The 72,089-nt window shown below is 48.0% G+C and overlaps 1 protein-coding gene and 1 long non-coding RNA gene across 2 annotated transcripts; one reads left to right on the top strand and one right to left on the bottom strand.

Annotated features, from left to right (window-relative positions):
- Positions 1 to 33,210: 33,210 nt before the first annotated feature.
- Positions 33,211 to 43,404, top strand: LOC125942283 (uncharacterized). The gene is made up of 4 exons (XR_007464960.1): positions 33,211 to 33,301; positions 34,674 to 34,786; positions 38,623 to 38,679; positions 43,289 to 43,404. It is a non-coding gene; the product is annotated as an uncharacterized LOC125942283 (long non-coding RNA).
- A 2,803-nt stretch (positions 43,405 to 46,207) lies between these two features.
- LOC125942282 (uncharacterized) lies at positions 46,208 to 64,030 on the bottom strand. The gene is made up of 2 exons (XM_049660444.1): positions 63,660 to 64,030; positions 46,208 to 46,401 (listed from the first exon to the last, which is right to left on the bottom strand). The coding sequence occupies exons 1-2, from the start codon at positions 64,028 to 64,030 to the stop codon at positions 46,338 to 46,340; spliced, it is 435 nt and encodes a 144-aa protein (XP_049516401.1). The 3' UTR covers positions 46,208 to 46,337.
- Between the last annotated feature and the right edge of the window lie 8,059 nt (positions 64,031 to 72,089).

The raw sequence follows: 72,089 nt of genomic DNA, 5'->3' as shown, positions 1-72,089 counted from the left end.
CGACATGCTGAGGAATGCCGCCAGCTTGCCCACTCTTTTTCCACCGAGGACCAGTGACAGCAGCAATCCCGTCAACATGCCGACCGTTCTGCACCAACATTTTCCCCTGGCTCTCTGGTCTGGCTTCGGGTACCCGCTACCACACCCGGCCACTCCGCAAAACTTGTCGCGAAATACCTCGGACCCTACCGCGTTCTGGAGCAAACGTCCTCCGTGAAGTACCCCGTGGAGCCCCTCAAGGTACCGACGGCCGCGAACTTGTCCACGTCTCTCGCATTAAGCCGTACTACGACCCAATAGTAGTGTCTGCGCCTTAAGCCGCCAGGATGGCGCCTTTTTCGGCGGAGGGCGATTGTAATGAAGAAGAGTAACCTGTGCCTCAGCAGCATCGCCACCGGCATGAGCTCGTGGTTGCTGTCCTTGGCCGAACGCTTGTGACTGCTACCCGTTCGCCTGCATCCGTTCGTAATAAACCTCTTAGCAAGTGTATTAAAGCGTAACAGGGGGAACTGTTCACAAAGTCGTTAGCAGAGTGAACTATGTTAGACATTTTAGTGTTAAAAAACTAACACATAAGTGATAGGTCCTTATCATTACGAATATTGACAACCCTTGCATGCTCAGCCTTTCGGGCAAGAATTCTTCCGTTTACAACCCGGACAAATGTCCAGTTGTTTGCCCTTATCATGGCGATAGCTTTTCCTAATAGTGTCTTCATTTCAGGTCAGAGATGCTCGTTAATGTAAACATTCGCTGAGCCATTGTATCCAAAATCCTGCGGGCTTAGTTTCTTCTTCTTGATTCCTTCAATTATGACGTCTCGAATAGAATGAGACATGCACTTAACCACAACATTTGGCCGATCTGTATCTTTACTAGGAACACGATGAATCACATCAAAGTCTGTTTCACAAATGGAAATGTCATGCTTTTGAAAAAGCAATGTCAATACTTCGACGAGGTTTTTGTTTTGTTTTGAAGGAAGTCCCTTGATTTCCAAATTCTCCTGTCGTGTATACTGCTTCAGCTCAATTATTTCACAGCGAGTACTTTCAAGCTTACGTCGTAGTTCATTATTTTCTTTCTTTAGTAAAACTTGTTCTTTCTTCATATCATCCATCATTGTCTTGAAACTTTCAAAGTGAGGGTTTAGAAAATGAAGGCACTGCCTAATCTCTTGCATCTCATCTCTCAGAGTAGATCCGTGAGAGTCAACCTTGTCCAATAGATCAGTAAGCAACTTTGCCAATTCCTTAATCGTAGTCGGTGGCTTCTCAGTCATTACCAAGGCTATTCGTAGGGGTAAAACAAACAATCAAATAATGCACCAGAGGAGCACTCACGGAGCAATCCAGGCACTTATTGTACGTTATTGTGAAAGAGACAAGTTGGTTTACCTGCACGGAAGCGATTAACGCTTGCCGATGCTTCCAGTTGCCTGGACTGCTTCGTACTGACGAAGTTCGCACTTGTTACAGCCCTTTTATAGTTGATAGGTGGTGGCGATCACTGCTATACTCGGACGTCCCACCAAACGCCGTGGTGTAAACAGGTACCTTGCTCACTCTAAAAATGCTTATTGTTAAATACAGGGAAGCATACTTCGAGTTAGATATAATAAAGAAAATTGGCCATCTTCACAATTAAGATGCGAAGACTGTGGAAACAGCAGGGCTGGTGGTCTTCACTAGCTTTAATTTGGCTTTTTCTACAGCTTTAACTTCGCATTTTGTATAGCTTTAACTTGATGGCTCTTCTTTAGCGGTAGCGTGGGCTTTTCTATAGCTGTTAACTTGGCTGGTCTGGCCAGTCTTCTCTCTTCGCAGTGGATTGCGTCGTATTGTCGATCGGCAGCGACTTTACTGGCCCGCAACTCGGGACCTTCAGCCCTACTTTGCCTTTAAGCTTCGGCAGTCCTCGCCCGGAGCTCCGGATCGTCTCGACGCCACTTGACACGCTCACGATCGGCTTCCCGCTTCCTTCGTCGACGCTCCTCTTCTTCCTCGGCAGAGAGCACTTTCTTAGGTCTGCCCATTTTATCGGTAGATCGGACACCCCCACTGGCTATCCTCGTCACTCCTCTAGGCCCCGTCCCCACACCTGCTTGTCGGCTCCATGCCTCTTCGCCCCTTCCCCTCACACTTCTTGGCGTAGCATTGTGGTGTGTGGTAGTGCGCGAAGACAAAGTTTAGTGAATTGTGCGCGTGTGAACGTGAACATGGTGAGCGCAAGGAGACGACGATGACAAAGAGCGTCAAGCACGAGGCGCCGCGGCACAAACAAACCAAGCGCCATCCAATTGGAAAGGACCACGGTGCTCACGGGGCCAATGACCGATGCCCACGGAGCCCGAAGATAACCAATCCAAAAGTAACACACGGACGATGCAGTGGCCAAAGAGAAGCGACGCCGGGCGAAGGTCAACACCGGGCCGGGATACGAAGACAGGCTGTCGGGTTTCGGACCCGAGCCACTCGGACTTCGCCTGACCTGGGCCTCCCGCCAGCCAGTTCGCAGGCATCGCCACTCCACTCGGTCTCAGACTGCTACTTGAGACCGGCGAGCTCCAGCGTCTGTAGGCAGCGGTCGAGCTGTCGGGCTACGGGCCCGAGTTTGCGCCCAGCTGCCTGGCGAGCACGCCGCCTCGCTCTTCACGTGCCGCCAGCTGCCCGTGTCCCCTCCACCAGCCGGAGCCGATACGATCGGGCGCTCTAGCCAGTCGTCGACCAGCCCGTCATCCAGTTCGTGAGACAAACGCCCTTCTTGCGTCGCCTTAACACCACCCTTCCACATCGAACTGTTACGCGCTCTGTCAAGTATGCCTAGCCCTAGCTCTGTGTGTTGTCTAACTTGGATTTCACTTGTGCCTTCCTTTCTAATTATTTCCTCTGCTCTTCAATTCATTTCTCCTACTTGCCTTCATAACATGTGTAATTATTGTCTCGTTCTGTTCTTTGAAACCAACGGCTTCGTCCTTTGATTCGGTCCTCTGAGGCTCTGCCTCAGAGACCTCCTTTGAAACAAGAACCTGCACATCACGAATTAGCGTCCGCTAGGACAGGACGAAGCCGTTTGTTGTTTTCCTTTTTTTTGGTTGTTAGTTTAAGAGCGTAGCACCATGGCTAGCCCACGAGCGTTATTGGCTTTAGCGGAGCGCATGGGGCTTGAAGGGGTAGAGTTAAAAGCGTGGTACGACGAGCAGAAGGCGCGAGTGCGAGAAGAGCGGGCTGCGGAACGCGAAGCGAAAAAGCAGCAGACTGAATGGGAAGAGAGAACTCTGCAGTTGCGGCTGAAAGTTGCGGAAGCTGAGGGCAATCGAGGAGAGGCAAGTCAGCGGCAGTTGGAAGCGGAAGAAAGATTGCTTCAGTTGCGTCTTAGAATGTCTGAAACGGATGCCGCCAGAGAGACAAGAACGGTGGAACGAGGGCCTGGATGGAGTCCACCATTCAGCATAAATCCTCACAGTCTAATACCAGGATTCAACGAAACCCGGGAAGACTTGGATGCCTATTTAAAGAGGTTCGAGAGTGTCGCCACCGGACAAGAATGGCCTAGAGAGAAGTGGGCCACGGCTTTAAGTTTATGCTTGAGCGGAGAAGCCCTAAAGGTTTTTGGACGTCTGTCGCCCGAAGACTCCCTCGACTATGATAAAGCCAAGTTGTCGTTGCTGCAGCGTTTTCGTTTTACGGCGGAAGGCTACCGGGAAAAGTCCCGACAGAGCAAGCCCCAAGATGGTTAAACTGGGAAGCAGTACGCGACTAGGCTATTGAGCTTCTTTGATCGATGGGTCGAAATGTCCAAGATCGAAAAATGAGTATTTGGCAATTCGCAACCTACTGGTGGCGGAACAGTTTTTAAATAACTGTCATCATATGTTAGCGCTTTTTTGCGTGAGACGAGCTACAGTAAGCTTGATGACATGGCGGAGGCTGCCGTCAATTTCTTAGAGGCACAAAGACAGCCCAACTTGCTTTTGTTCCGTGAGAGAACAGAAAGCATTAACCCACCGGAGAAAAGCGGAAGTTCATCCAAGAGGGCTTCAACAAGATGTTTCGTATGTGGCAAATTGGGTCATAGGCCATCAGAATGCAGATCTAAGCCTAGGCAACCTTATTGTGGGTATTGCCGTAGGCCCGGCCATGATATAAAAGCCTGCACAAAGAAAAATGGTCCAGCGAACAAGACGTCTTGCTTGTTGTCGCCGAAGGGGCACCCGGCTGAAGGTGCTAACAGGCCAGGCGATAAAGAAGAGGAAGACGTTGCTGGCTCGGTGAGAACTCACCAAAAGGCTGGAAAGCGCAGGATGCCAGTGTTACAGGGCATAATTTTCGGCCAGACTGCTTCAGTCCTGCGAGATACAGGGAGCAATACCCTGGTAGTACGTCGTTCCCTCGTACCGGACGAAGCTCTTACAGGTACCACTGCTACGCTGTTCTTAGCAGATGGCAGCAACATCACGGTTCCCGAGGCAAAGGTAGAAATTCATTCACCTTATTTTTCGGGTACATCGATTGTCAAATGTATGACAGCGCCGCTGTATGACATGATCGTCGGAAATCTACCAGGAGCCCGGGAATTTCCTGACACAGATGAAACGTGGAAGGGGAGGTTGATTGGAAAGTCCACCGCCCACTGTATAGCCGGTAGAAAACGAACCAAGGGAGAAGACGATTTCCCAGGTTCTCTGCTGGTCGGCATCAAGAGCCCGGAACAACGGCCAAATTTATCCAAAGTCGATACAAGCACCTTGAGGATGAATCGAAAGAATCTCGGCACAGCCCAAAAGGAGGATAAGACCTTAGAGTCTTGCAGGAACAAATTAGGTCAACCCTTTCACGGGAAAAGGTCGACATCCTACTCGTTCGAAGTAGAAAAGGGACTGCTGTATCGATATTACCGGCTGCCCTCAGGCAAAGTCACCCAACAGGTGGTAGTGCCGCAAAGACTACGTAACCAAGTGCTCACTTTAGCGCACGAGAGTCTCGTGTCGGGCTACCAAGGAATGAAGAGAACCACCAATCGCGTTCTAGAATTATTCTATTGGCCGGGAGTCCAAGAGGCCGTCAGAAGATACGTACGCTCCTGCGACACATGCCAGCGGACGTATCCTATGAGCAAGGTGGGCAAGGCACCTCTTGGACGGATGCCTTTAATTGACACACCATTTGAAAGAGTGCCGCGGACATTATCGGACCCTTAAAGCCCGTATCAAAGAAGGGTAGCCGATACATACTGACTTTGGTGGATTTCGCCACCCGATATCCAGGCGCAATACCTCTGCCGTCGATCGATTCAGCTACGGTGGCCGAGGGATTGTTAGAGAGGTTTTCTCGCATTGGGGTTTCCGCGCCAGATACTCTGCGATCAGGCCTCGTGCTTCACATCAGATATAATGAAGGAGGTGAGTGACTTGCTGCATATCAAACATCCTACTTCGACGCCTTACCACCCAATCTGTAATGCGCTTGTGGAGAGGTTTAATGGCACACTCAAACAAATGTTACGCAAACTATGCCAAGAAGAACCCAAATCATGGGATCGGTTACTAGCACCCCTCCTGTTTGCGTATCGGGAAGTGCCTCAAGCCAGCATGGGATTTTCTCCTTTCGAGTTGATCGGCGGTAGACACATCCGAGGCCCGCTCAGTCTACTTAAGGAGTTGTGGACCGGAGACCACCTTTGCGAAGAGGCCAAGACAACATATGGGTATGTCTTGGATCTCAGAGATCGCCTGGAAAAAAACATTACGGTTGGCGCAAGAGAACCTGTCGCGAGCTAAAACGAGCCAAAAGAAATACTATGACCGGGGGAGCAAGACTCGTCATCTGAAAGTTGAATACCGTGCCCTTATCCTGTTTCCCACGACGGAGAACAAACTACTAATGCATTGGAAGGGGCCTTTCTTGGTCACAGGAAAGAAAGGCAACTTTGACTACTGGCTGGACATGGGACATACCACCAAGCTGTTCCACATCAACATGCTCAAACGCTATGAAGAGCGGCAACCACAAATGTCCCCACAGTCAGCAGCATTTGTCGTAGTGGAGGAAGAGGAGACGGACATGCCTTCTAGCCAACCACAAAGACGTCTTTTCCGAAGTGCCCGGAAAAACTACAAAACTACTCAGCAATTTAAGCGCGAGTGCTTGGCATTAGTTTGGGCTATAGAAAGCTTCCACATATTTCTATATGGGACACACTTTATAGTGCAGACGGTTCATAAACCATTGCAATATTTGTCACGGGCAAAACACCTCAACAGTAGGGCGCTGGAGTTTAGCACTGCAGGAATACACTTTCCATGTTGAGCACATTAAGGGATCCGAGAACGTGGGGGCGGACTACATGAATACATTGCAGTGACTGCGGACTTGTTATCTAATGCGCACCCATGTATTATGTGACTGCTGACGTGTATCTGTTAGGATATTGTAAGTGAACAGTTCTTCCTGTTGCGGTTTTCCTCCGTGTGCTACTTGACCTGATTTGTTTCTCTTGCGTTTGTGCTGCTTGGTGCGACCAGTGAACTGTCGAACTGCTGGACTTGGCGCGCACTAAGTGGCAGTTTTATGATAAAAAAGGGGCCTATTTTGGTGTGTGGTAGTGCGCGAAGACAAGTTTAGTGAATTGTGCGCGTGTGAACGTGAACATGGTGAGCGCAAGACGACGACGATGACAAAGAGCGCCAAGCACGATGCGCCGCGGCACAAACAAACACACCAAGCGCCATCCAATTGGAAAGGACCACGGCGCTCACGGGGGCCAATGACCGATGCCCACGGAGCCCGAAGATAACCAATCCAAAAGTAACACACGGACCAGAGGGAAGAAAAACGAGGCAGTGGCCGAAGAAACCAGGAGTTCATGAAGCGACGCCGGGAGAAGGTCAACACCGGGCCGGGAGACGAAGACAGGCTGTCGGGTTTTGGACCCGAGCCACTCGGACTTCGCCTGACCTGGGCCTCCCGCCAGTCAGTTCGCAGGCGTCGCCGCTCCACTCGGTCGCAGAATGCTACTTGAGACCAGCGAGCTCCAGCGTCTGTAGGCAGCGGTCGAGCTGTCGGGCTACGAGCCCGAGTTTGCGCCCAGCTGCCTGGCGAGCACGCTGCCTCGCTCTTCACGTGCCGCCAGCTGCCCGTGTCCCCTCCGCGAGCCGGAGCCGATACGATCGGGCGCTTTACCCAGTCATGGACCAGCCCGTCATCCAGTTGGTGAGACGAACGCCCTTCTTTCGTCGCCCTACCACCACCCTTCCACATCGAACTGTTACGCGCGCTGTCACGTATGCCTAGCCCTAGCTCTGTGTGTTGTCTAACTTGGATTTCACTTGTGCCTTCCTTTCTATTTATTTCCTCTGCTCTTCAATTCATTTCTCCTACTTACCTTCATAACGTGTGTAATTAGTGTCTCGTTCTGTTCTTTGAAAACAACGGCTTCGTCCTTTGATTCGGTCCTCTGAGGCTCTGCCTCAGAGACCTGCTTTGAAACAAGAACCTGCAGATCACAAGCATTTTCCTCCTCCCCACATTGCGCACCAAGTTTTGAGCAACGCCCGGCACGGCTTGAACCAGTGTGTCGGAACGGGACGAAAACAAAAACGAAAAAAAAACGATATTTTTGACCGGAACGAAAGGGTAACCGAAGCGTTATTTATTATTTTGTTTCGGAGTGAAACCGAAATATTTTTATCGGTTTTCAGTTCAAATGCAAAGTCGGCATTTCGAAACAACCGACGTCAGGCAACGTAAGCATTAGCGCGTATCTCAGAGGTCCCCACAAGCGCGTATGTCGCAATGATAGCGTGAGCGATAGCCGGCCGAGAAACTAATCTAAGCCTGCCGCTCAGTGCACTATCAGATAAGATTCGTAGCAAAATCCTGAACTTGCGCACTATGAGCTTATCGTTTCGTTTTCTACTGGTACAACATTTCGTTACCGAAATTTCATCGTTTCTTTATGCTCGTTTAAGTTCGTTTTTTCGGAACAGCGGTCTCGCATTTCGGCGAGTACACTAGATGACGGGCTGCTTCTGAAATAAGCTTGGTGCCTTGATTCGAGGCAATGAGCACGATCTGAGAATTTGTAATTCACTTACTGAAAAAATAAGTACTGTTTTTACCGTTACTTCGCTTCGAAAATTTTGCATGTGCACCAAAACCGTGATAAACCGTTACGGATCTTTTTTTTTTCGTTCCGGAGCATAACCGGAACGGAACTTTTTTCAGTGAAACGAAACTAAAACCATAACGAAAAACAGTTCGTTCCGACACCCTGGGTAGAACTAAAGCTTAAACAGCTCCGCTGTTAAATGTCGCAGTTTCGCCCGAACGGCGAAGCATCGATTGCGATAGCAAATTAGTGGACCGCTATACAATGTATAGTGAAATACAAAGTATTCCACTATACTTTGTATAGTGGAATACTTTAGTATAGTCATGAATCAGGTAACCGAGAAATCTGCGGAGTACAATCAACCTCTCTATATGGCTTTCATAGATTATGAAAAGACATTTGATTCAGTAGAGATACCAGCAGTCATAGAGGCATTGCGTAATCAAGGAGTACAGGAGGCATATGTGAATATCTTAGCAAACATCTACAAGGATTCCACAGCTACCTTGGTTCTCCACAAGAAAAGTAGAAAGTTACCTATCAAGAAAGGGGTCAAGCAAGGAGACACAATCTCTCCAATCGTATTCACTGCATGATTAGAAGAAGTATTCAAGCTCTTAGACTGGGAAGGCTTAGGAGTGAGGATCAACGGCGAATATCTCCGCAACCTTCGGTTTTCAGATGACATGGTCCTATTCAGCAACAATGGAGACAAATTACAGCAAATGATTCAGGACCTTAATCGAGAAAGTGTAAGAATTGGGTTGAAGATGAATATGCAGAAGACAAAGATAATGTTCAATAGCCTGACAAGGGAACAAGAATTCAGCATCGTGAGTCAGCCTCTAGAGTAAGTAAAGGAGTACGTTTATCTAGGTCAATTACTCACAGGGGACCCTGATCACGAGAAAGAAATTTACAGAAGAATAAAATTGGGTTGGAGTGCATACGGCAGGCATTGCCAAATCTTGACTGGTAGCTTACCGCTGTCGTTGAAAAGAAAAGTGTACAATAATTTCATTCTACCGGTGCTAACATATGGGGCAAAAACTTAGAGGTTAGCAAAGAAGCTCGAGAACAATTTCAGTTGGAGAACAAAAATCGAGCTGGGCATGCCATATAATGCGAAGCATGGATAACCGGTGGACCATCAGGGTTACAGAATGGATACCAAGAGAAGGGAAGCGCAGTCGAGGTCGGCAGAAAACCATATGGGATGATGAAGTTAGGAAATTTGCAGGCGCAAGTTGGAATACGCTAGCGCAAGACAGGGGTAATTGAAGATCGCAGGGAGAGGCCTTCGTCCTGCAGTGGACATAAAAGATAGGCTGATGATGATGACGATGACGATTATGATGATGATGAGACAAAGTAAGGATGGTAGTTTTATCTGCTGTATAAACTTGTAAAGATAGGTTCACTAGCCAAACTAACAAGCATGGTGCCACGCGCGTACAAGCAAACATGAAAGCATCACACTCGATGACCGCTGAAACTCACTGTTAAAACACTGGAGTGAGCGCGGCAGCAGCAGCGAGCGAATTGAGCTTCGTGCCGGCGCTCGCATCAACGCGATCTTAGCCGCGAAAACACAGAGAGGGTGGGCTCTGCCCCCACCGCAGATGACTTTCAAGATACAGTCGCCCGCCCCTCCACCTTCGGAAAAGTACCGCCATCTCCTCTCTCCTCCGCCGTCTCCTCTCCTAAACCGCTTTTTTTTCCTTGCGAAAGCAAGTCGACGATGGCGCCCCCTCAAAAGTTACCGTTGAAGCTATCAGGCCGGGCGCGCAGCCACCACCGACTCTTTCGCGTGACAGCAATCGTCCAATCGGAGATATAGCAGAGAGAGAAGCAGCGTTGTTCAAAGGAGGGCTGTACTTTTTCCGAAGGTAGAGGGTTCCAAGTCACCAAAAACTGTCCTATTCCGGTTCAAGTGCTCAGCGAAAAAAGAACGGTTCAAACGGGTTCGAACCAGTTCAAGCTCTTTTTCCTAACCAAAGAATAATTACAGGAAAACAGTACAAGTTTATTTTCTACAAGAACTTGACGCTGCTGCTGCTGCACTGAAATTTTACACGTGCTACTCTTCAAGGCCGCGTGTAGTTATAAAAGAATTCTGCAGATCCTGCACCAATGATAAACTGTACGTGTAGCGAAGGCTTTTTGAGGGAGAGAGAGAAAGCGGAGCATATATTGAGGAAGCGCAGACAGTCATCTGGCCTGTTTACTCCGCTCATGGGGAAAAGTAAATGGAGAAAAATAAGCTTGCACTAGGCCGCGCAAGGCTCAAGACATAGCGAAACTAGCCGATTGATATCAAGTGGCTAGCCTCCAACGCATTCGGCGTCGGCAAGCTGCAGTGTTATTGGCAGTGTGCCAACCTTGGTTAGCCTGCCTGCGTTTTGTGGCATGCCAGGAACACTGTCGCTCGTAGGCGCCGACGCGTCGAGCGCTAGTCACGCGAAATGTCGCGAAAGGGAACGTACCTCCGAAAATGATCGCTCGAGAATACCTTCCTGCATGCGTAGTTCAGTTAAACCAAGTGAAGACGTAGCAGCAACTAAGTTAATACCTAGCAGTAGCAGCCAGTAAGTTTCGCTGTGCCTAAGCTTTGCGCGACCGAGTGCAAACTTTCCCGTTTTTTTTTTTTTACTCATGATGATGATAATCTCTTTTCGCGCGTCTCGGACTTATGGCCGTCACTGCGCGTTGCATAGCGCAGCTTGCAAGCAACACGGTGTTGGGCTGCTGAGCATGAGGTCGCGGGATTGAATCCCGGCCACGGCAGCCACATTTCGATGGGGGCGAAATGCGAAAACACCCGTGTACTTATATTTAGGTGCACGTTAAAGAACCTCAGGTGTTCCAAATTTCCGGAGTCCCCCACTACGGCGTGCCTCATAATCATATCGTGGTTTTGGCACGAAAAACCCCATAATTTTTTTTGCAACAAACACGGACACCGCGTTCCAATGCCGACACCGCGTTCCAGGGGACCCGCTCCGTGAATGCGTCTCTCTGTCGCTCTCAAAGCGCGCAAAACCTCTTCACCTCGCAGAGCACGAGCGTACGAACGAGCCAGCTGTGGACGAAGACGACGACGCTCGAACGCACTCATATGGTTCGCATAAATGCATGCTCTGCAGGCGTGGCTGTATAGCCCAGTGCACTCTAAGCCAAAAATGGAGAAAATGAGAGTAACTGCAGCTTTTAGTCCTCACGACTAACATTTAGTCCCCAGAGGGACCAACTGGAACAAGATGGCTGACATGTCCAAAATCGAAGGACTAAGTGTTTAGTCTCCTGTTTGAAAGGCAGCAACGGAAGGACGAACGGCAACGCTTGCTCTCGTCATGCAACCGTTGCTCTCCTACAGAACGCCGCATGCATGCTGAGTCCTGCATTTGCACGCGCTCACATGTCTATTCACGAGCCACATTGTCTTGCGGGCTGGCGTAGGGGGACTACGTTTTGCAAATACATATGCATGCACACAAATGAAAGAAATGGTTGCACCAAAGCGTCAGCGGCTGAAGCTGCAGTCGAGTCAGCGCATTAACGAACAACCTGCGACAAAAATAGCCACAGAACAACGCATTCAAATGCGAAGCTAAGCGGCACTCCGTACAACGTCGCGACAAACAGCAGATAGCGAGAACCACGGTTGAATGACTGTTCCTTTACGGCTCTTTGTTGAACGACTGCATATATATAGTATCTCAGCGAAAGCTGCGACTAAGATTGCTGCTGGGATCTCGCTAACCTATATATATATATATATATATATATATATATATTGACGCGAAATAAGTTGGCACGTGGTGACACTGGCCCCTTGAGGTGAGAACGACGAAGTTCGTGGTTGCGCGCGCGCTCACCGAGGTCCAGCCATTATTAAAGGCTGACGTGTTTTTTGCCTATCTGTTGCTGGTGAACTATATTCTAGCTGTACTAGCTGGGTGACAATATCACTTCCATCACAACGCGGCACACACATGATCAGAAGCAGTCCTCTTCTTTCGCATCCGATGATCACAAAAGCAGCGCTGGCTGACCACACACAGTGCAGTCGGTATGGGTAAGACCCGTGTCGCTCACTCCGAAGAGGAAGAGCGCGCCTTCGAGGAGCGCCGCCGCACTCAACTGCGCGAATGGATGCGAAAGCGACGAGAAGCCGATACGCGCAGCGGCCCAACGTGCTGAGGCCGATGGTGCAAGGTGGTGCGAATCTAGTCGCCTAAACTCGCTTTCACTCGCACATACAGAATACGGCGCGCGACGATGCAACGAAGTTATGTGTTGTGTCTTTCCAACCATTTAACATAACCACCAACTTAAAACAATTTTAAATATAATGAAGCAAAACCAACAGCCTCGCTGGTCTTCGATCTTCACATAGTGGAAGGGCTCTGATTTTTTTTTTTTTGGGGGGGGGGGTTCGGGGAGAGGCTAATGATACATATTATTAGTCTATCAAATCGAGCACAATTTACAGGCAAATCGCAGTGTTCCATAGTTTGCCAAAAATGTTGATTTAAAATCAGTTCTGGGGTTTATGCGAAAACCACGATCGAGGCACACTGCAGAGATTGTTTCGACAATTTCTGAGCCTACAGCTGATGTTAACGACAGCAGGAAGTTATCTAAAACGAAGTGACGGCGCAGGCAACTCACGCCCCAGCAACCGCTTTCAAAGGATAATGTACCTTAATCTCTAAGGCCATGCTTTTGCTGGCTGCAGAACGCGGAAGGAATCCAAATGAGAAAATACGTTATAGAATTTATTTCTATGATAAACTATAGCGTAAAATGTGGACTGTTCGGTGGTTTGTTTTCCCTCGCAACATATATACGTAGCTGGGCGTAACACGGCACAAAACATGAGTTTACTGGTTAATATTGTTGGCATCACGGAGGCCACAACAACCTCACTAGTATGCAGGTGGCACCACAGAGAAACATACTACGTAAAGAGTGGCCACAAGGGCCGTTTCGCGGCCGAGCAATTGAGGGTCTGACCACCCGCCAGATGACGTAGCGACAAGCGCTTCCACTTCGCTTCAAAGATACACAGGTTATCATGCCTCCAGCGTGCTGCATCGACGCGTCATATATTTCTCTAAGACGTCCCCTCTGTGGTGTGCCGTCTCCATAGAAACGTTGATACTGCGCCGGCTGCTCCGGTCATGTGCCGCTGGATACGCCCACCTCGCCGCACTTTCAACACGCCGGTTCGCTGCTGCGGTAAGTTGCATCCTTTTGTCTGCACTAAGAATTTGCAGTTGTTTGCGTTCAACATTGTTAAAGAGATGTTTATTGATGCTGATGGAGTCTATTTTTGCGTGCGTAGCATACAATATATGCTTCGGCGCCCACCGAGGCTGGTTCGTAAGCGTGGGCTGTACATAACGCGTTGCTTTCATTGCTAAACCATTCTTGTTGTTCTGCCTGCTCTTTACCTGCAATTTTAAGGATATGTACTGAAATTAGTTGTGTCCAATAGGATCTTGCTAGTACGCTTGTAAACGAGGAAAAATAAAGCATTTTGTACTGTGCCACTACTGCTTCCTGTTATGTTTAATTCAGAAGAACAGCAAAAAAAGTGAGAATAAAAACAACAAAATCTCTGACCGCATGATTTTATGCTGTTCGCATGAGCAAATTCCGTTTTGCATGGTACATCGACAACCTTGGTTGTTTTTGTTTAGTAAAAAGATTGCGATCTGCTAGTTTATACGCCTGTTTATGTCAAAAACACAACACCGGAGCTTCACTAAAGACAACGTAGTTGAACACTTAAACAGCTAGGTAAATCATATAGAAAAGCGCTGCTGTCAAAACCGAAACCAAAACAGAGCCAGACCAGGCGTCCCGAATCTCGGAAGACAAAATTGACGGTCTGATCAGCCGCTGGTCGCGCTGGTAGCAGTGCAGTAGCTGGGCCGCAAGGCCCTACGGGAGTGTCCGCTCTTTACGTAGTATGTTTCTCTATGGTGGCACTGTTGTTTTTCCTCAGTCTTCAAGACGGCGGTCGTCTGTGCGAGTGTAACTGTGCTGCTTGTAAACGAGTGTAATCATGTGTTTTTGTGTTTGCTGCAATGAAATGGGACGTAGTTATAACGTGCACAAAAATGCCAGCAGATACCTCTTGTCTCGCTGCAAACTCACCGTATGCGTGGCGCGCCAGGCAAATGTGGACCAACGATTTTTATGTCCTGGCCTTTGTCTGGTTGTCGTGGAATGTTGGGTGGACGTCGAAAAAAAATAATGCGTATAGGCCCCGGGCGCGGGATGAATTTGGACCGGTGGCGCCTTCATGCGGTGGCGCCGCGGATGTAATGGCATGTGGCGGCCGGGCCGCGCGCAGCAGGCGCTGCCGTGAAACTAAGTCTGATCAAACATGTTGCGTTTCTGGGTGCACCAACAGTTACTGAAACATGACTGAAGCTAGTTAGGCCATTAAATTTAACCATTGTTCATCGCGGCATCGCGTTTGTCAGGCGGAAAGTCTGTATATGTGCGGTCTGTAGGCAACAGCGCGTTCAGTGCTCAGAATTGAAACGCGATACTCGAATCGCATGGTCGCCAGCGCTTTTTGCACTGACTGTAAGCGCTGGGGACACCAAACTGATGCATTGTGGTGTAGAGTGAAAGCGAGAACCTTCGTAACGCATTATGACTGCATTTGGTCCCACGGCGCGCACCTGTGATATGAGAAAAAAAAACGAAAAAAAAAACGGCGGCAGCCGCGCGCTGCCAGTGCTTTAATCGCTGGGCACTGTACATTTCCGACGCTGATTTGCTATGGTCTAGTCGTTCTAACGTTAATAAAATAGCCGTTCATACGCAAGAGCTTCGTGACCAACTTGCCTGTCTTCGCCTCCGCACCGAAGGCGCGGAGCACCGAAGGCGAACACTCAGAATTGTAGTCATTTTGCCGTCTTATCGGTGTATCAGTCTTCCTTTTAATGTACATTTTCCTTCCTAGCAATTCCCAACTCTGGTTGCGTCCGGCACACGACTGTGCTGTGCATTGACGGCGAACGCCAACGGAGTGGCGTGTTCACACTCGCCGCCACCGACGGCTCCCGTCGCGCTAAGCTATATAAAATGGGCCGTGACTGAAGATTGGGCTAGTTTAGAAGCAATTAAGAATAGGGAAGCATTGCAAAAATAAAAGAACTACAACGGACAGAGAACGGGAACTTACTGACACATGTGCGATCGGCGAAGCAGCTCAAGAAACAGAATAAGGAAGATACTATGTCTCCTTTTTTTTCTGTGCATAATTTTTGTGTTATTCGCATATTTCTATGGTTAAATACGTGGTAATGTTAAAGCGCAAAGCAAAATAACATCTGGAATATAACTGCTGGAGTTCCACGACTTAGCTTGCCGCGGTGAGCTCCGTTCGCGTGGTGCATTTGCATCGCAATTTGCGCTCGTTTTCTGCTTTATATACTACCTGATGCCATGAATGTGATCTGCCTCATACAAGTGACGACCTTTCTCAAAAGCAGACACACGAAAATGCGTTTTCCGGTGCGTCAGCCCTTAAAACCCGCAGTGCCAAATCACTGGAAGCACCGAGCGCCTTCGTCCCGTCGTCTGCTTCACATGCCAGTGCTTTGACAGCTGCCGTTCGCGGCGCTGTTCGCCAGCGTATCGCCGGCGCGCCGCTGGCGCCTTACGACGGCCGTCCGGTGCCTATTGCTAGCGTGCCTCAGCTCGTCCACTACGCAGCGACATCTATGATGGAAGTAATGTCGTCGACGCAGCACCGGCAACTTGGAGAGCGTCGTACCATTGAAAAGGTAAGCAGTCGTGCTTGCTAAGTACACGTGTGTAGTGCGTGCTCCTCGTGTGTGCATAGCGTACCTTGCGAACGTAGGAAATACAACTTCTGCAACAACAGTGAAACCTGTGCTTGTACATGCTGCGCGCTGTTTGTCAGAATGTAGTTACGCAAATTTATTGCTTTGATGCGAAATTGAATATCCTGATAAGCGTTTTCTTCCGATGAGAAAGATTACGTTCGGAAATAATCGGGTTCACCTGTGCGTGCGCTTCCGCTTTTCTGATGAAGTTGCATAACAACGACTCATCTGTCTCTTCACCGATTATTACGGCAATTACGTTTTTTCGCTTATAAACTCTTCGACGATGCAAATAATCTATTCTTACCAGGTTTTCAGTTTACGAGCAGTTTGACGAGAAAACGAAAATGTAAGTAGTCACAGCTTGCTACTAGTACAGCTTTCTTTTCAAAACAAGGGGTGTTGCCATAACTTTGACGTAACTAAACATGGCAGGGGAAAGTTGTTTAAATGAAGTCATGAAAGCAAACTCTAGTATGTAAACAGACATTTCTTGTATGTGCTGCTGCGTGCGTGTTCAAAATTTTACTTTGATGAAGGGGTCCCTATTATCATGACATTCTTCAGTGACTCGACCTTGCGCTCCGTTGCCACCCTGCACTAGTCCAGACATGTTTTCGTGACTGTTTTTATGTGCACCTTACATGTGTTCACAATATGACAGTTTTATTGTGCCAATCAATGCTATAAGTTAACACAGTACTCATTTTGCAGTGGTGAGACCGTGACCCTATAGCAGTGTCCACATAACGGCAGGGAAATGCAGGGATCCTGCAGCCATGGCTACAGCATCACAGGTTGTAATCTGGATGTCATGTCAGGTATGTATGAAGTGTACGTGTACCAGAAAGTACGATCTCAGTATGATTTGTGTATAAGCTTATCGACATATTACTCAACTCAGCTTACTAAATAGGCTAAATAGTTATGCAACGTTGTTCAACTTGCTGCTTATTTGTGTTCATAACATTATGCAAATATTATCGTGTTCTATATAAAAGTAAACCTAACATGTCCTGATGTTTAGCATTTTTTTCTCGCTTCAATGACTTGGCTGCAAGCAGGGGCGTAGCCAGAAATTTTTTTCGGGGGGGGTTCATCGGCCCGACCGGGGGGGGGGGGGGGGGGGGGCAAGCGTCTGCTTTCCTCTACGTGACGTGATCGATAATAAATATCCGTAGTTTAAGCACCCTCTATGTATGTATATCAAAGACATGGGACCCCCCCCTCCCCCCTCGCGTGTGTGTGTGCTAGAGCACTGCACGGGCTCGGGCTTATCCGAAAGCCCGGGCCCGTGGGCCGGGCCGGGCCGGGTAGAACTGTTTTTTCACGGGCTCGGGCTTTCTGGTCGTGTGCATGTAACGTGCAGTGAGTTATTCTCGGGCGACTCAACTCTGAAAAACATTATTTTTCGGTCTCGGGCTGGGTTCGGGCCGGTTTAGAGTCGGGCTCGGGCCGGCCTCGGGCCCAAGGTAAAGGGGTGGCGGGCCGGGCCGGGCGGGTAACGTAGATTATTTCCGGGCCCGGGCCGGGCCCGGGTCTCGCCATAAAAGTTTTGATCGGGCTCGGGCGGGCCACCCAACGTAATAACGGGCCCGGGCCGGGCCCGGGCTGAAAAAATCGGCCCGTGCAGTGCTCTAGCACTGTGTGCTTGTGAAGAAATTAAGTAAAAAGTAATGTAAGCTCAGTAAAATACAGTAAGTACGACAGGTACAGTGGGCGTTTGGAGCAACCGTCTCTCATCGCGCCACTGAATGGACCAGTCTTCGAAAACGCATCATTGAGACGACCCGCCCGATCGGAGAAGACATCATTAATTGTTAATCTCCGTTAAGCGTAGATGGTGTCGTCCTCGTCGGGGCGAAGTGCGTTTCACAAGTCAAGGACGGCTATACACGTGAAAATGCACGTGTGACCATGCAGGGTATATACCTACTCCCATAGCAATAGCTTGTTCGCTGCGTCTTTGCGCTAGAAAACTGAAATACGCGCAAAAACTAGTAATGCTTTTTTTACGAAGCTTTCGTCGCCTTGCATTTCCTGCGGCAAGTGCATGGGCCGCTGTGTCTTCCGCTGTGTGCGAGCGTGCAGCCGTCATTTGCATTTACGTCAACAGATTCAGAATTGTACAGAATATTTCACCGCACTGCATAGTTATGGCATGTGTACGCATTTTAAGTAGTGCGTGCGAGTCATTTCTGCTTCACTTAGGCCGGTGCGAACAGGAAGCGGCCTTGTACCTCACAGAATCTCGACTGATTGGTGTACTAGTGATGCAGGAATGAACTCCGGTCTTGTTCAGTGCATAGTGCACCTAATCAATTTCTCAGGACGCGTGAACTCCGACGAGAACTGTCAGCGCCTGCAACAAGAGTTTACTTACGCTGTACTGCGCACAGCAGTAATCCATGCTTGTCGGCTGTCTGTTTCGTGCATTCTGTTGCGAGTCGGTGGAATTTCACTGCTGGCATCAACCCTTTGGTGTGTACATTGCTGGTTTGGGATTCCACAACACAACAGCAACTACCAGCCTTTCGTAATTGCTGGTTTGAGATTCAGCAACACAACAGTAACTACCAGCCTTCCGTAGGGGCGCAATCGCAAACGAGAGACGTTTTGCGATGCAGACTATGGCTACGTTCACACTTGGGAAGCGGCAAGTGGGTGGAGAGGCCAAAGCGGCCGGAAAGGCCAAAGCGGCCGGAAAATCTTTTCCGCGCATGGCCAAGTTCACATTTGTTTTGCTACCACCGCGGCCGCCGCTGCCGCTTTCGTCCACATCCATCTAGTCTGCGTACGTTTGTCGGCGTGGTGGCGCTCATTATCGCATTATTTGGAACGGTATGTTCATTCACTGACCCACCCGTCATCAAAAGTGATCATCTTGCGCAATTTCGCGTGTCATCTGCGACCTTCGGTGAATTCCTCGTTGGCGTTCTGTAATTCTCCTCACACGGGCGCGGTAGCGCTGTGTCACAGGTTGCTGCCTAGGCGTGATTATATTTCTTTAATAGCTTTTATTTACAAGTTGTAATAACATTTCATCATTTCGTATTATTTTCGGCGCCTCCAGGACACGAAAGTGGCAACGGGAACACCAAAGCTAAAACCCGGGCTGGCCCTTTGTGTTGAGGCTCGCCGAAGCCTGCGCGTCCTATACGTGAGACCTACGCTCCCAATCTATCGTCGCGACGAGAAAAGCACCCCGCGACTTCTGCAACATACCGTAAACGTGCGAGGAGAATTATGGAGCGCCAACGATGAATCTGCCTAACTATTGTCTGTCATGGAAGTGGAAGAAGAAATGGCTTTTATACTTCTACCTACTTGTTTTCTAGAAATGGACAATGAATAAACGGAAGACAAGAAAACCTCGGAAACGGCGGTGGTGGGTTCGCCTGGCTTTGCAAAAGCGCGAGAAGTTGGGTCACGCGACTCCGTTGGCTTCGTTGCCGCACCTCCGGTCGCGCGAAGTTGAATACTATCGCGAGTATTGCTGACAGTACGTTTTAGTGCTTCTCTTGTCGTAGAGCAAGGGGTGGTTCTTGATTGCGTCGATCAGCATTGCAGCCTACACTTTTGGTGCCATATTCAATGTTACGACCGGAAGTTTACATGCTAGTGTAGCTTCCGGTCGAGCAGAACGACTTTCCGCCACGTTTCCGCTTCGCCATGGCGAAAAAATCTGTCCGAGACCAATTGGGCTCGCCGCCTGTTTTTCTGCCTGTTTTGCCGCCTAGGCGGGCGGATTTTTGCAAGATTTTGCCGCTTCCGCCAGCTTCGAGACCAAGTTCCTACGCAAACGCGGCCTAACCGGCACCTGAAGGGAAGCGGCGGAAATGTATACCGGAAATTTCGACCACCTGGGGACTTTAACGTGCACCTAAATCTAAGTAAACGGGCCTCGAGCATTTTCGTCTTCATCTAAAATGCGGCTGCCGCATTTGTTGCTTCATTTGTTGCGCATTTGTTGTTTCAGAATGCGGCCGCCACATTCGCGCCCAAAACCTCACAGAGTGTCAAGGCCTTGACAAACACCGTGACAGTTTTTTTCCATATGCAGACATGATTCCCTGTAAATTACCAACCCAAACGGAAGCGCCCAGGAATGAAAGTGTGAAAGTAGCACCGGTTTCTTGAAATATGTCAGCGCGAAGCGACGAGAGCAAAGGGTGGGTTAGTGGGGGGGGGGGGGTGCAAAAAATTTCGGGGGGGGTTTGAACCCCCCCAACCCCCCCCCTTGGCTACGCCACTGGCTGCAAGTTCAATTTTATTTTTGCTTTGCACACACTATATTACACTCCTTATTTTGGTTTTATTGTTTTGAAACTGTTCCTTATGCTGTAGCTTCTATTTCTGTATTTTTTTCTCTGTTTATGCTACACACATGTGCAGTTTTTGTGCATGTTAGAATTCGAACTGTAGTTTGCCAAATATGTCACAGGTCTAAGTGTGCAGCGTGCTTACCTTTGCTTACCATTGTTACTTTAACATTGCTATTTACAATAATTTCTGTCTTGTTCTCAGATTAACTGCCACACATATGATGAGCTTAAATTTCTTGAAATGTGAAAGTGTAGCCTTGCGACAGCTGAAGTATGGCAGCAATGTCGAAGCTAACTTGCGCCAACTATTACTACAGTATGCCAACGGATACCCAGCCCTGTATTTGTGTATTTTCTGAGAACCAGCCGTGTCCACTAGGTGAAATTAGTAGCGTCCTTTTGAGTTTGCCAGTCAGTTCATGTAACTTTTCAGGACAAAATTTACACTGTGACAGAAGGCAGACCATTACTAATGGGGCTGGCTCACACGTCTTTTTATTTCTGCGGTATGCCTCATTGATTTCACGTGTCAATTTTCCACTGTAGGTGAAAAATAGGTGACGATCGTGTAATCTGGCCAGAACTCCTATTGCTGCAATGCACGGCCAAGACGGATGAGCATACTGGTCTTTTGAGTCAAATATGGTTGATATCTTAAGTAAATACTTAGGCATTGGCCAGTCTGCACTATGTGCATTTGACCACATGTGAAAGCAGTACAATACACTGCCTCGGACACACACTGGAGAAATTTAGTGGTACTTTTAACCAAGCAAGCCTCGCTTGCCTGCTCGGCTTTCCCAGTTCACTTGCAGACTGTCTTGCATATCCTGTCTACATTATTTCTTTCTGATTATATATGTGCATAGCAGTCCACAAGCAAATTGAGAAAGACATCAAGGCAAGGGAGGCTTGCATAGTTAAAGATACCACAAAACTTGTCTTGTATCCGTCAGGGGTTGTGTGGTCTATTCCTTTGATCATGTGTATATTTGGTCAGATTTACATGGGGCAGACTGGCCGGTGCCTCAACATGTGCCTGGGAGAGCACCAACATAGGTGTGACATAGTGGACATAGGCCAAAATAGGCATGACATAGTGGACTTGAAATGCATGAGAACTATGCCGGTAGCTCATGCAAATATTCTATTGACACGTATACATGTTTATCTTTCGCCGATGGCCGCTTTCCACCGGCTAACAAATATTAAACGTTATCGCTCGGCGCAGGACGCGCCTGTATCGGAAGTTTCTAGAACGTTATTGATGCTTCTTTCCGTTGCCTGTTTTTACCGACGCTTATGTTATCTGATTGTATGAGCGACGCGAATTGTCTAGAACTTTCTGGAAGACACGCGCGTACCAGGGATTATTCTGGAACCTTCGGTGACTCAGGTATAAAAACCGACGCGCTTCGCCGCTGATCGCCGATCGCCGACTGTGTTCGCCGCTATCGTTGTGCTTTGAGTATAGCTTGCTTTTGTGGGCACAGGTTCGCCCAATAAACAACCAGTTTCGTAATACACAGTTTTATGACTGTTTTCTTTACCGTCACTACTACGTGACATCTGGTGGAGGTGCTAGTTCGTTCATGCACCGAACGCCCCCGCAAAGCCGCGACCCAAGCCCGAAACCGGAGGACGAGACCAACGTCGCCAAGGAACAGCGAGCTAGCCGTAGGCAGCAAGGACTTCTGCCGGAGTACGGTATTCTTCCCGAAAAGACCACTGCAATCAAGGCCAAGTCAACAACCAGAATGGCAGCACCAGCGTCCCTCATCCTGCTGCAACAACCTAGGGAGCCACCGACCTTTCGTGGATCATCGCCTGAAGACCCTGAAACCTGGCTGGAGACATATGAGAGGACCGCGACGTTCAACAAATGGAGCGACGACGACAAGCTGCGCCATGTTTACTTCACGCTTGAAGACGGCGCCAGAACCTGGTTCGAGAATAGGGAGCGTGCACTAACAACCTGGGACCTCTTCCGAGCCGCATTCCTGGACACCTTCACGAGCGTCGTCCGTAAAGAAAGAGCTGCAGCCTTGTTGGAAAACCGTGTACAGCTCCCGAATGAGAGCATCGGTATGTACACTGAAGAAATGACTCGATTATTCCGGCACGCCGACCCCGCTATGCCAGAAGACAAGAAAGTTCGCTTGCTCATGCGGGGGAGTTAAGCAGGAGCTATTCGCCGGACTAGTGCAGAATCCACCATTGACAGTCCAAGATTTTCTCTAGGAGGCTACGACGATCGAGAAAGCACTGGACATTCGCAACCGGCAATACAATCGCCGTTCGACGCCACATTACGCCGAAGTCCAAGGACTCTCCCACGACCTACGAGACACCATCAGGGTGATAGTACGCGAAGAGCTGCAGAAGTTGCTACCGTCGTCGCAGCCTCAAGTTGCTTCCATCGCCGATATCGTGCGGGAGGAAATCCAGCAATCGCTAGGACTTCCCGAATCGCCGCAACCCCAGCCGGAAGCGCTGACCTACGCCACCGTCGCCCGTCGTCAAAGCCCCCCTCCGCGCTCGCGCCAGGGCCCCGTAACGCCGCAGTTCCGACGTCCACCACCGCCGCCGCCAGCACGCCCGTCCGTCGTCCAGCGCAGCTACCCGAGAAAGACGGACATTTGGCGCGCCCCCGACCACCGCCCGCTCTGCTATCACTGCGGGGAAGCTGGTCATATCTACCGCCGATGCCCATACCGCGAGATGGACCTACGAGGGTTCGCCGTCAACGCGCCGCATCCAGTGCGGGGTGAACGACCGCGCGACATTTCCGACTACCTCGCCGGAGCCCAGTGGCAACCCCGACGACCCTCACGCTCGCCGTCACCAGGCCGCTACATCTCCCCGCATCGCCGTCAGTACACCGGTCCCACCCGGGGCCGATATCCCAGCCCTTACCCGGGAAACTAAAGGCAGCAACCGATGGAGGTGCGGATGCTGTACGACGCAATGCCGAAGATCCTCCGCCGCCGCCGACGACGACGACGATTCGCGAATCATCACGGCGAGATATCAGCACGCCGCCTAGCAACAGCCTTGATAGCACTTCGCCGCCGCAAGAAGACCGGCCGACGCGACGTAGCATCAGCGGAGCAAGCCGACGCAGCCGTGATCCGACGCCACGACTTAACCGTAATGCTAGACGACGGTCTACCGACTTAGACGTGCTCATCGATGGTCATAACGTCACCGCTCTCGTCGACACTGGCGCCGACTATTCCGTCTTCAGTGGCGCGTTCGCCGCCAAGTTAAAGAAGGTGAAGACGGCCTGGCAAGGACCCGATATCCGGACAGCGGGAGGCCACCTAATAACGCCGGCTGGAATCTGCACAGCCCGAGTCACGGTAAACAACCGAACTTAAACGGCGAGCTTCGTAATCCTGCAGCACTGCTCCAGGAATGTCATCCTAGGCATGGACTTTGCAAACCAACACGGTGCATTCATCGAATTAAGGTCCAAGTCGATAACGCTTTCAACGCACAACGCCATACCACCGGATACAAGCATAAGTTACCATGCCTTGAATGTGCTTGAAGAACAAGTCACCGTTCCGCCTCGGTCCAGCGTAATGATTTCCGTCGGTACCGAAGTGCCTGCAGACATGGAGGGCATCATCGAGGGCGATCATCATCTACTGCTCGACCGTGAAATTTGCGTCGCTAGAGGCATAGCTGAGCTACGTGCAGGGAAAGCAAGGGTGATGCTCACGAACTTCAGCCCTGAATACAAGCACATTAACAAAGGCACCACGGTCGCCTACATCGACGAAATAGTACAAGCCAGCAGTGCTTTCGCCTTCACGGATTCCAGTGCACCTGCAACGACGACTATAATACCTGAACCAACTTTCCACGTCAATCAGAACCTTCCCAGGCATAAGAAAGAACAGCTAAAAGCTCTGCTCCTGCAATACAAGGACTGCTTCTCGTCGTAGTCAAAAGTTCGACAAACCCCTGTCGCCAAGCACCGCATCATCACCGACGAAAATGTCCGCCCACTCCGTCAGAGCCCGTACCGAGTTTCGGCGCGCGAACGTGAAGCCATAAGGCAACAAGTCGACGAAATGCTACGCGACGACATCATCCAGCCGTCCAAGAGTCCGTGGGCGTCCCCCGTGGTGTTAGTGAAGAAGAAGGATGGAACCATACGTTTCTGCGTCGATTATCGTCGCCTACGCAAGATCACGAAGAAGGACGTATACCCCCTCCCACGGATTGACGACGCCTTGGATCGACTCTACAACGCAAAGTATTTTTCGTCGATGGACCTCAAAACCGGCTACTGGCAAATCGAAGTCGACGAGAGGGACCGGGAGAAGACTGCGTTTATAACACCAGAAGGACTGTTCGAGTACAAGGTCATGCCCTTTGGTCTTTGCTCGGCACCTGCGACTTTCCAACGCGTCATGGATACAGTACTGGCAGGCTTGAAGTGGCAGACTTGCCTCGTCTATTTGGACGACGTCGTTGTGTTTGCCTCAAGCTTCGAAGAACACCTGCGGCGCCTTGAAGCAGTTCTTCAAGCAATCAAAACCTCCGGACTCACGTTAAAGCCAGAAAAGTGCCGCTTCGCATATGAGGAGCTCTTCTTCTTGGGCCACCTCATCAACAAGTCTGGAGTGCGCCCCGACCCTCAGAAAACTGCAGCCATCTCCAACTTTCCTCCGCCCGCCGACAAGAAGGCAGTGCGCAGATTTCTTGGACTGTGCGCCTATTACAGGTGCTTCGTCAAGGACTTTTCGCGGATCGCTGAGCCACTGACGTACCTCACGAAGGCCGACGTACAGTTCAAGTGGGAGACGCCGCAAGTCGAAGCATTTGAAGAACTGAAGCGACGCCTGTAATCGCCGCCAATACTTGCGCATTTCGACGAAAACGCCGATACCGAAGTCCACACCGACGCAAGCAGCGTAGGACTCGGCAGAGGACTGACGGACTAGAAAGGGTTCTAAGTTACGCTAGCCGGTCGCTATCGAAGGCGGAAGCAAATTATTCCACAACAGAAAAGGAGTGCCTCGCCATCATCTGGGCTACATCAAAGTTTCGTCCCTACCTCTATGGCAGGCCCTTTAAAGTTGTGAGGGACCACCACGCCCTGTGTTGGCTAGCTAACTTGAAGGATCCTTCAGGTCGCCTCGCACGATGGAGTCTAAGACTTCAAGCATTCCACATCACCGTCATTTACAAGTCCGGGCGAAAGCACTCTGACGCCGACTGCTTGTCTCGCGCCCCCGTCGAACCGCCGCCACAAGACGACCAAGATGACGACACTTTCTCGGGACCCATCAGTGTCGACGAATTCGCCGAACAACAGCGAGCCGACCCGCAACTAAGGAGCCTTGTAGACTACCTGGAAGGCAAGACCGTCATTGTGCCGAAGGTGTTCAGGCGAGGATTGGCGTCGTTTTTCTTGCAAAACGACATTCTCCTAAAGAAGAACTTCTCGCCTCTCCGAGCCAACTACCTCCTCGTGGTACCCGCAGCATTGCGTCCAGAGGTTCTGCAAGCTCTCCATGACGACCCAACGGCTGGACACCTCGGTTTTTCCCGCACGCTCGCGAGGATACAAGAAAAGTACTACTGGCCTCGCCTCTCTGCCGACGTCGCCCATTACGTAAGGACATGCCGAGACTGTCAGCGATGCAAAACACCGCCGACAAGGCCAGCCGGACTTCTACAGCCGATCGAGCCACCTCGCCGACCGTTCCAGCAGATCGGGATAGACTTACTGGGGCCTTTTCCGACGTCGACGTCCGGCAATAACTGGATCGTCGTAGCTACGGACTACCTCACCCGCTACGCCGAAACAAAAGCCTTGCCCAAAGGCAGTGCCGCCGAGGTAGCCCGATTCTTCGTTGAGAACATCCTCCTGCGTCACGGTGCCCCAGAAGTCTTCATCACCGACAGAGGTACGGCCTTCACGGCAGATCCAACTCAAGCCATGCTGCGATACAGCTAGACAAGCCATCGCCGGACCACCGCCTACCACCCGTAGACGAATGGCCTCACTGAGCGCCTAAATAAGACCATCGCCGACATGCTGGCAATATACGTCGACGTCGAACACAAGACGTGGGATGCCATCCTTCCGTACGTGACCTTCGCATACAACACGGCCATGCAAGAAACGACGCACATGGCGCCGTTCAACCTGGTCTACGGAAGGAAACCGGCAACGACGCTTGACGCCATGCTACCGGATGTCTCCGACGAAGAAAATCTCGACGTTGCCACCTATTTGCAGCGTGCCGAAGAAGGTCGACAGCTCGCCCGCCTGCGCGTCAAGAACCAGCAGAGAACCGACAGCCGACACTATAGACAATCTTCGACGACGCTACGTCGAGTACCAGCCCGGAGACCGTGTTTGGGTCTAGACTCCGATACGCCGACGAGGACTTAGCGAGAAACTGTTACGTCGCTATTTCGGACCCTATAAGATCATCCGACGTATTGGCGCACTGGACTATGAGGTCGTGCCAGACGGCATTTCGCAATCCCAGCGATGCCGCGCACGTCCTGAAGTCATCCAGGTGGTGCGTCTTAAGCCTTTCTACGCCCGCTGACGAGCTTATAGGTCCTTTGTTACTTTGTTATTTTCTTTATTTATTACGCGTCGTTTTGTTTTCGCTTTCGCGTTTGTTTGTAGCATCGGGACGATGCTTTTTAACGGGAGGGTATTGACACGTATACATGTTTATCTTTCGCCGATGGCCGCTTTCCACCGGCTAACAAATGTTAAACGTTATCGCTCTGCGCAGTACGCGCCTGTATCGAAAGTTTCTAGAACGTTATCGATGCTTCTTTCCGTTGCCTGTTTTTACCGACGCTTATGTTATCTGATTGTATGAGCGAAGCGAATTGTCTAGAACTTTCTGGAAGACACGCGCGTACCAGGGATTATTCTGGAACCTTCGATGACTCAGGTATAAAAGCCGACGCGCTTCGCCGCTGATCAGATTTTCGACGATCGCCGACTGTGTTCGCCACTATCGTTGTGCTTTGAGTGTAGCTTGCTTTTGTGGGCACAGGTTCGCCCAATAAACAACCAGTTTCGTCATACACAGTTTTACGACTGTTTTCTTTACCGTCACTACTACCTGACACTATAATGGCTGGCACTTAAATTTCTCAGGGTTGCATTGGGTTGCCCGTACACCAGCACTCCTATGCTTTTTTCCACGCCAAGTGATCAGATAGAAGATTTTCCAATTTCCGCTAGCAATCCACACACACTGCTGCTCTTTGTCGAGTGGAAACCAATACAGCCAAAGTAGTTCACAACACGTACACACCATAGCTGATCCATGTTGCATGTTTGTACAGCCAAGAGAAATTTGGGCATACTGTAGCTACTGCTACACCCAAAGGCAACAGCGGTTCCTCAACGGCTTTATGTGAACCGACATCGCATAAACTTTTCACACAACTAACATCTCCAAATCGTTCTGCAGCAATTGATACAGTGTGTATACCTGTGGTTCATTGCCAAGTTTTGTCAATTTTCTGTCCTTTCACCTTGCAGGGTACACGTGCACTCACTTCAAGACGATCACCCTCCACTTCAAAAGCAGCCTCTCCTCGAAGTTAGCACTTTGGTCGACCTGTCCATGGATTGGATAGAGCCGTAAGGTTACAGGTTGCCAACGTAACGCAAGAAATCGTGGGATTTAGTATATTTGTTTTAAATGATCAATTTTGTTGTTATTCGAATGAACACAAGGGTCACGGTTCAAGCAACGAAAATTATGAAAAAGTACACTCGTGTTACAATCGAATAAATACCGTAATTTTTGAATAATTTAATCTACCTTCCTTGCACGCAGTGCAGGTTCGTGTCGCGGGATTATTCAAGCGGTCTGTACCTGTTTTTTGGGCAAGACGACGTCACTGCCTATATTCTTAGTTTTTTTATTATACCTTGCCCCGATTATAGAGCGGTTTTGTGTGGTCCCCTGAAAGCCTTATAATCGCGGTTCCACTGTAATTGCAATGTAAATTGTCTTTCAATGCCTGTGTTCATGTATGAGGTCTTGCAATCGGGGTGTAGGGTGTTCATGCCTAATTTGTGAAAACTTTTAGTTTCAGACCTGAAGCTTACAGCTTCAGATTGTGCGCTTGACTGTCAAGCCTTGTGAAGGAGAGGATGGACGCTTTTATTTCCCCTTACGTAAGATTATATGTAACTTGCACGCTGATAATAGACATGTTACATGGACCACTCATCTACAGCGTGCCTCATAATCATGTGTTGGCTTTGACACTTACAACCCTATCATTTATTTTTGCAGCACCCGGATGCGTCACATCATATGCGTATGGTGAAATACGAAGGAACTAGCCTGCTGCAAGCAATAGCCCTCCATGTACATACGGCTCGAATCGATCAAGATCGACGAAGATGACCTTGTCTTTGGCCTCGCCACGCAGATTGCCCTTTACTGGATATTCGACATTGTTTTTGCGCCAAAGGCACAAAGAACATTTGACGATATGCCGCATGGTCGGTGTTAACAGCGGTGTGCGGCCAACTCCGCATGTGCGCATGTTACACACGTTTCTACTATAAAAAATAAAGTGTTCTATTGTTTAAATTTTCTCCATATTTTATGTTACAAGCAGCCAAGCAGCTCTTGTTTTGTGTCTGAAAAACATGTTCGAGATAAAAAAATTAATCCCAGCCCAAACAGCTCTGCTCATGTCTTGAGCCTCTGAAAAGCATGTTCGAGGCAAAAAATTAACCCTATAAGGAGTAACTACAGATATGGAGTGCTAAACAGTTCATTCCCTGGGGAGTAACTGGAAGGATGAGCAGTTGGTCCTCGGAGAGTAACTGCAAAGACCAACATTTAGTCCTCGAGGAGCAGCTGGTGGGACTAACATTTAATCTTTGGGGAGCAACTGGGAAGACTGACATTTCATCCGCCAGGAAGTAACTGGAGGGACCAAAAATTAATCTCCAAGGGAGTAACTGCTAGGGGACTAACAGTTCGTCCCCTTGCCGTTGGTCCCTAAAGGGAGTAATGGTTGTGGCAACGCAGTTAGTCCCTCAAAGGACTAACCCCTATACCCCCGTTAGTCTCTTTTGGCACAGAGTTTGGTTACGACGCTCGCTTTGGGACCGGGGGTACGCGGGTTCGAATCCCGCCTCGGCAAGAAAGTTTATTTTCTTTCTTGGTAGTTTCTTGCTACGTACCATAAGATACGGCTGGCTTAAGCAGCTTCGCTGTTAATAGGGGACCGTGTAGTAATGGTGCGGGCGTAAGATGCGATTATATACACGTTCGCGTCTCGAACCTAGGTGCATTAACTAGCTATTCTAAGTGAGCCTTTATGGCTCGCTTCGTTGATACGATGGCTTCGTCCGGTCGAGGACCCAGCTAGATTTTTTTACGAAACAATTTGTTGGTAATCGGCGCTAACGAAGAGATCAATGCCTGCCGTTCACAGCCATACTGGGGACAAACAACAAGTATATGCCCTCCACTTTCGCAGGTACTTTACACGCAGCACAGTCGGGTGATTCCGCGCGTCGAAAGCGCTGCAAATATCGTGTGAAGTCAAGAAAAAATGGCACAGGGGTGGTTGGTTAAGCAGGCTAGTTTTTGCACAAGAACAACAATAGGTCCTGCCAGGAGCGAGTACAGAAACACCTGGAGGACACCGTCCATCCGGTGTCCTGTGTTTGTGTATTCGCTCCACTTTAGTTGTTTCGTTTTTTTTTTGCGCAATGACTACCATATATTGTCGCATTAACGCAACATCGAGTCTACCCCCGCGATGCGATACACTGAAAATCGTACTAACGTTGCCGCTAAACTTAAAATCACGGGAAGGTGGTGTGACTAAATAATGAGTTAGCACAGTTGAGCCACGAGTGAAGATACTGCATGAAATAAAAAGCTCCAGAAAACATGGCCAACGTCAACAGGAATTAATATTTTTTTCTTACAATTTCTCTTGAGTGAAAGTAATTGTAACGTTCCGGTTCATTTCCAGTTGGAGGAGAAATCGTTTTTTTTTTCAGTTTTCGGTTTCCGGTTCACTACGGTTCGATACCCTGCTAGAGCAAAGTACACTGAAATACAAGGGAGTATCCTTTCAGCTCATATATTCAAAGGGCATTAGTTTTGCATCTCCATTAACTTTTGTCGTCTCACCTGAACGTTGTCAAGGACTCCATGGATGAATTTCAGTAGGGGCGCCGCTGCTACAGGCACGTCTCGGCTGCTCGTGGTTTTTGTGCCTGCGATGCTCAAGGGCCGCAGTGGTTCAGGTACACGCAGTCGCTGCCTTGGATGACCAGGATGCGAACAGGATGCGGGAATTTGCTGCGCGCTGAACGGGGCCCGCAGTTCCATGGGGGCATTCCAAAGATTGAATTGGATTGGACTGGATTTCCTTTTTCGATGGCATTATTGATGATGATGATGACCTTATCGTCTTTGGCGCATACCAACTCACGGGCATTCCAAAGAGCAGTCAGGAATCCTTTTCTTTCTAATTCTGAGTTGATCTGCTTCTCGAACGCTGGTCAACTCAGCTGCTGTAGACGATGTTTTGTGTCCTATCTTGAACCACTGCGTAATCCCCATTGCAGGTACCGTGTAAGCTGCCGCGGAAGGGGTCTGTGTAACAGAACCATCTGCAAAAACATCTTCGGTATATCCGTACTTGTAAGCAATGTAGGATAACGCGAAATGTTTGAGACCAGGAAGCGGCTAAATGAACAACATCAACAGTACTACATGATGTTCGGCCTAGGGGAAATCGCAAAATTCATTTTCGTTGAGTAGGAAACCGCCGGCAGGATATAAAGCTTACGGCAGATGCGTGCCCCGGTTGGAGTCAACGCTAGGGGAAGCTTGCAACGTTGATTGAAATCTTGCAAATAAGTGATACGCAAATACGCACACGAAGCCTGCAATCAATTGTCCAAGTACTCGCAAGGAAGTGTTCACGTCCTTGTCCCATCGCAGAAGCTCTGCGTCATTTCCCTCGGCGATAACGAGCATGTAACTGCGTGCTCTGCACAGCGTTTTCCAGCTTACCGAACACGCGTCTGTCAGGGAATACGGCAATGCACGGACACCCCAACCACGCATCTCACAATCCCCGCTTTCGCGAATTACACTGTCTTCGGGAACGACCCAGTTTTTATTAGACTACACGTGGGAGTAACTCGCTTTGTTGGCGCATTCGCTCGGATTGGCCTACTTTACTAGAAACCGATCGAAAGGACGCATGCTGAATCGAAAAAAAAATTAAATTTCAAGCACATAAATTGCATTTTTCTCTATCATTTCCATACAAATAATTCTTGTCTTGTTATTTTAGATAAAACAGCTCTCAAAGAGAAACATAACGAGTCTTACTTTTTCATTATTATCGTCATTACTATTATTATCGTTGCCATTACTTTGAATAAAATTGTAGGAAAGAAATGCGATCACCCTCAATGCGGACATGCATAGCATAAAATGTTCAATGCAGCAGTGACGAGTATTTTTTAGTAGCCACATTTATGGAACTGCACAGCGCTCTTGATTTCACCTTCTATACGCAAAAGTAGGGCTTTAGACGTTCGGGTATTGTACAAAGGAGTCGATTTATCTTTCATGGAGAACTTCTGAAACGTCATCTTTATCGCTACCTCCTTCGGTGAAATGAGCAGCCAGTGCATGAGCTATATGAGTCAAAATCAAATTTAGCAATGCGAGTTCATCCATACAAAATCAAATTCAAGGGCCGTACTCGTGAGTCGAAATGTCCCCGTCGTGGACACAAACATTTCCTCGGCAGTAAGAAATTACACAGTTGCACCATCTACAAAACAAACTGTTCCGTCAAGAACACCTTCCGATGTCCTGGCCTCTCCCTCAACTTCATTATGGGAAGGATAGGAATAAACTTTATATGTCCAACGGTTATGGCCAACGAGGAAGTCCTGCTTAGCTCGAGCCCGGACGTGCAACTCTGAGCCGTGGAGCGAGCGGAAGAGGTCGCCTTCACGCATCGCCTGGCGGCCATCTGGCCTTCTTGAGGAGCCCATGAACTATTGCTCCGCACTCTGACGAAAAGGGTTCTGTATCTCTCTCGATGTCCTTAGGTCATCTGCGACTCTTGTGAAGACTGTAATGTGGATAAATTAAGTCAAGAAATTTTTAGATTTGCGTGATGAAACCATGACATGGTTACGAGGCGCGCCGCAGTGGGGGACCCCGGATTAATTTTGACCACCTGAGGGTCTCTATAACGTGCACCCAATTACGGTACACGGGCATTCTTGCACTTCGCCCGCATCGAAATACGGCCGTCGCGGCCGGGATTTGATCCAGCGCCCTCTGGCTTAGCAGCGAAAAACCAAAGCCAATACCTACCACGTACTACCGCGGGTGTATAGTGCGGATAGTCACATTAGTGTCTGTCGTACACTGTAAAAAATTTCCGTAATTTTACAGCAAAAACCAACGTAAAATTTACGTAGACCATTCTGTTTTATGAAAAACGGCGCGATTCTACGTAAAAAAGACGGACGTGAGCTCCGTTTATGAAAAACGGCGGGATTCTACGTAAAAAAGACGGACGTGAGCTCCGTTTTTGAAATACGGAGAGCCGTCCGTAATTTCATGAGGAGGGCAACTGAACATGTTACTAGTGAAAAATGAACACGCAAAGAATATAACGAAAAGACACTGTCTACTCTCACTGCCAGTTACATATATCACCATAGATAACGCTGTTTGAACATTATTCGCGTGCGAGCATAGTAAACACACAAAAAGAAGCAGGTAGGGTTTGAGCGGTGGCGCTGCTTACCACCCCTTCATCGCGCCTACACGCTGGGTTGGATTCCTCCAGCACGAACAACTGTACGAGTACTCGCTAATGGCGGACGGTGGAGGTGGTGTTCCTGTCGCATTTGTGATTTCACACTAAATAGGAAGGAGTCGGCGCTGGATTGTTACACAAGTAAGTGATTTAAGTGTCCTTTTTTCGTTGTTGGTGCACGTCGCGCGTGCGAAATGCTCCGCGATGGCCGGTGATGGGCTCAATTGTGTTGTGTGAGCACGCTCTTAACGAGATTCCTTGGCCGTGAGGATTGACAAAGCGACATTGCGAGTCTGTGATAAAGGGGTCTTTCATTTGTTGTGTTGAATGCATACTCACTACAACTGAGACGTGTAGGCAGTATTAGCGGCGTTGACGCCTCTTGTAGCTCCTTTGTCGTCTAATGTGGCCGCTGGTTTACGCACGTTAGCATTCCAGTTAGTACTGTGTTGTGCTGTGTGCTCGGCGTTCCAAAATTAAGTGAAGGCGTTGTACCCGTTAGTATCTCTCTCGACGCGGTGCAACGTTATGTTACCAATATTCGGTGACGCATTGCATCACAGTGAAATTTTTAGCCATTATTATAAGCTTCAGGCGCAGTGCCTTGGCTGGGCGTGCATAATCGCAGTGTTCACGCCCGGGATTGAAAGATTGCTCATGTATGAAGACCTCATTGAGCATGTTCGATGTGCATGCCCCTTCATTACAATCAAATGACGGTGGAGCGTGCTTACTGCCATAACCTTGTGCCACCTGCAGTGGTAGGGAACACGGGTGTTACACGGCGCCCTTTCGTTTGTAGTAGAGCCCGAGCAATCGTGCACGATCGCAATTGAAAGTTGTCCGCGTGATACCCGTTAAGAGTCATTGCAAAGGAAACGGATTATTTTCTACCTGGCAATCTGTATTCGTTTTTTTTTTGACAGCTACCAGGCTGACGATTAACGTTCTGACGCAGTACGTCAGAATATCACGTATTCTCGGAGGGAGGATTGCCGCTTAAGTTCTGCCCATATGCGGCCGTAATTGTAAAACAAATGCATGCGAAAAGTACTTTTTAACTTAACCTTTACATAGAATTGTGGTGGCCAAACGTGCATTACGGACATTCCAAAGTTATATATATTCCTAACAAGTGTAAAAACAAACCAAACTATATGTCAACACTGATGTTGAAGGGAGGTTCACACTTACTGTCTCGAGTTGCATAGACTAATTTTCAGCTTACACGCATCATTGCAATAATTCTAAAATGCGTGCATGTGTTGTAAGTTATGCAGGGCAAAATTTTCGTCAGCTCATTTTTCTAATAGAAAGTGCTTCATAAAGCTTTTTTTTGCAAAAAATTAAATGAGGCCATTAGCACTTTATAAAATACTGTGAGCTATCTCACAGCAATAACAGTAACTCAGTGACGAGCTTATATGCAATAGTGTAATTGTATATAAAAATGTTTGTGCTTTGCTTTGGATGACCGGTCAGAAAGTAACTGATATCAGTATTTCATTTGCAGCTGTTGCACCAGTGAAGGATGTCTGTGTGCCGCCTTGCATTCAGTTTCTCAGTCATGGGGGCCTGCTTGCAACACTAGTGGCAAAGCAGTCTTGCATTGTGCTATTTGTTCTGGTAAGCTGTGCCATTCTATCGTATATCAGTCATGCATATGCAGTCCTAATGGACATTGACTGCAAATGTTGGTTGAATGACAATGCCTATACAAGTATAATAATTGTTGCAGATGCATCCAAAAGATAAATGTTTTGTTCTTCCTGGGGCAACCAATTGGTTCAGCATGCGGACGTCGACTTGAAAGTGGGATTGTTTCATACTTGTCTCGGTTGCACACGAGTTGTGTTCAAAAAACACTAATAGCACCAGATTTCGGGATATGAGGCAACAGATAGGCAACATACACCAATAAAAATTTTTCGTTTAGTTTGCCTCTATGAGTATGCAAAAACACCTGCATACTGACCTCTAACACTGTCATGCATGGGCTCTATGGTAACTAAGTGTAGCCATAGTTAAGCTCACTGTTAGCCACTGCTCAGCTTACTATAATAGGTGAAGATGCCTCGACGGATTTGCGTGTGACATTGGAAGGTATCATAACAAGGTAAAATATAGCTTCAGCACACAGCTGTGTCACGTGGTCAGATGACCAAAATATATGAATATTTTGAAGGGAATGAACAGCACTACTGCCAGAATGAAGTGAATGTGAAGGGCACAGAAACACATTCTCTTTATCCTGTCTATGGCACCATTCAGTTCCTTCCTATACATGCACCAACCAGCCCAGTTCAGAACAATCTAGCAGTTTATCTGAAATACCTTAATTTGTCTAGAAGATTAAGTGTATACACACTAGCATATGTGGGGGCTATTCTGCGAGTTTTGTATGTTTTGAACATGCGCCATGAGGATTCTTCATTGCTCAAAACTTCATATACAACTGCACAAAGCAGCATCAATAGCTACGTTGCTTCGCCATCTTGTGTCGAGGGTCTGTGCGTGTTTCCTAAGATAGTCCTTGTGTCGTCGTCCTGTTTGTCCTACATAATTGCTGCTGCAGGGCAGTAGGATGTTGTAAACAGCACCAACTACACTTCCTATGATCTCCAGCACATACTTCTTGATGCAAACTTCTTGTCTTGACCTGGTCCGGTTGACATTTTCGTACCTGACCAGTTTGTTGGCCCTGAAAATAAAAAGGTAGTTCCAACTCTCCCTAGCAATTTGCTTGAATTGACAGCTTCCTTTGTGTACCTATTGTATAGCAGTGATAGGCCTTGGCTTCCTTGAAGTACTCCGACTGGAGACTTCACCTGTGTTCAGCTCCGTTAAATGCTTTTTGGCAACGCATGCCGAAAGGCAGTGCGAACACGCTGTTAAAAGCAACCGTACTTGGGTCTGGAAGCTCCGCTCCACTTCGTGGTGGTGCCAAGAGTGCTCCCTTGTGTTCCTGTAGCAACAACACACTTCAGTGTTCAAGTGCAATAATAGGAAAGGCCAAGACACTTTTGAGTGTGGATCATAGATCCAGCACGATGCTCACCACAGAAAACCTTCACGCTAGATATTGGAGCTTGCTTTCCTGCAGTTTTAAAAAAAATGGCTGAACTCCTTGAGTAGCCTTGCTTGGCAACTTCTCACAGACAAAAACACTGTCAGGTAACCGTAAAACACTAGCTATTGTGGGCACCAGTGTAGTAAAGTTATTTTGCTTCATTGGCAACTTTCTCCTCTATATTAGGTGAAGTAAGGCTACTAAATGGGTAGAGTGATTTTCTTCCTGTCTTCTCTGAGTGCTAGATGAGTTCACGTACGGGGAAAAACTACCACTAGACAGTGATCTTCCATTTTTGGACCGCAGGGTTTTCTTTGGTTAGTGTTACGTATGCTGGAGCTATGCCCAATGTTTGGAGGAGGGTATTCTGCCTTCCGCATCGGCACACTCTTTCGCTGTGAAGCTCATCACAGGAACACCAAAAGGCTTCCTCAAGAAATCGAGGCATCACCAAGTGGAGGAGAGCTTCTGAACCCATGTCTAACATTTCCTAAAAGTGTGGTGGCCACTGTTATATTCACAAGGTCAGTCATAGTGTCAAAGAGACTGTTGGGAAAGCTGGAACTTTCCTTTTATTTTTTCACGTCGAGCAATCGGGGTACATTGTGCGAAAAGGGTGACTCGGACCGAGCCTTGACGCAAAGTGTAGCAAAAGGCAGAACAGCAGTTCATCAACTGTGCAGTTGTTGTTTACATTATCCCGCTATCCAGCAGCTGCAACTACGCAGGACAACAAGCCTAGTATATATATGTTTGTCTGTAAACAAAATTCTTTGCCTGCATTCATGTTGTCTAGCCTTCTCCCGTCTTTTCGTGCTGTCCCCAAGTAATCGCATAGGTACACTCTTACATAACTTGCAATTATAAGATTCATGCTTGAGAATATAATCGGAAACTGTGCCATATGGATGACATAATTCATTACACGTGGTGTTAAAGTGGCTGTGCAGTCTGGGTAGGGGCTTCAAATCTGCTTGTTATAGCAATTCATAAGTTGCTTCCAAAACTTGAGATACAAAGATTCAAGCTATGTCTGTGAAAACAGTGCATCATGTTACAAGGAACTGTTAGAACACTAATGGGAAATAGCTCAGTATTGCGAGAGGTTGTAGAAACTTGCTTTCTACAGCATTTTATAAAGATGCTTTTTTAACTCCCGCATCTGTCGTGTTGTCTCATCACAAAACTGTAAACAAATATGAGTATTATGCCTTGAGTTTCAGTAAAGATTACATGAATATGATTAATCCTTTCCGACGCTATGCATACAATTCAATACACCAAGATAGTGCATTAATAGCAATGGCATTGATTAAAGTAAGGATATTTAAAATGTGTCCCGTACATCTTCAAACTCTTCTAATTGAAATAGTGCTGCATGTTTGAATTACACAGGCAAATTGTTTTAGTAAAGGAAGTATGAAGGTAGATGGTTGGGTACTTTGCTTGGTGTATGTAATTGTATGTATGTCACTTCTTTCATCGTTTTTCACAGTGTGTTGCACCAATCATAATTTTCGAATGGCTGGATAGGTGCTATTCAAGCCTGGTAGACATGAAATAGTTGATGTTTGCAAATCTGATGTACTTGCACTGAGTTTTTGCATGGAGTGCACATTCCGTAAACTTGACAAACTCACTAAAGAACTGAAAACTCCTAATCTATTGTACTTCTGTAAGCATTTTATGAATATGAAGACGTAAGAAATGCGGTGAAGCTAAGTTTTCAATCAACACAACTAATTGGCATGTGAATGGGTTAAGGAAAGAGGCTCCTTGAAACAATTTCTCGAAACATCGCAACATACCACCTGAGGGTATCCAACCTTAACCTCTTACTACTGTTTTGCAAATCACAATATTGACTGAATGCAATATTTTTCTGACCAGTCTTTCATCTAATGTAAAGAAAGTTAACACGCCTAGTCTTACATGAAGATAAATTCGAAATCATTTATTTATAGCACTCACTTAGCAGTAGTTCTGAACTTTTCTTTATCAGTAAAGTACTTGTGATTCACCTTTGTATTGCTGAGTACAGGTAGAGATATGGTTAGTTGTTTACTAGAAAGGATCCCGAATTTTCCACCTTCTGATTGTAGCTTAGACCGTCACTTGTACTTCACAAGGAGTGGACTGTGGTAGCTAGGAAATATAGTTTTCCTGAGAATTTCCATGCATGCAATTTTGATTCTGTCTGCTAGCATGTTTGTATTACAGCATGAATTTCATAGATTAGAGGCTCCATGAAGGTACATTCTGTCGTTGAATGTCTATGAGATGGTTAAGCAGGTTGACTGTATCTAGTTACAACTCCTCATGTCCTGTGGCAGTTTCGTTTGTGTGGTTTGGTGCTGTCAGTGTAAGCTTAACATTTCTTTCCTTCTCCCAGGAAGGACACAAGCATTGAGGAGCCATTTGACCTGCCACTACACTGATACGGTATTTGGTAGGTTCTATTACAGGTTTTCTTTCGTGTAGTAGTACCTGCTATAATTCTGTATAACGTGTTCAGACCTTTAGTCAGCAGGCTGTTTGACAACAGGTGTTTACAAATGAATAACTAACAAGATTTTCAAGGTCATTAGTGATGCAATCGTTGCACACTGCTGCATTTTTCTGCAAATTAATTGATGAGCCATCCAGCAAGTGCTGCTCTCCTGCCTGAATGCACAAACCTTCAAATACTGTTAACCCTATATCACAAGTGTACAGCAAATGGAGATGACTGTTCACAGCGACAAGTTCATAATGTTTACTTACATGCAAAAGGGAGTCAAACGTCAGGTACACATTTGAAGTGTTCCAACACAAGTTCATCATCATAGTGCATAAATGAACAAGTAACTTAGCGCAATAAAAATACACAGGCACAAGAAAGGGAGACAAAGACAAGCGCTTGGTGACTCAGAAGTGTGTGATATATGTTCCAACCAATTATTATTTTCTAAATTTTCTTCTACTGATCCAGGATTCCTGTGACTACTTGCCTTAGGTAACACACTCTGTTGCCTTCTTGCCCTAGAAAACATAACTAGTGCCTTCTTGCAGCCCTTTAAACTAGCAACATCTTCACCACCGACAGTAGAGCATGTTCAGATAAATTCAACTAGACATGCCTGGTGACCATTTAATTTTGGTGAACAAATTTTATTTTGTGCCCGAGCCTGACGACAATGAAATCAATGATATCTTCTATTTTGTTGCAGCGCAAGCTGAACGACAAGGACAACAGAAAGGCAAATTTGACGCACAGCCAGCGTTAACGTTCAACAACAGATTCGTTTCCAATTCTCATCACTATATATACCCCGAAAACGTCATACAACACGTGTAAAAGCTCGGTAAACATGAACTAAAAAAAACGGGAACCACACGCATGCAGTTTTTTAGCCACATAGATTGACAGACATGTAGACGTTTAACGCGAACAAAGATCGCATCATCTTCCACCTGCTTCTACTCATGATAACTGTTTTTTTTAATCTAGGTTTGCACTTGCATCTTTGGCAATGAAGGGCAAGAAAACCATCAGCAGCCAGGTATTTACTTTGTTATTGTGTTCTCGTAGCCTGTCATTTACACATCTACCAGTTTGACCAATGTAGGACCGTCCACACTCAAAGGAATGTCGTATAAAACACACGTGATACAATCAATGAATTTGTTTTTATGTTAATTTTCGCATGCAGTATCCACAATTCTTTCTGGCTTTGTCTTCCTACACAGGCTCCCCAATTTATTAGGAGCTGAAAAAACTATGTTGATATCAGACCTTCCCGCAATCTTTATTCTGTGGGAGAAACTATGTATGTAGGGGGTGACAGCAACCTTTCTTTTATGTCGGTGTTTGTATCATTCACTTGCTCGGAACCTTTTTTCACTTGGCTCGGGTAACCAGCGCCGCTTAAACGTGAGACTTGCCATCTGAAGCTATTGTGCATTAGGTGCCGGCATGGCTTCTTGAGCGCTTCACTGAAACACACCTTCATGATTCCCCCTCTTCAAGTTTTGTATGCACGGAATGAAGTGGTAAAAGTGGCTTACTTGCCCTAGGTTCTTAACCCCAGCAGGTTTTGTTATCGGTGAGTACAAAATTAATGTGAAGGAATCCAAACTTCCCGTCACATGGCTATCCTGCACCTAATGCACGATTGCTTCGAACGGCAAGTCTCACGTTTCAGCGGCTTTGTTTACCCGAGCCACGTGCTCATGTCAGTCGCAGCAGGACTGCTTAAAAAGGCACAGCAAAAAGGTTCTGAGCAGGTATATGGTACAAGTACCGATATAAAGAAAAAGATTGCTGCCATGCCCTACATACATAGTTTCTCCCACAGATTAAAGATTGCTGGAAGGAGTGACATCAATGTTGTTTTTTCGACGCCTACTAAATTAATGAGCCTGTGTGGGAAGTCAAGGTCAGAAAGAATTTTGGATACTGCATGGATACATAAAAGCAAATTCATTGATTATATCGCGTGTGTTGTATACCGCATTCCTCTTGGGTGTGGAGGGTCCTACATTGGCCAAACTGTTAGATGTATAAATGACAGGCTATGAGAACACAATAACAAATTAAATACCCTGGCTGCTGACGGTTTTCTTGCACTTCATTGCCAAAGATAAGTGCAAACCTAGATTCAAAATAGCAGTCATCATGAATAGAAGCAGGTGCAAGATAATGCGCTGAACTATAGACACTAGAAACATATCAACATTTGGTGACTCATGCATCAGTAAGCCTTCAATTTCATTATCCTCGAAAGAGCTTGATTATCTTTGTTCGCGTTAAACGTGTACATGTGTCAATCTGTGTGGCTAAAAAAACTGCTTGCGTGTGGTTCCTGGTTTTCTTTGGTTCATGTTTACCGTGCCTTCACACGTGTTGTATGACGTTTTGAGGGTATATATAGTGACGAGAACAGGAAATAAATCTGATGTTGGAAGTTAACACTGTGTGCATGTCAAATGTGCCTTTCTGTTGTACCTGTTGTTCAGCCTTGCGCTGCAATAAAATAAAAGATGCCATACAAACAAGCCCCTATAGCTACCCTCATTGTTAGTTTCGCAAGAAAAAGAATTGTCTTTGAAAATATAGAAGCACCTGTTCAGTTGGAAGCATTTTTTTCTGGATTCTGCCAAATCCGTATTTTGATTAATCCCAAAAAAAAGTGTTGTGGCTATGGCTCTAAGAATATTTTGGCACAGACTGCAGGCAAATAGCATGAATTCCAACTAATTACCCTGGAGTATCCCTGCTACGATATAAAGTAAAACTTTGAAAACACATCATTGCACATGTTTTAAGTTCAGTGTGTTTTTCTCTGCATCTATTAACAGCACGGAATTTGGCCATCCTGTTGCCATTGGAGTCGCAGACATTTGGGCAAATAGCTCTGCCCTCGTTGACTCTCAAAATCCACGAGAAGGGCTCATATTTGGACATTGCTTTAGTTTGAGCTTTACTTTAAAATTTCTTTAGGAGAGGCGGAATTCCCAAATTAAGCACGTCACCCAAGTAATGCTGTCTGGAACGACATGTTGCATTATTTGTTTGGTTCTGGGGTTGCCAGTCAAGGAATGGACAGAATAAACGGTACTGCCTGTAGCTGCCGCATATGGGGTCCATGTGTACTTGTTGCAGGTTCATTTATGTCGCGAAAGTGCTACAGGTTACTTCGAAAAGCACAGACTGACAAAATGGCAAATTTTGGGGGGAACGCAGCGACTTATGTGGATTGACCTTGGGTGGTGTGTCTATAATTATAACTTTTTAAGGGGGTGGAGATAGTATGTTGACGCACTGACGACCACAACTTTCAATTATCATTGCTTAAGTAAAAAGTATATTGCACATTGATACTTTCATGACAAAAACCAACCAAATCTGAAAGAGGCTGAAAGGCACACATGTTGTATTGCAAGGCATGCTTTCTTCATATTGTTGCTAATTTATAAGCTGGTCATCTGGACAGTACCTCTGGCTTGGTTGTTTTGCATCGGAATTGTACAACATGAGTGGTTTGAGCTCGTTTAAGAGTGCTTCATTGTTTTGGGAAAACAGTGGAATCTGCAAGGTTTTCTATTAGAGCAGTGAAAGTTGAAAGCCATGGTCCGCAGTATGGTGGGGGTCGTGGTAGCTCTACCTACATGCAGAAAATGTAATCTCTGACTGTCAATGTACACATAAGAGTTTTGCCTGTTCCAAGTGAGCCATCAAATAACTTGGGTAGATTTCATCTGAAGTTTTTCATGTTGTAAGACTAAGAACATATACCAACAAGGCAGAGTATGACATTTTTTTAGAGCACTGGTAGTTACATTTGTGACTTGGAAATGATTTATTGTTGATGTATCTGACTAAAAACGGTGATGATGGTGGTACAGTAAACCTTGTTACAAGAGGCACCCAAGGGACTCGGGAAACATGTCTCTTGTAACCAAAATTCTGAAAACACTGAGGAGTCGGACTAGACCACTTTATTATACATGAGCACCAAAGTGTGCTTAAACTCATCTTTGATGTGAACAGAGCTGTCTCATGGAAACATGGCTATGGCTCCGGAGTTTGATCACCGGCATACAAAGCGACCAGCACCGTATACGCTGTGACAGAAATCCAACTCAATGGTACTCTGTCACAGAGTCGGTGTGGGAGCGCGACGATTATAGAAGCATAATGGCAGAAAATTCTGTGAAATTGGTAGTCTCAACCATGTGAGGAATGACAGCCAGCTGCAGAACGAAACAAAATAGAGCCAAGGGAGTGAAACTTGCAGCGCATACCGGTTAGTACGACGTTAGCCGCATTACGTGAGCGTGTCTGGGTTGTGTCTCTTATAAATAGTGAAGAATTTGCTCTAGGGACATAAAAAAAGTTGTCCTTAGTAACCGAGTGTCTCTTGTAACCATGTCTCTTGTATGCAATGTTGTTAACATTGCGAACATAGGAAAACCAACCAAACCATTTTGAAATCTCTCTCATAACCGAGTGTCTCTTGTAACGAGATTTGACTACTAATAAAGAGTCTTAATTGATTGTTTTTTTTCCTTTTCAGGCAAAGGCAGGAGGCATCTGCAAGCAACCAGTCATTCCGATTCTCAACCAATCCTTCTAGTCAGCCCATTTCTATTGTCTTATCTTGCAAGTTTTTTTCAGTAAAGCACAATAAACACGCAGTTTCGTTCAGATTCAGGTGGCTTGTTGCTTTTTGGGCACGAATTTGTATGTATGCTTTGTACACGTCATGTACAGAACTCAAATGCAACATGCAACACTGACACGAAGATGAAGCGGTGTAGAAGACAGTTACACAAGGAGGAAACGTGCACACACAGCATTTTTAGTGTGGTGTATGTCCACTTATGTGCATTGATTTCTGCCCCATTTCAAGCTATATCTGATGTGAGTTAGCCATGTTGTAATGTACAACTTGGTATAACTTATTTCAATGAAACAAACAATTTTCTCATTTGCTGGAGATATACATCCGCATCATCATTTACAAAACAAATTTTGCACCTGTTGATACGAAGCAAGATAAAGCTGAACAAGTTCGTACGGATTCATGGTACAGGCACGCAAGCATAGAAGACATGGACACAAGAAGAACAAAAAAAGGTGTTTCTGTCTTCCTTTCTGTTCTTTTTGTGTGTTTTATGTGCATACCTTTACTCACTACGGTCTGTCCGTTTTTAATTCGGAAAGTACGGTGCTCAATTTACAGAATTTCCGTTCTACGGAGCTCACCGTTTTGTATTTCGAAAATACAAACAATTCCGTGATCACAACTACGGAAATAACCATTTTTCATTCGACGGAAATCACCGTTTTCCATTCGACGGAACTCTCCGTTTTCCATTCGACGGAAATCACCGTTTTCCGTTTGACGGAACTCTCCGTTTTCCATTCAACGGAAAAAATTTTTACAGACTATCCGTTTGACGGAAACGCTGTTTTTCATTTACGGAAAAGTGTCCGGCAACGTTTTACCTTCAACTTTCACCGTAAACTGAAGAAATTTTTTTTTTACAGTGTAACATACGCTCACGCTCCAAGGCGCCATTTCACGATGACGTCAGGCCGATCAGTTGTGCCCTATTTGGCTCAAACTGTGCCGGATCGATGGTAGCACTAAGTGATAAACAGCAGTGGATGAGCGTTCAGTGTTGTTAGAGGCGCTGTATTGTGTTCTAAAAAAAATTCACAGACTTCCACACATGAACACCGGGTCGCGTGAGGCTATATCGATAGCTTTCTTTGGCTTTTCTGGAAAGAAGAAATTAACTAGAGCAAGCCAGCGTCTCAAGCGCTGCCTTGCGCGAGTTTATTCCGCCTTTCCAGGCATGCGTCAGTGGACTAAGTGATAAAGCATCGAGAGTCTGTGCAGCGCCGAGTTTGAAGACGACCATCGCACGCCCTTATCTATTTCTACTGGGAACTAATGTCATCTAGAGTCCCAAGTTGGCCATAAACAAGAAGAAACTGGTAAACCGTAAAATGGGGATAAGTGCGAAAGACAGCTATCGCTTTAAAAGTGGGACCACTTCAGCGAGCTTCTGCGCCGCGTAATCTTGTCGACCAGTAGCCTCGTAACGAAGAGTACACAAAAGCTACGGTTTCAATTCGTTGCCAATTTATGCCGTTTTAAACTCCAGCAATGTAAAAATCTTTGCTTCGGTGCCACAGTTCTCACCGTCACTTTCGATCCTATCAGAAGACTGAAATGGATTTACGAGCACAATGGCCAGGTTCTCATCTTCATCGAGCACGTTATAACAGTACCGACCGCGACAGCGATGAACTTCACACATTACCTCAAAAAATACTAAAATTTTGCTTACTTCTTTTTCTCACGTTTACCACAAAATTGGAAAACTCGAAAGTTTGTTTGAGGGGTCCATGACTTCCCGCGTCAAGCTTCTTTCACTGGAATCACTGAGCTGCTTCTTACTCCAGCGAATCGAACCACGCATCTTACGGCTATGAGCAATATTTTTAGCAGATAACTCGTATATTTGTGGCATATAATAAACGCTGAATACGAAGTAAATGACAAATTATGAGTAATACAAAACAAATATTGAACGAATGCGGGCAAGCTACGCTATATAGCGATAAAAAGAAATGCAGTTGTATACAGGAGTTTGTCACGCACCAATACAGCTTATGTATGCAACATTCCAACATCGGGGCATCACTATTCTGACCTTTTTGCGCAGTTGCAGTTTTTTTAATGGTGCACTGTGCCCGTTGCAGCGAATTTATCTCTTTGAGGTCCACTCTCGCTGAAAGTTCGCTCTTTCTGTGCTTGACGCTGCCCCCGCAGAGGTTTTCCTTTTCCACATTGGTTACATTGCAAGTATAGTACCTGAGGTTTTCGAGCACATTGTCACCGGAACTCACAAATTCCATTGAGCCTTTGACACAGCATTACGTAGGCTCGACAAGCTTGAGAAGCAGGGCCACCTCGCTCATCGGGCTGGAACTTGTACCCCGAAGTGCCAAAGCTGCTCGAGAGTGCAAGGACGGAAGTGACGGCCTACTGAATGTCACTCTGTTCAACCTTTATCTTTTGTGCCAGCCTGCGACAGGAAATGGGCTGGCAGACATACCCAGTGCACACGCAGCAGCTCATCTATGACCAGAAATCTACTTGCAGGGTCGACGTTTTCGATGCTGTAAGCTGGGTTAATGGTCGACAACACCCCGCCCTCTTTTCCGTTTACTAAGCGGTAGAGATTGGTCCCGCGGGTCATGTGCCCACTGGCTTACGGTCCGCACCGTCCACACTTACGAGCACACCATGCTTCTTGATTTTGAGCGTCTAGCTCTGTCTTCAGAAGAGCAGAGAGTTGCTCTTGAGACACAGTAACCTCGCCGTAGTACACGAACTCGAGCATGGCATTTAAATCCATATATCTCATATATTTCATGATCACAATGGGGTGCTTGCAAGGATTTTCGACAAAAAGAGCTTTGAGAAAGGGACTGCAAGCGGACAGAACAGTCTTGTGGGCCTTCAGCGATAGACCTTCGCGCGCAAGCGTCACGTCCACCAGCGCTTCGTTGGAGAGAAGCTGCTCGAACACGGCCAGCGTGTTCGACTAGTGGTTGTTCCACTTGAGGCAAAACTGCTGGGACACCATGTCGCTTGAGGTCGTTGACGCGCTGCAAAAACAAAGAAAAAACAACGTTAAAGCGCGAGCCGCTGGCACGCCAACATGGCGGCCACGCACAAAGGCCACTAGCCTATAACATGGCGGACTGCAGACTACGCAAAATGCTGCTCCACCTTCATCAGCATCATCATCAGCAGCAGCCTATTTTTATGTCCACTGTAGAACGAGGTCTATCTTTGCGATCGATATCCCATTACCCCTGCCATGCGCTAGCTGATTCCCATCTTCAGCCTGCAAATTTCATCACCCCACCTAGTTTTCTGCCATCCTCGACTGCGCTTTCCGTCCCTTGGCATCCATTCTGTAACTCTAATCTACCCTACGCATTACATGGCGTGCCCAGCTCCACTTCTTTTTCTTGAAGGGGCCCAAACCACTTTCTATCGAAGTAGAGAAAGACATTTGAAGTGAAAATAGGTTACTTCAGAAATGCTTTGCCGCAAAAAGTACTTGAATGCGTTCAGCAGAAGCGGAGTTATTGGCAATGAAACACGGCCTCCGCTGTGCTCCCCTTCCTTCTTCCATACCTTGCACTGCGAAGGCTATGGCGAGGTGGGCGTGGTCACAACACTCCGCCTTCAAACTGTCACCGTGGCGCACAGTTCAAATTTCATCTTGGATGTTAATGTGGACGCTACGACTTCCTATTAACTCCACGCACCGCGTATTAGCTCCAAGCACCGCGTACGACAGCAAAACTTGGCTCAGATGTTCACAGCAGCGTATGCTACCTGCGGACTATGTTATTTCATCAAGCCCGAGGGGTGGTTCAGGGCCCATTTAAAGTCAGCAAGAATATCGGCTATCCCCTTGTGCTCTCTGATCCACACCGCTGCCTTCCTGTCTTTTGACGTTACGCCTAACATTTTTCGTTTCATCGCTCTTTGCGCGGACCTTAAAGAGCCCCTAAACCACCTCAGATATTTTTTGAGCATTTCAAGTAAACACGCGCCTCAAGTTCAGAATGCCGTCGCGATCAACGATGCCAAACGCTACAGCGCTACGCGCCGCGGGCGCGCCACAAAATAAAAACAATGCGGTCCACCTCCCCTGGCATTTCCAATATCCCCAGCGGACGCCACGATGTCACCAGGGTGCATCTGGTGATGTCAACGGCGGTGACGATGTCCATTGGTCGAACAAGAACCTACGACTTCCGGTTTGTCTGCTAGCAGGTACGCGCGCTCCCTGCTCTTCCTCATCGTGTTGCTCGCTTGTGCGCCCTTGCGAATCGGTAATTACAGCCCGCAGCGCAAATGCCTAATCGCTCGCGTTCCATCCAACATAGTCGTGCTTACCGGTCGGATTAGCTGCGGGAATAGAGTGCGACAGTGTTGGCCTTTCCAGACGTGCGCGCAACACAGGGTTCATAGCGGCACGCTTCGCATGAGCACGGGCCGGTACGGCAGCAACAGCGGGTAGCCGAGAAGTGCTGAGTCGTGTTAATAGACAGTTTTAGTTTAGCGTGGTTACCGGAATAGCGGGCGTACCGGAATAGCGGGATCGAAGTGCGCATGCGCAGAACGCTAACCGACCCATACCGTTTACCGTGCGCACGCTATTTCTCACAGTTAACGTTACCGTGTTAGCGTGGTGTACGTAGTGTACGTAAAACATGGCGGCGGTCCCGGTCGCCCGCTTCGAACTGAATTTGGCGTTGTTTTTGTAGAATTCACTTCGTTCGTTGCAAATGACTGCGCAAACGGCTTTTGCTTAGTCTCATGCCGCTTCGCCGAGAGAGTGTCATGGCTAATCTTGAGGAATTTTCGAGATCGCTTCTCGTTTCGAACGCGCCTAAACCTAACGAGAGAATTTTTTTCTGAGATGCGAGCGCCATCTGTCGCTAAAGTCGGGAGATAGGCGCGACGACGGCATATGGCCTCTGAGATGGGAAGATTTCGGAGGCTATGGTAGACAGCTTGTACTGCTTGTCTGTTTTGTTGCAGATCGACGGACATGTGAAGTAAAAATACGACGCGCTCCTGGCTTCCATTGCGCTGCCTATCGCACTTTCCGGACGCACACACACATAGAATTAGGTGCCCTGTGTATGCGAAATTCAAAGAGTAATGGAATAGCGTCCCGCACGTAAACTACGCTATCACGCTATACTAAAACTCTCTCTCTGCAAAGTTCGTTTGCGGAACGGTAACGCTATTTCCCGTAACCCCGCTATTACGCTAACGCTAAACTAAAACTGTCTATTAAGGCCCGTCCACGTTACCGCCACGGTAACTCGCCGCACGCCGTTCGCCATTCGCGGGCCGCCGCTCGACGGTGGTTTTCCTCGGAAACGGCGAGATTTCCTTGCCGTAGACAGGGTGAGGCCGGGACCCATTTGTGCGGCAACCTCAACCGCCACCGCCGCCGATCGCTCGACGGCGCCGATATCGTCGCTAGGCCTTCTCCGGTTCACTTCAAAGCTAAAGCAAACGGCGCTTCGGAATCAATCGCCGACGTTCACAAGCCGCAATATTTTCTTACCGTTGTTGCCGCTCTTCGCAATAATTGTAAACAAAGAAGGAAATACGCTGATATTAGCGGCGCCATCGGCTGCGATGCGAGCACAGATGAGCCAGTCGTCTCCGTCGGTAGCCCCGCACTGCAGCTGAGCTCGACAAGTATCGGAGCTCTCGTTCATGTTTCACGTTTCACAGTGGATATCGTTTTTCATAAAATGTATAATTTACGCATCACTTTATCTAGGGGAAATTATTTTGCTTGGAACAGAAGCTGCAGCTGATGTTTGCGTCGCCGGTGGCGGAGGCGCGCAGCTTCGCGATCATCGATTGGTACGTCGGTCGTGCGGTGGGCGGTGCGCCGGCCGAACTGCCGTCTATTTTGGACACCTGGGGGCCGGTTCGCCGCCGTTGTATTTGCCGCTAGCCTGGACGTGCAAGTGGAGAGTGTTTTGAAAAGCGCGTTGGCGATGACATGTGTCACGTGATGTTTGAAGGAGCACTCGGCGAGGAGGAGAGACCAGCCGACGAGGAGAGTAACGAAGAGCGAAACGAGTGAGGGCTGTGTTTCTATCATCAAACGCGTGTAACTCCGCTATTACCGCGCCATTTCGAAAAATTCTCGCGGCTACGTGCTCGTTGTAGACTTGGGCATAACTGCAACACCACAGCCAAATTTCTACCTCTGGGTGGTTTAGGGGCCCTTTCACTTGTTATAGAGCTTCTGTGTTACACTCCAAATTTCTGCCCCATATGTTTGCACCGGTAGAATGCAATGATTATACACTTTCCTTTTCAACGACAGTGGTAATCTGCTGCTCTGCCATAAGAGGCCGTTAATGTTCCCTGATGGGGGAACATTACGATGTAAGGGGAGAGAGTGTCTGCTGCGTAGAGTGTAGTCGCTCTCTCGCACTACTGATTCACGACATATATCATTTGCATATATATATATATATATATATATATATATATATATATATATATATATATATATATATTGGCTAGTACACCTTTAGTAACATTCTTGTGGTATTTTAACGCTCCTTCGACGGCACTCTTCGAAATCTGCAGTATAACTATATTTTTGTACGGGGCCTTTGGCTACCGAGTTATTTGGCCAAAAATAATACAAAAATACAGATTTTCTTTATTTGCCTAATTAATTCTACGTATCTTGAAACAACCAAAATATATCCCTAAAGGCACTTTATTTGTAAGATACACGCAAAGTGTTCTTATTTTTTTTAATATGGAAAGAATGTTGGCTTCACTGCGCTGCACAGAGGAGATTGTCCGACTTTCTGTAGTAATACCACGCACAGTTTCCATCCTCTGTAACGGGTACCTTTATACAAGGCGCGGCCGTGAAAACAAACCTAGGAGGCGGCGATGGGGCGTCCTTTACATCTATCGGCGTCCACTGCCAACACGTCGAGACGCTGTCGTCAGAATCCGTTGATTCCGAGAAGATATACTGGTCAGTATCGTCGCTGCCACTCTCGGAGGAGAACCGAACTTCTTCCGAGTCCGACAAAACGTCCGCAAACAAACATTTTTTTATTACGAGAGCAATTATATGAACACTCCAAGCGCATTTTTGCCATCGCCGTCGTAGTGATGTTCCGTGTAAAGTCCAACGGCGATAAAGTCGTCGCCGCGCGACGTGCGTTGGGCGTGCGAGTGAAAGCGTGCGAGGGTGCGCCGGCACCGCAGGTTAAATCTCGCGCACGCGAGAGAGGAAGGCGGCCGGAAGCACATGGTCTTCGTTCACGCGCGTGGAACGGGGAGGGGGCGACAGAGACGGGGAGGGGGGGGGGGGTGCGTTTCGCTTACGCGGCTGCTGCTCACAAAGCCATCTGGACAGCGATCTGCGATGCGGCCGAAGTGTGCGCCTGCAGGCGCCTCATCTTCAAAGCGATCTGCGATGGGCCAAAGTGCATTCGCTGAGTGCCGGTAGCTTCGTATGCGCTGCGCTTCCGACGTTTAGTTCGCGTTGAAGCGAGAGCCAGCGCGAAGGTCAATTTGGTCGCTGCTGCTGGCGCGCTCCAGCGTTTTGACGAGCTCCCGCGGTCATAGAGCGAGATGTGTTCATGTTTACCTGCGCGCGCGTGACAACGTGCTTGTTTATTTAGTTAGTGAGCGAATATTTACAACTTTATACGGGCGATAAAACTACTAGCCTTATTTCGTACAGCTGTCTACTGATTTGCTATCGCAATCGATGCTTCGCCTTTCGGGCGAAACTGCGACTTTTTTTTCGTTTTCTTTTTTTTTTCGAAGCGGAGCCATTGCAGGCACCATGGAGGAAGGAAACCCCAGGAGAGGCCCTGGCCAGCAGGAGCGTATTGGAGAAGGTGTGGCGGAAGTCACGTGCTGTTTTTCGCAAAGGAGCACTGGGATGGGTACCCCAAATGTCAACGTTGCCATGACAACCGCACTCCTGAAGCTTCGCTGTTGCTCTCGGTCTCTGAAAAGTGAGATAAGATTTTTCCGCCGGTGTCTTTCCTGCAGCACCTTTTGTTCGCGAGAAAAGCTGACTTTGGGGTTTGGTGCGTAAGCTTGAAAGTTGTGTTTTGGGTCTGTGAGTGTGAGTGTCGGCCAGCAACAGACACACTCAAGCAATCACGGCGCGGGTCTTCGTCGTCTTCTTCAACGTGCCACGGAAAAGCACAGGAGCGCGTCTGCTTCACAAAACCTGCTACAGAAGTGTCGTAAGCTTTGTTTTGACGCGCGTCGGCAGCACACACTTCCGGCCGCTCGTAACAATGCAAGTTCAAAGTTCGCGCCCATCTGCTCCGGCGAGCTGCAGAACCCCTGATTGGAGGCGCAAAGAGAGGTGGCACACCAACATGGCTGCACTTCCGGCTTCAAAAAAGTGACGTCAGGGCCTCTCCTGTTTTGTTTCCTTCCTCCATGGCAGGCACGCGCACGCACAGGGGAGGATGCCATTTTTAAATCCCAGTTGCCAGCATCAAAACGTTTTTCGGCCAAGATGCAAGCTTTGGGCGCATTTTGATTAATGTCCCTGTATGTTCCAAAGGTAGCGCAAACCATTGTTCAAATAGGAAAGGATAATTTTCCTCCCCGCCCTCTACTGACTTCTTCGCCGTTTTCCGCTCCCATTGGACGAGGCTTGACACGTGACGAATAACCCGCGCGGCTTTCGTTATCGCGGGAAAACGGCGCCATTAGTGAGCGTAGAAACACCGGGACACATGTGCGCTGTGCGTGAGCGTAGACTTTTTACATTTTTGAAGACGCGCTCGGCTGCAGACCGATGCCGACTTGCTGTGCTGTTGGATGGTCGAGTAGCATTGCCAAGGGGGGCAAGCTTCTTGCGGTTCCTCGTGGCCAACAAAACCTCAAACGGCGAGCGATATGCCTCCACCGTATGCGACTGGCTTCAAAAAATTCTGGTAGCAGGTGTATTGCAATGAGGGACGCCGTTACAAACTTGCAATAATTTTGTTTCAAGTTTTCACTATTATAATGTGCAAGTATGTAATGTGCAATGATTGCTGTGTTGCAATGTCTTTATCTTATTGTATATCAGGAATTCATAAAGCCGATCTTAACTTTATGCAATGCTGATGGTATGTGCAATATTTGTTTTGTTTGAATGTTTTGTCTTATTATGAATATATTTGTGTTGTGAAAGAGTGTCTTTAACTTTATATGCTTACAAATGCGCGAAGATGCAATGTGCAATTATTGCTTTGTTTCAATGAGTTATCATATTTGGAAACTTGTGAACGAGAAAGAGTGCTCCTTATTCGCTACAATAATCGTGTTTCCTTTGTTTCAACTATGTGTATATGTGTGTTCATTGAAAATATTAAAAAGTTCTTAGCATTTGGAGGCGTCCTTACTGAGGGACGTTCTCATCGCTGTTCTCACCCAGTTAGTGATGAACGCGGGAAGGTGGGTGCGTTCGCGAGTTCACCATCAGCCAACGACCGAGTAAAAAAAAAGTCCCTGTTTATGCTCTGAGGCGAACAAAGGGCGCATTTCGGCAATATGAATACCAGCATGACTTCTCATAAAATGAGCATAATGGAAGAGTCGCCAATTAAAGAGCAAAACGCAGAAAGCACGCGCACACACATGGGAACCAAGGCATATAGCTGAGGGGGAAAGAAAAGCGCGCGGATGCATTTTGAAAATAAAATAAAAACACGTTGAGGGTGTTTAGCACATAGGTGTCTCCGCCGTGTTGTGTGTGCATAGTTATATGTAGCTCTTTGTTTTCGTAAATGCGTCAGGTGAACATAACACCATTCGATTCGGAGAAACAATCAGCAGTAGTATAAAGACTGCTTAGGATTGCGTTTAACTTCTTCTACCTTTCGTTTTCCTCGTCTCAGCGACGCAGATTCTACTGATAATTGAAGGTACTACATATCTTACGTATAAATCTTACGTACGAACAGCCTTGTGAAAATGCGCCCAGAACAGTCGCGTTTCAAGCAAGCGCTTCAACGCGCCGCATGCGATACGAAATGAAGCGGGCGGTAGCGGCCGCGCGCTTCGCTCACTTATGGCGGCCTAGAGGGAGGGGGCGAGGAGGAAACGGCGCGGAGAAGAGGAGTTTGCGCTACCTTTGAAAAATACAGGGACCTTAATTTTAATTTTTTTTTACTCCGCCATCTTTTGAAGCCAGAGAGAACTAAGCAAAATTTATCGGGGTTGCTTGAAGGCAGCAGTGCGCAAGCGCTTGTTTCAGCGTGAACAAGCCCGGCTCGTCTACGGTGGGAGCGGTGCAAGCCTAAAGTCTCTATATAAGAAAAGTACCGCCATCTACTCTTTCCTCCGTCGTCTCCTCTCCCAAAGGGCGTGCTTTTTTTTTCTTTTTTTGCTTGCGAAAGCAAGTCGACGGTGGCGGCCCTAGAAAGACCACGTTGAAATTTTCAGGCCGGGCGCGCGCCGCCGCCGCTGCCGGCAACTGCGGCTGCGCAGAGGACTTTCAACATGGCTCTGAGGTGGGAAAAAACAATATAAAGAAGTCAAAGCGCGTGCTATCATCGTCCAATCGGAGATACAGGAGAGAGCGAAGCGGCGTTGGTCAAAGGATGGCGGTACTTATATAGGGACTTTATGCAAACCGTGTGGACTAGCTCAGCTCGATGCGTTGCCATTTGTGAATGAGGTCTTCGGCCACGGCGTTGAACAGCTTATGATGGTTACTAGAGACCATATGCACCGTCATGGGTAACAGATAAATGATCAGCCCGATGATGTTATGCACCAACTTTCACTGCAAGAGGTGCTTCTCCATGGATATTAGTGATTATTTTCATTGGCATGCCCATTTAAACGGCGGGGCGACGAACGGTGACATTGCCTGCGTGAGCTATAATCATAACAGTTTTACTATATCTACTGCAGTCTGATATTTTGCCGAGCTGTATCTAATGTTGAAAAGATATCTGTGCCTGTAACAACACCGCCATTTGTTATCTGCTTTTTTCCCAACCAGTACTCTAAACGTGCCTTGCTTATTTAGACCGATGATGATGATGATGTGTGGTGTTTTATGGTGCAAGGGCCAGGTATGGCCAAAGAGCGCCATGACAAGTGGTAATGTAATCGATGAGCTGTTATGACGAGGTCAATGAGTTTCTCATGGTAGATGTAACATGGCTGTAAAGGGGCCCAAAAACTGTCGTTGTAAATGGCGTAAAACATATAGGTAATAAAATAATGATAGTGACTGAAGTGGCGTATGCTATGAGTTGAAAGGTGGAAGAAGGTTGTGATAACTTAACATGTATTTAAGAATGAAAAAGTGATGGTTGACGAGTAGCACAACAGCCTCACCAGGTACCTTGAGTACAAGGGGCCCGAGGCATGTGCTATAAACGAAGGTTGACATCGCAACAGCGGCCTCTCGCAGGAGGCCGTGCTACGAGTTTTTTTGGGCAGAATACGTTGAGCGTACGGATGATGATGATGTATGGTGTTTAATGGCGCAAGGGCCAGGTATGGCCAAAGAGCGCCAGGCCAGTGTTCATGAGTTGACAATGGAGCAATGAATTGTGAAAGGTAGACGTATCGTTGCTGTAAAAGGGCCTAAAAGTTGAGCGTACGGACGTCATGATTCGACATGAAATCCATTTTAGCATTATTAAATGTTGAGCGTACGGGCGTCATTTAAGAATGCTAAAACGGATTTCATGTCGAATAGCGGTTATCTGCCTAGAAACAGTGCCAAGTGGAGTGGTATACACTGCCTGTATGCTAAAGGGAAGTCTCTTTTTCTTTCGGCTTGTGCTTCGCAACATTCCAGGAAGACATGCTGAACACTGAGGGTGTCCCCACATCTACTACACTTTGGAGGTTCACCGCCAGTCAGCAAAAAACTATGTGTACCATAGGTGTGCCCTATTCTGAGACGACAGAATGGGACATCACTTCGTCTTGAGTTGGTCAGTGATGGCCAGTACCCTAAATGTGGCTTAACCACGTGAAGCTTCTTAAGGGTTTCAGCGTCCCACTCATGTTGCCAGTAGGTTCTGAGTTTGTTCCGCAAATATGCTGACAAGATAACGCTCCTATCAGCTTTCAACCCCTGCGCTTGCTCAATGTCGACATTCGCTACGGCTCTCGCTGGGCATTTCATTGCCGTTCTAGCTGGACATTGCATCTTGGCATTGCCATTAAAGTGTGCTCAGTATTCTCCAGCTTTTTCTTGCAACAAGGCACATATGCCACACACATCCTATTAAGAATATTTGCCCCTGCGTCATTTGCCCTCAGGCAGCCCGCTAGGGTGTCGAAAAACCAGACATCGTCCCGTGTGCTTTCGAACAAATTCTCTATCTCCTCTTTTCTTGTTTGCCATAATTGTAAATCTCCGCAAACTTTTCAAGCAAGTAACGTTGCTTGACCCGTGGTCGGAGTTTCTCAGGGGCGTCTGCACTCACGCGAAACCGAGCGTTCCTTGACCCGTGGTCGGAGTCTCTCAAGGGCGTGTGCACTCACGCGAAACCGAGTTGAGGCTCGCGTTCAGCGCCACAAGGCTTCGAGAACGCACATGCTGTGCCGGGTGGCATCGTTTAGACCACTGCACGGGCTCGGACTTGCCCGAAAGTCCGGGCCCGGCCCAGCCCATGGGCCGAGCCGAGCCGGAGGGCAGTTTTCTCACGGGCTCCGGCCAGGCTCGGGCCAGGCTCGGCTATTTTGACGCAGGCCGGGGCTGGGCTAGGACTTTCTGGCGGTGTGCATGTAACGTGCAGCGAGTTATCCTCGCGCGTCTCGACTCTGAAAAACCTGTTGCCCCAGCGCAGCTGGAAGCTAGCAGTACTACTCCTGCGTACTTCGCTTCTCCGGTCGTATTTTGCGCTGTTTGAACTGAATGTAAAAGTCCAGAAAGACCGAAGTCACCTCAAACCAAAGGATGCCCTTGTATTCCTTACCTAAATCAATGTAATCAATGCTTTAAGCGCGGTGCAAGCGCGTTCGCGACTTGCTGATTCTTCAAAGGCGAATTGGTAAAACGATGACTGGTAACATAAGATAATTCGTTACGCGGCTGAAATATGGCACTGCGCCCATCCATGATTGTACGCATGTTCTCAACCGACCGCCTAGCAGCAGTGCATTACGCTGCACCATGGAGGAACGAGAAGCTTTCTTTCTCCATTTACTGCATCCATGCGCTGCGCTCACGACCGGTCGTGGCTGCGCTTCGGCTATAGTGTACTAGAATACGGTTGAGTGGTACGAGCATAGAGAAACATACTACGTAAAGAGTGGCCGCAGGGGCCGTTTCGCGGACGAGCAATTGAGGGTCTGACCACCCGCCAGATGGCGTAGCGACAAGCGCTTCCACTTCGCTTCAAAGATAGACAGGTTATCATGCCTCCAGCGTGCTGCATCGACGCGTCATATATTTCTCTATGACGTCCCCTCTGCGGTGTCCCGTCTCCGGAGAAACGTTGATGCTGCTCCTGTCATGTGCCGCTGGATACGCCCACCTCGCCGCGCTTTCAACACACCGGTACGCTGCTGCGGTAAGTTGCATCCTTTTGTCTGCACTGAGAATTTGCAGTTGTTTGCGTTCAACATTGTTAAAGAGATGTTTATTGATGCTTATGGAGTGTATTTTTGCGTGCGTAGCATACAATATATGCTTCGGCGCCCACCGAGGCTGGTTCGTAAGCGTGGGCTGTACATAACGCGTTGCTGTCATTGCTAAACCATTCTTGTTGTTCTGCCTGCTCTTTACCTGCAATTTTAAGGATATGTACTGAAATTAGTTGTGTCCAATAGGATATTGCTAGTACGCTTGTAAACAAGGAAAAATAATGCATTTTGTACTGTGCCACTACTGCTTCCTGTTATGTGTAATTCAGAAGAACGGCAAAAAAAGTGAGAACAAAAACAAAATCTCTGACCGCATGATTTTATGCTGTTGGCATGAGCAAATTCCGTTTTGCATGGTACATCGACAACCTTGGTTGTTTTTGTTTAGTAAAAAGATTGCGATCTGCTAGTTTATACGCCTGTTTATGCCAAAAACACAACACCGGAGCTTCACTAAAGACAACGTAGTTGAACACTTAAACAGCTAGGTAAATCATATAGAAAAGCGCTGCTGTCAAAACCGAAACCAAAACAGAGCCAGACCAGGCGTCCCGAATCTCGGAAGACAAAACTGACGGTCTGACCAGCCGCTGATCGCGCTGGTAGCAGTGCAGTAGCTGGGCCGCAAGGCTACAGTGTACTAGAAGGGGGCAGTGGGCTTACTCTCCGGCGGAGGCTATGCGATGCGGTGGCTCCACGAATGTCGCAGATATGAGCTTCTCCGATAGCCCAAGCGGCGGCGCTGGCGTCAGTTTCAATGGAGCGTGGGTGCGACGGCGCAGCTGCCCAGTGCCCGCCCAGTGCCCGATCATATTTGTTGGAGTTGCAGAGCTGCGTTGTTTTTTTTTTGTGTGTGTGTGTGTTTTTTTGTGGACGTCGTCGCGTAGGGTTTTTTTTTATTCAGTGTTTTTTTCACACATAGCCTGCAAGAGATTAGTATTGTCACGTACTCACATGTATACGTGTCAGTATGCCTTGCAGTAACTGAGCCATGCCGCGGCATCGACAAAATCACTGTTACGCGCCTGGGTGCCAAACCGGCTATGTTTATGTGAAGGATTGGCCGAAGTTGTCCTTGTTTGGTGTCCCGAAGGATAAAACTAGGCGGAAAGAGTGGGAAAGAAACCTCCACAGAGCTGACAAGCCCCCGGACGACACGAGCGCTATATGCGAGCTCCATTTCGAGCCACGTTTTGTGCTCATGTCCACCGCAGTTCCTGATCACTGTGAATTGTCTTTCTTTTTATGGTCTAGTTAGGTCAGTTAGCGAAGGAAACTGCGAGGAAGGTACACTGGCCTCCTTGTACACTGATCTCGAAGCATCATATGTGACCGAAATGAGTGCAGTCAAACTGCTGCTAGCGCTACTGCCACAGAGGCCACACAAAACGTGGTACCCCTAAGGGACTTTAGGTACCCCAGCATTGCACGGGCCTGCGGGTTTCAAACGACCATAACCAGCACGTGGCCAGAAGCGACTCGAGACTCACTTAACACATTGCAGGCTATGTTGCGCGGGAATGTATTGTCAATTCCAGCACAAAATGCCAAGAATGCATAAAGCTGCTTACTATGACGCCACCAGGCGAAAGTTTTCATGCCCGGCTAACAAACTTCTGTGACCGAGGAGGCCTCCTTTATCCCTACAGTCAGCTGTACGGCTTCGTGAAAAAGCTAGAGGATCTTTTCACAGAATGCTTCTGTCAGAGTGAGCCACACTCTGACAGCGTTATGGACATGCTGGCAGTTAAGAGTAAGCTTCCCCTCGAAGTTAGCTGCAATGTGCACGCTCTTAGCCTCACAGCTAAAATAATTAGTTTTTACATTTTCACTCGTCTGCATTTTTATGTGAAAGGAATTAACTGTGACAAGGCAGGAAAGCGGCAGAGGGCCAAGCTGCTGAAGTTGAACCGTTGCTTATGAGTTGAAGTGCATGAAACAATGGCTTGCTGTACTTGCAAATAATAGCTTTGTGTCAGCAACAGCCCTGTTATCTTCATTTTGCTTACCCTTATATAGCTGTACATAAAATAAGCATAGGCCTGAGCCTAATTGTCAAGAGAACTAGTTTTCACTTTTTAATCAGGCCTCCCTCCATTTCTTTATGGAAAAAATCAACCTGATCTGATTTAACAAATGTGTGCCAGCGTAATGATGGTTAATAATAAACGCAGAAGGCTACTGTGAAGCATGGAACAACTAAAGTGAAACAATTAAATATTAAAGCCATATATACAAATTCATTTTGGCTAAGCAAAGGCACAAACCTGGTTAGCATGCCTGATGGTTTTTGTTTTTTTGTTTTTTTTTAGCCCAGCTGGGTAGTATGTGCGCACTGTTTTCTGTCTGAAAAAATTTTACATTAGGTCGACACGGCATGAAACCGTATATTTGGTCACCGTCCCTTTCATTCAAAATTTTCTTTCAATTTTTTTTACGATTGCCCGATAATTCGGAAAATTCCAAGGCCCCTTCCACATAAGCAAAATCCGTCAGCGACGACCTCTTTGCAAAAAAAGTTTAAGAGTTAGGATGGGCAGCAAATTGCCCAAGAGTTGCCGTCTTCCTTTTCCACAAGGTACTATTATGGGAAACATCATGTGGCCTAAACAAATATAGTGCTTGCTAAAGATATGTAGACTCTCAAGTATGTCAAAATTAAAAACAAATAAGAGTGTGAACTGCTTCGAACTAAAACCGTCAGAAACGCAAGGAAAATAAAAGCTTCTGCAAGCAAAGCTTCCTTTGAAGTTGCCAGTGGCGCCACCTGTTGGATGCGATGCTGACTGCGTCAGAGGAGCCGCTGAGTAAGCCCACTGCCCCCTTCTAGTACACTGTAGCAAGGCCCTACGGGAGTGTCTGCTCTTTACGTAGTATGTTTCTCTATGGTACGAGCGGCTGGGGCGGCGCATTCTTTGCAGTGAGGCGCCCGACGTGGAAAAATACTGTGGCGGCGCTGCGATAGAAGTGGATTGGGCCGCATCAAGGTCGCGCCGTTGGAAACTGCTGGCGATACTGCACGGCAGGGTCATTCGTACTACTTCGCGCGCTGGTATTTGCGTTCAGACCGCTCAAATGGTATTCATAATTGCATATGACATGTATTTATGCCTTAAGAATAAATTCCTTTCATTCTCTTCTTTATTTTTTTAATACCGCTCGGTGATCTTTTTCGGTCTCAGTTCGGGTTCGGGCCGGTTTCGAGCCGGTTTCTAGCCGGGCTCGGGCCGGGCTCGGACCTAAGGCAAAGGGGTGGCGGGTCGGGCTGTGCGGGTAACCTAGATTATTTCCGGGCCCGGGACAGGCCCGTGTATCGCAATAAAACGTTTGGTCGGGCTCGAGCGGGAGGCCCAACGTAAAAACGGGCCCTGGCCCGACCCGGGCTGAAAAAATCGACCCGTGCAGTGCTCTAGTTTAGACACTAAGGTACAGCCTAGAGAACAGGGCCGGTATTTTGTAGTGATGCACTTCCGATGCTAATGCCTTTTCGCGCTTATCGCGCTTGGTCAGTGGTCAGAGCGACGGCCCGCTCACGCTATCAATGGGATCAGCCGGGCGTGAGCGGTGGATGATAAGACTAGTATAGAATAAAGCATAACGCATCGCCACAAAATACCGGCCCTGCACGGGCCTGGGCCAGGCCTGGTAAGACGTTTTTGGATGGGCCCGGTTTGAAGCCGCGGACTCGGGCCCGCTCCCTATTGAGCCTAGGTCAGGTTACAGAGCGCACACGGACGTTCTGCATGGATGCAAAGCAACCTAACTGACAAGTTTGAAAACCTGGCTCTTGATTACCATATTCAACAAAATAATGAAGACTAAAGTTTTAATTCAAAACAAAGTTGCTTCGCCCCCCCCCCCTTAACTTATACTAAAAGCGGCTTTTGATACGAATATTTTATTGCAATCGGGCTATTTTACTACTGTTTTATGTATTGAAAACACTCATTGCTTAATGGTCACTGGAGTATGCGCATCGCAATGTTCTTTGTAGGCCTTCAAGAGAATCTTCGTCGTAAGTTCAGGAAGGTCAGTGTGGTGGCTCAAAGCCGTAGGTTTGTTGTCAAAACGTCGCTATGAATTTCAACCCAAACTGAAACGGATCATGCGATATTCAAATGTCATCTCAGTTAGTGACACTTTTTTTTGTAAGTGCCCACAGTGGACATGTCCATTTCGTCTGCTGCGGAAGTTCTGATCGGCTGGGCTGGGATAGGCGTGAGCAGTAGACAGGCGCCCCCGCCAAGCAGCACTTCAATAGCAGACGAAATGGACATGTCCACGAGATGAACACTTACAAAATAACCCCCTGGTATGGCCAAACACATCTAAAACCATCATTTTCGTGCTTCTATAGCTGGTGGCAGTTACAGAACGCATACATGTAACTTTTTTCTTCAATACAATAGTCTCCGCGAGGACATTCTTTTTTAATATAGATTATTATATTCTCTCAGGTTTTCTCTGACAAGTACGTGTCTCTGATATTCTTAAGGCTCTCTCTAATGTGGCACGCATATATCAATGTATTTCTACGAGACAAACAAATAAATGGTTAGTTCCGCGTGTAAGATCCAATTACGGTGAACAGAGCCTAGAATATGCATTGCCTACAACGTTAAACAAGTATGACGCAGTACATGATGTTTATGATGAAGTTTATACTTCCGCTTCGTTTAGGCTATATTTTATTAAAAGGACCATACAGTACTGTTGCCTAATACATGATTTGTTTGCATTTTTCCTGTGTTCATTTTTGTTGCTCCTTTATTCCCCATTGTTTCGTATGACATCTTGTGTCTTTTTTAAATGGTATTTTGCCATTGTCTGCGCGCATAAATTGTGTATGCGTGCTACCCCTGTATAAGATACAGTCGAACCCGGATATATCGAACCTAAATATAACAAGTTATTGCGTATAACGAACAGCAGTAAGATCCCCTTGAAAATCTCTGCATAATTTTTTAATTTTATATATCGAATTACCTATATATCGAACTTTTTGGGGGATCCCCTTCAGATTCGATATATCCGGGTTTAACTATATATCTGTAATTGTTGTCTGGGCCCCAGATGTCCTCAAGCTACGTTTTGTAGCTTTTCTCTAGCGTAAATTCCCTAATTGATTGGGAAAAATGAAGCACTCATTCATTCCCAGTCATTCATTGCGCGCTGTGTTTTAGAGGTATCGCAGCTGGCGTTCGCCAATGAACGCGCCCCACAACGCAAGCAAATGCGCCCCCTTTGCGTCGGCGCTCCAACCTATGACGATCAATTTCCGACCACCGGCCTGGGTCAACAAACCGCCCACCGACCACGAAAACGGGCGAAGGAGCCAAACAAAGCTGTCCGCCTTAAAAGGTGCAACTCGAAGGAACACATGCAAACAGCTTCTGCATCACGTGAAAGGGAGGGGGGTTCTATCCTGGGCGGATTACATCCGCATCACGGCGCGTAGACGGGGATGGAGACTGGTAGGGGGAGATGAGGAAAGCGTGTGGCGACGGTGCCTGTGCACGTGGCCTGTGCTTCTGTGGTTACAACGACAAGCGCGTAGTAGTTGCCGGCACGGCTGCAGCAGCGGTTGCGGCAGATGCATGAGAGGTGCAGTGACGGTGGCGGCGCTAATTGTGTCGGCGTAGTGTGGCGCCGTATAACAAAAATGTATGATTTCATAATGTATACAGACCCTGCATGCAGCCTAAACAGCTTCGCTTGTAATCCGTCCCCATATGAATGTTGCCGCCCCACGAATTTTTTATTTCGGATCATCGCTCTGTCACTTGCTCCGCACTCCACAAACGTCGTGCGAAACGTTGCAATACTTGTAAATTAACGCGCACAGCCATAAACTCGATGCGCTAGTTAATTCGACTGCATAGAATGTCAAACTTATGAGCAGCGATGATGTAAACGCATTGACGTGATTGGGGAAATAGTTAATAACAAGCCGTGCACCCAAGCCATACATTCACCGCGCACCGTCTCGCCAGCTTCGTGCAATGAAGCCAGAACAGCCAATGAGGATCGATAACCGGCTAAGTGTCGTAAAAAGCGCATCGCTCGCCCTTTGTGCGCTGCCTATCCTCCTGTTGTAGAAGGAAGTAAAGGCGGGCAATGGGAGAGCCTTTCTTTGTTTATCGTAAAAAGCCACTTGTCACTCCAGGATGACTGGCGCGAACAAAAGTTTTAATGCATTATATGCCCCACGAAGTGGAAAATTCGGCGTTGGCGTGATCACGATGGTCCACAAAGGGAGCCCATGTGAGCCAATCGAGGCAGTTAATGACACCAATTAAGGCAAAGTTAATTAAGGCAGGTTTAATTAAGCTATGGTTTATTACGACACTCGAACCCACGACCACTGGTGGTTGTCGAAACCACGAGCTTTGGTGGTAATTAGGTCAACGTTAATTAAGGCACAGTTAGTTATTAAGTAAGATATAGTTATTAAGACACAGTTAGTTAAGTAAGGTATAGTTATTAAGGCACTGAACCCACGACCTTTGGTGGGAGTCGAACACTCAACTTTTGGTGGTCGCAATGCTTTCTCATTCATCCACGTAGGGATAACTATTTGCTCCTTGAATTTTTCGCTGCCCTACGTCGGATCTGGTGGTACGGAGTTATGTGGGCAAGCTTCGCGCTTGACTCGCGCGTTCACCTTATCAACTTTAGTGAGAGTGCACGGAAAACCCACCTCTGAACGGCGACGGGTCTCGAAGCTTGTAGGCTCTGGTGCTCGAGCCTGAAAGATGGTGGGACGTGGAAGGTCTGAGGACGGGAGACCGGAAGAGGCCAGCCACGTTTTCCATCGTTTACGGACTGCGCATGCACTTGCAGGAACACTTGAATAAGGACTGATACGTTTTCCTCGCCGAGCCGGCACGCGGCGACTTGCTCAGCCGTGTGGGTCAACTCGTGGCCTGTCAAGCTTAGATTCTGGCAATGCAGCCGTAAGCGACGGGGAAAGCCGCTCATCGGGAAACAGCGCAGAGTGTCGGCGCCGATCCAAACTTGGCCCCAACCAGGAACGTCGTGGCAGCGTAGCAGGAGTCCGCGGAACTGCATCGGGTGACGTCGCACTTGGTTCGTAACACTGGTACGGCGGCCGACTAGGAGCTCAGGAGACGATACATAAGCCTGGCTGACGCTGCGCGTGCCACATCGAACGAGGAGCTGCCTGCTGCATGCTGCGAGCTCGAGCTGATCATGATGCCCGCCGGGAACTTATCGAGGCACAGACCCAATTGAGCGCATAGCATAGAAATCGTGGCTTGAGGATGTGCAAGCTAAAGGACTGTTCTTGAGAGTGAAAATAACAAATGCTGAAACGAAGGTGCGAAATGGAAAGAATAGATCGAAATCGAGTCAAACCAACCGTTGCGAAAATTTTGGGAAGAACTCATCTACGATGACTATCCAAGTATGCGAATAGTCGAAGCACGTAATGTATAAGGCGTGTATACTCCAGCCGGACTTGGCTCTCGCACTCCTCCCCGGGACCCAGTGCACTTTCAGACGACGCCGCCGAGAACTCCGAGCATCCCAGTGGCATCAATACAGTGATTCAAGATGGCGTCAAAGAGCGGCGCACACACCCTCTCGCACATTACCAAGTTGGCGTCTAAGATGTTCACTGAAATGCTCAGTAGCATACACGTACCCACGCCAGCGGCCCAGATTTTTAGAATGCACTATTCCGGGCTCGGCCCATATATTTGGTAGGATAACCATATAGCTAGATAACTAGCTAATCGGAACGAAAACTGTTCTTTATGTATGCTGTTCGCATTAAAATATGAAAATAATCTGAAGTTCCCCTGCGCTCTCGGAATCGATCATATGCGAAAGATTTAGCAAGTCTCTGGCTATCCGACATCGTTTGAGGTACCGGAAAGCGTTACAAAGTGGCGAACAACGCGCATCTGTAATGCCATGTAGCTAGACAGAACCAAGGTAATCTTGTTTGCCGTCGCTTGGAGATAATCAGGTTATTTTTTGCATTCCGCCTAATTACATAACAATACTGTGAGCAAAATATTAATCCTTCATCTTCTTCACCTGTACATAATCATCATCACTGTGCACGTCGTCTTCGTTCAGCGCGTGGCTCAGCAAAATAAAGGCGACGAGACAACAGCTGTGCTGCTGCCTTACAAAGTGGTGGAGATTGCTTTCGATCCTCTAGACCTCTACGCCGTCGAGTTCCACTGGAGCTTCGTTCGGGTCGCCGTTTGCTCCGCCTGTCCACTGCCATGACCCAAGTACCGCAACCCGGAGCCTCCGGCATCACCCCCGCTGCCCCCCAACCAGCCGCCTCCGTATGGACCGTTACCGCACCGCAGCGTGACCCCACTATATTCTCTGGTCTCCCGCGCGACGACATCGAGGACTGGCTGGTGAACTATGACCGGGTGAGTGAGTACAACCACTGGGACGACACTCAGAAACTTCGCCACGTCGCCTTCTACCTGTCCCATGTTGCGAAGACGTGGTTCTTTAACCACGAGAGGGCCTTGCCCGATTGGACCACCTTCCAGCACCAAGTCCGGAAGATTTTCGGAACGCCATCCATCCGTTCTGAAGTTTCAAAGCGGCAGCTCGATGCGCGCATGCAACAACCAGGGGAGACGTACACTTCGTACATTGAAGACGTCCTTTCCTTTTGCCGCCGCGTCGACTCGGCAATGAGCGAGGCCGATCGCGTTCGACACATTTTAAAAGGCGTTGGACACGTTGCGTTTAACGCACTAGCAGTTAAAAACCCCACCACCGGAGATGACGTAATCGCTGCCTGCCAGCATCTGGATACCCTACAAGCCATCCGGTTACAGCCAGACGTCTGTGACACGCGACCTTCTCCGGATGCCGATTTGCGCACGTTGATTCGGGCTCTGATCCGCGAAGAGCTTCAAGCACAAGGCCTGTCGTGCTCTGCTGCTCCTCCAGCTCACTCTACGTCCACTGGGCTACGAGACATCATCAAGGACGAGCTGTCTTCCTTGGTTTCCGCTGTACGCCCTGACCCTCCGACACCACCAAATCCTCCACTCACGTACGCCCAAGTTGCTGCCATGCAGCCTTCCGTCGCTCAGCGTGCCCTTCCTGTTCCTCAGAACGACATCGCCGCCTTTACACCACGTGCACCTGTACCTGCATTTTACGCCCCCTGGCGCTCCTCCCGCCCAATCTGTTATTATTGTGGCATTTGAGGCCACATCTCGCGGTTTGTCGAAAGCGCCAGCAGGACGAACGCCGCGGCTACGATGCTTACGAGAGGGATCTGGTGTCCTTTCCGAGCCAATACCAGCGCCGCCCTTCAACACGTTCCTTCTCCCCACCCGCTCCATCCGACGCTCCTCGAAACTACCGTCCAGGACGCCGCCGCTCTCCTTCCCCTCTCCGACGCTCAACATCGCCTCTTCAGCCAGTCACCCATACCGACTACCACTCGGAAAACTAGATGGTGCAGTTTTTGGAGGGGAAGCTGCATCGTTAGGACAAACAACACCTCCTGAGAGCCCGGCCAATTTGTTATTAGTGTATGCTGAAGGTGTGCCTGTTCGAGCATTAGTTGATACGGGAGCCGCTATTTCTATTATTCATGCCGATTTGTGCTCTCGTTTACGCAAGGTCACTACACCTTACCATGGCACTCCTTTACGTAGCGCGAATAACCTTACGATACGGCCATCGGCACAGTGTACCGTTCGAGTTTTTATTGATGGGATTCGCCACCATATTCCGTTCGCAGTGCTGCCTTCCTGCGCTTATATGCTCATTCTTGGTTGGGACTTTCTTTCTGCCGCTGCCGCTTTCATCTCTTGCCGACAGCGCCTTGTCCACATGCGCGAGACCGATGACACCGACAAGGGGCCTCAGTCCCGCCACCGTCTGCGAACCGTAGCCGATTGTGTGGTCCCACCTGGCCACGAGCAACTTCTTGTGATTGCTTCCGACGTAATTGACAATGGCGATGTTCTAGTCACCCCATCAGCCCGTTGCCTCTCCAAAGGAATTGCACTAGCGTCGAGTCTCGTTCGATTCATCAACGGCACGGCCCTTCTCACAGTACTCAACGTCACAAATGAGCCGATTTTGCTTCCCAAAGGTGCTGTCGTGGTTTGCGGTGTGGACACACAGCCTGTCTCGGTGATGGCTTCGAGTACTGGTACTGCAGAACCACGCCCACCTACAGCTGCTGCTCCTGCTACTGCTCTCGCCAGCGCAATCAGTAAGGATCTGACTCCACAGCAAGCACATCAACTACTGGCCTTGTTGTCGAAACATAAATCTTCCTTCGACGTACACTCACCTCTCTTGGGACAGACTTCAGCGGCAACTCATCGCATACACGTCGATGGAAGTTCTATTGTCCGCCGTCGACCATATCGCGTTTCTTCCGCCGAACGCGAGATAATCGACAAGCACGTTGCCGACATGCTCGAGCGAAATATCATCCGCCCCTCCGCCAGCCCTTGGTCGTCACCCGTCGTTTTGGTGCGCAAGAGAGATGGCTCAGTGCGATTTTGTGTTGATTACCGTGCCTTGAACAAAATAACCCGAAAAGACGTATATCCTTTGCCTCGCATTGACGACGCCTTAGATTCATTGCAAGGCGCGGAATACTTTTCCAGTCTTGATTTACGCTCGGGTTATTGGCAAATTCCGATGCATGAGGCTAACAAGGAAAAAACTGCCTTTGCAACACCAGATGGACTGTACGAATTTAACGTCATGCCTTTTGGCCTCTGCAATGCACCAGCAACATTCGAACGAATGATGGACACTGTTCTGCGGGGCCTTAAGTGGAAGTCTTGTTTGTGCTACCTTGACGACATAGTCATATTTTCTTCAACCTTCCAACTCCACTTGCAGCGCCTCGATGAAGTTCTGACGTGTCTCTCTGCTGCTGGTCTTCAGCTGAATACCAAGAAGTGCCACTTTGCCAGCAAGACTATTAAAGTACTGGGCCACCTCGTAAGCAAAGACGGCATTCGGCCTGACCCCGAAATGATTACCGCCGTCCTACGCTTTCCGAGGCCCCAACGCTCCAAAGAACTTCGCAGCTTTCTTTGCCTGGCTTCTTACTTCCGGCGCTTCATACGTGACTTCGCTACCATCGCGGCTCCGCTTCACCGACTCCTCCCTTCCGGAACTCCATACGTATGGTCAGACGAGTGCCAAGCGGCTTTTGACACTTTAAAGCGTGCCCTCACGTCTGAGCCAGTGCTTTGTCATTTCGATGAGTCCGCACCCACTCTACTCCATACTGATACCAGCGGCCATGGAATCGGCGCTGTTCTTTTGCAACGACAACGTTTTGAGGAACGCGTGGTCGCATACGCAAGTCGGACGCTAACATCGGCCGAGAAAAATTATACAATCACTGAGCAGGAGTGCCTCGCCGTTGTTTGGGCCATCCAAAAATTCCGACCGTATTTACACGGCCGCCACTTTACGGTCGTGACCGACCACCATGCTTTATGCTGGTTGTCGACGTTAAAGAATTTATCTGGCCGTTTAGGTCGCTGGATACTTCGTATGCAAGAATATGACTTCGACGTCACGTGCAAATCCGGCAAGAAACACAACGATGCAGATGCTCTCAGCCGCTGTCCGTTACCACCGCAGTCCGACGTTCCCGGCCAGCCTCCATCCGTCACCGAGCCTGTCAACGCATCCTCTGCAGTTCTTTCACTCGCCGCTCTCAACGGTCTTCCTTCTTTCCACCCTGAGACGTTCGCGTCCCACCAACGCGACGACGCTTACTGCCACTCAATTATGGAACGCCTTCACGCCTCATCTCGTCCTCCTAACGCGCGAGCCCATCGCCAGTTACAGAACTTCAAGTGTGAAAAATCAATCCTCTACCGGTATGTCTTCCACCCCGAAGGACAGCGTTGGGTTCCTGTCGCTCCTCGATCACTCAGGGCACAGATATTGAAGACATTTCATGACGATCCCACGGCTGGACATCTCGGCTTTCACAAGACCTATGAACGCATCCGCAGTCGTTTTTCCTGGCCTAGACTTGCCACCTGCGTAGCGAAATACGTCGCGTCTTGCTCGCTCTGTCAGCACCGCAAACGGCCCACTTCACCTCCGGCTGGACTGCTGCAACCTCTTCCCTGTCCTGACGCTCCATTCGCAGTCATCGGGATTGACCTCTACCGACCGCTGCCATTATCAGCTAGCGGCAAGAGATGGGTCGTCACTGCAGTTGACCACTTGAGCAGGTACGCCGAAACAGCTGCGCTACCTTCAGGATCCGCGGAGGAGATTGCGACTTTCTTCCTGGAAGCCATCTTTCTACTACATGGAGCGCCACGCGTCCTTTTGAGTGACCGTGGCAAGGCGTTTCTGTCGAAGCTACTCGAGGACGTCCTCCGCACATGCAACACCATCCATAAGACGACTACCAGCTACCATCCTCAGACTAATGGCCTCACAGAGCGCTTCCATCGAACTCTCTCTGACATGATCTCCATGTACATCAACGCTGACCACACCAACTGGGATACCATCCTGCCATTCGTGACTTTTGCCTACACACCGCTGCACAGCGCACTACTGGCTACTCACCATTCTTTCTAGTTTACGGGCGTCAACCGACCTCTCTCCTCGACGTCTCTTTTTTGATGCCCCCGTGAAATCGTCGGCGTCAGTGAGTGAGCAGTTAATATCTCGCCTTGCCGCGTGTCGCCATCGCGCCCGCCTCAACACCGAGGCAAGTCAACAGGATAGGAAGACTCGCTACGATGCATTTCACCCGCGTCGTTCAGTTCAGCCCCGGCGATGAAGTGTTATTGTGGACACCCACTCGAGTTCCTGGCCTGTGCGACAAGTTTCAGTCGCGTTTTATAGAGCCCTACACTGTTGTAGAGCAAACTTCGCCAGTGAACTACCGCGTCACTCCCGTTGTCACGCCTTCCGATGGCCGCTACCGTGGCACAGAAATTGTCCACGTTTCGCGCCTAAAGCCCTTCCAACGACGTACCGCACCGCTATAACCAGCGGCCAGGTTGGCCGCTTTCGCGCGAGGGGGTAATTAGTGTGAGCAAAATATTAATCCTTCATCTTCTTCACCTGTACATAATCATCATCACTGTGCGCGTCGTCTTCGTTCAGCGCGTGGCTCAGCAAAATAAAGGCGACGAGACAACAGCTGTGCTGCTGCCTTACAATACTAGTAATATATTAATTAATTTCTGCCTCAAGAAACACAGACAGGGGAGCTACAGAAAAAGCTGTCAAACAGCTAACTGTCATAAACAACTAATAATGCAGCCAATTATTCTAGCTAATTGCTTGACAACTTGGTCCACATGTGCTGGCCATGAAATAGTTGAAGTAAATACGAGAGAGAGATTATGGGGTGTTACGTGCCGAAACTACGTTCTGATTATGAGGCCCGCCGTAGTGGGAGACTCCGGAAAATTTTGACCACCTGGGGTTTTTTAACGTGCACCTAAATCTAAGTACACAGGTGTTATCGCATTTCGCCCCCATCGAAATTCGGCCGCCGTGGCCGGGATTCGATCCCGCGACCTCGTGCTTAGCAGCCCAACACCATAGCCACTAAGCAACTACGGCGGGTAAGAAAATACGACACCAACACATTTAAACTGATCAACTATTTCGATTTGTTTGGAGTTAAATATTTATTTATTTATTTATTTATTTATTTATTTATTTATTTATTTTACCCTCAAGCGCACAGAGCTTTACAGAGGGGAGTGGGGTACATAAATAGTAAACAAAATACAAAATGTAATAATATGTACAATTCTAATGGCATCTATAATACACAGGACGAGACAATGTTAGGCTAATACGATAAAAGTAGGAATGAAGATACAATGCGAAGAACCACGTTAAGGGAAAAAAACACTTCATGCGTCATCAAATAAGTGACTGTAAATGGTTGCACAAAATAGATCATGGTCCGAAATGGAAACGATATCTGAGGGAAGGTGGTTCTAGTCACTGGACGTGCGTGGGGCGAAAGAATAAAAAAAAAGTTGCAGTGGCTTAGCTCGGCTATGCCAGGATATACGTAGCGTTAGCAAAGGTTCAGCTGATTATTCTTAGCTTTCCTGGTTGTCTCCTACGCTCAACCGGTAATTGCCAGGCAACTACTTCGGGATCCGATGAGTCAAGCTTATCCGTTCTTCTGCCCTGTTGAGCAGCATTTGCGCTCTCCTTCTCCGTGGCTATACCACACTGGCAAACGCGAGTCAGAAGCGCAGCGGCTCCAGCGCAGTGTCAGACGGCGACTCCACAGCGAGCGCGCGCCGGCGCCAGTGCGTCTACCACGGCTACGACGTCACTCCTCTGGAATACGCAGACCGGCGGCGGCGGAGTGCGCGAGAGGTGCCGGCTCCGGTGGGCAAGCCGTGTGACATCACTGATCCTTGCGCATGCGCAGCACGGCTCTTGATGTGCCGCGCGAAACGGGCTTGGCTAGGCCAGTGTAGCTAACGCTACAAAAAGTGTTAGTGCGCCAAGTAGTAACGTGTACCTTATGGTGGTGATCTAAGCGGACTGAACGATAAGATGGGGTCGTAACTAACTGAGTTTTCAGAACTGGATGATGATATATCTTATGGAAAAGTGTAAGACGACATGCTTTGCGACGTGAAACAAGTGACTGCAAGGAAAGGGAGCGTTTCATCGACGTGATACTGCTAGTACGATTGTAGTTCGATAATATAAAACGTGATGCGTTATTCTATATCATTTCAAGTGAATAAGTTAAGTGCGATTGAAAGCGGTCCCAAATGGAGCATGCATATTGAAGTTTTGAGCACACTAGTGTTTTATACATTGTTAGTTTCACACTTACAGGAGCTCTACTAAAGTTACGTCGTTGGTACCCCAGCATACGGTTACCATTGTTAATAACGTAGTTAATGTGATGTTTCCAGCTTAGATCAGTTGTAATATTAATTCCCAAGTATTTATAAGAACTAACAGATTCTAGAGTAGCGTTATTTAGGGTAATGGTAGCAGAGGGTCCGTTATTGCGTGCAACACGTAAAACTTTGCATTTGTTAGTATGAAGTTCTATGTGCCAAGTTCTGCACCAATGAGCAATATAGAGATATCGTTTGCAGTGAACTAA

Source organism: Dermacentor silvarum, chromosome 1, assembly GCF_013339745.2.
Source record: "Dermacentor silvarum isolate Dsil-2018 chromosome 1, BIME_Dsil_1.4, whole genome shotgun sequence".
In the NCBI taxonomy this organism is placed as follows: domain Eukaryota; kingdom Metazoa; phylum Arthropoda; class Arachnida; order Ixodida; family Ixodidae; genus Dermacentor; species Dermacentor silvarum.
The sequence above is the reverse complement of the archived record's forward strand: the minus strand, read 5'-3'. Positions and strand labels throughout refer to the sequence as shown.

Excerpts from the sequence above, each read along its gene's own strand:
- LOC125942282 (XM_049660444.1), bottom strand. The coding sequence starts at position 64,030 with ATGCAGTTCCGCGGACTCCTGCTACGCTGCCACGACGTTCCTGGTTGG. Across the intron at positions 46,402-63,659 it reads AGACCCGTCGCCGTTCAGAG|CGCGTCAACGACCTCAAGCG; the intron begins GTGGGTTTTCCG and ends TTGTTTTTGCAG.